The sequence below is a fragment of the Nicotiana tabacum genome, chromosome 7 (assembly GCF_000715075.1).
Source record: "Nicotiana tabacum cultivar K326 chromosome 7, ASM71507v2, whole genome shotgun sequence".
Lineage (NCBI taxonomy): Eukaryota > Viridiplantae > Streptophyta > Magnoliopsida > Solanales > Solanaceae > Nicotiana > Nicotiana tabacum.
The window spans coordinates 60,302,129-60,374,217 of NC_134086.1; the positions used below are offsets into that span (position 1 = coordinate 60,302,129).

Consider the following 72,089-nt stretch of genomic DNA (forward strand, 5'->3'; position numbering starts at 1 on the left):
CCAATCAGTTCATGAGGTTGGATGTTTCTGAGCCCAGCCGTGTATTAGCTTGCACAGTCACTCGTTCTTCTTTATTGGAGCGTATCCGATATCGGCAGTATGATGACCCTCATTTGTGTATCCTTAGGGACACAGTGCAGCACAAAGGTGCCAAACAAGTTACATTAGGAGATGATGGAGTTTTGAGGCTGCAGGGTCGAGTTTGTGTACCTAATGTGGATGGGCTTCGAGAGTTGATTCTAGAGGAGGCCTACAGTTCCCGGTACTCTATTCATCCGGGCGCCGCTAAGATGTATCAGGATTTGCGACAGCATTATTGGGGGAGGAGGATGAAGAAAGATATTTTTGCATATGTGGCTCGGTGTTTGAATTATCAACAGGTAAAGTACGAGCATCAAAGACCTGGAGGTGTGTTCCAGAAGATTGAGATTCCTGAGTGGAAGTGTGAGCGTATCACTATGGACTTCATTGTTGGACTCCCACGGACTCAGAGGAAGTTCGACGCAGTGTGGGCTATTATTGATAGTTGACCAAGTTAGCACATTTCATTCCTGTGACAGTCTCCTATTCTTCCGAGAGGTTAGCTGAGATCTATATCCGGGAGATGATTCGTCTTCATGGTGTGCCCGTGTCTATTATTTCGGACTGAGGTACATAGTTTACCTCACATTTCTGGAGAGCAGTTTAGCGGGAGTTGGGCACACGGGTTGAGTTGAGCACAGCATTTCATCCTCAGACGGACGGGTAGTCCGAGCATACTATTTAGATTTTGGAGAATATGCTTCGAGCTTGTGTAATTGACTTTGGAGGCTCGTGGGATTAGTTCTTTCCTTTAGCGGAGTTTGCCTACAACAACAGCTATCAGTCGAGTATCCAGATGTCTCCCTATGAGGCATTATATGGTAGGCAGTGTCGGTCGCTAGTTGGATGGTTTGAGCCGGGAGAGGCTCGGTTGTTGGGTATGGATCTAGTGCAGGATGTCATGGACAAGGTCAGGATCATTCAGGATAGGCTTCGTACAGCTCAGTCCAGGCAAAAGAGATACCGGCCGTAAGGTTCGATATGTGGCATTCATGGTCGACGAGCGGGTGTTGCTTCGGGTGTTGCCTATGAAGGGCGTGATAAGATTTGGAAAGAAGGGCAAGCTTAGCCTTAGGTTCATTGGCCCGTTTGAGATTCTTGATCGAATAGGAGAGGTGGCTTATAGACTTGCGTTGCCGCCAATATTATCAGTCGTGCATCCAGTGTTTCATGTGTCCATGCTTTGGAAGTATCACGGTGATCCATCCCACGTGTTAGATTTCAGCACTGTCCAATTGGACAAGGACTTGTCCTATGAGGAGGAGCCGGTATCTATTCTAGACTCGCAGGTTCGTCAGTTGAGATCGAAGAGTTTCCCTTCTTTTCATGTTCAGTCGAGAGGTCGGCCTGTTAAGGCATCGACCTGGGAATCCGAGTCCGATATACAGAGCCGTTATCCCCATCTTTTCTCCAACTCAAGTACTTCCTTCTTATGTCCATTTGAGGACGAACGGTTGTTTTAGAGGTGGAGAATGTGATAACCTTTTCTGTGTTCCGAGGACTTAAAAACCTCTTTCTATCTCACCTCTATTTGCGTGCGCATTCCGGGCACGTATCCGGAAAGCCATTATGTGAAAATCTGTGAAGAATGATAAATTTTGCTTTTAAAATGAATTTAAGTTGATTTCGATCAACATTTTAGGTAAACGGACCCAGACCCGTGATTTGACGGTCATGGAGGGTCCATAGGAAAATATGGGACTTGCGTGTATGCCCGGAATAGAATTCCGAGGTCCCAAGCCCGAGAAATAAATTTTTAAAGAAAATTATTTTCTCAAATATATATGAGTTTTTGGAAATGAAATATGTTTGAATTTGATGGTTTCGGGACCGTATTATTGTTTCGGAACCCTGTACAGGTCTTATATGTGATTTAAGTTAAGCTTGTAAAATTTAGTAAGAAACGGAGGTCATATGACGTGATTCGGAACCTTAGTTGTAAAATTTAAAACTTGGAAAGTTCTTGAGATTTTCTTTGATTTTGATGCTAAATTCATAGTTGTTGAAATTATTTTGATGATTTGATTGCACGATCAAGTTTGTATGATATTTTTAGATTAGTGTGCATGTTTGGTTTGGAGCCCCGAGGGCTCGGGTGAGTTTTGGATAGGCCATAGAGTGAAATTTGGACTTAGAAAATTGTTGGTATGTTGCAGGTCTGTAGGCTTTGCGAAGCCTGGCTCACAAATGCGAGAAAGTATCGCAAATGCAAAAGTCGATCTGGGCTGCCTTGGTCGCAAATGCGACTTCTGTATCGCAAATGCGATATCGCATTTGCTAAGGGTCCCTCACAAATGCGAAGGTGACCGGAATTTCACTGGGTCGAAAATGCGACAAAATTTTCGCATTTGCGAAGTTAGCAGGTTTTGAAGGGGTTCGCAATTGCGACATCTGCGACCTGCAGATTCATAACTTTGCCGAAAATCTCGTTTTTCAAACCTCTTCAAAACCTAAACACCTTTGGGAAATTTTTCAAAGACAAGTACTCTTTCAACTCGATTGTAAGTCATTTCTAACTCGTTTTCATTAATCTTTAACATCTTTTCACATGATTTCAACTCAAAATCAAGGATTTTCATGGGGAAAATTGGGTGTTTTGGGTTAGAGCTTAGGTTTTTAAAATTTTGGGGATTTGTAACTCGATTTGAGGTCCGATTTTAAAACAAATTATATATTTGGGTTTGTGGATGAATGGGTAATCGGGTTTTGGTTCGAACCTCGGGTTTTGACCATGTGGGACTGGGGTCGATTTTTGACTTTTGGGGTAAAAAACTTTAGAAAACTTATTTTTATGCATTAGAATTGATTCATTTAGCATTTATTGATATAGTTAAGTAACTTGTGGCCAAATACAAGCGAATTGATGGTGGAATCAAGAGGTAAAGCGGTAGTTGAGGCTTGAATTGTGTTTGTGACATCGAGGTAAGTGTTTGGTCTAATCTTAGCTTGAAAGATTAGGAGTTGTGTCCTATTTGCTATGTGTTAGTTGTTGAGTACGACGTATAGGCATGGTGATGAGTATCTATACGTTGGTGTCAAGCATGCTCGTGAGTCTTATATTATGATTAATGTGCTCTGTTTGTATTGTTCATGCCTTATGTGATGATTTCTATTGTTGAGCATGGTTTGTGGAAGTAATATTGGTATTTGAACATTGAAGAGCGTTGACTCAAGTTTTTACATGATTTATGGAAGTATAATTGGCAATTGAACCTTATAGAGCATTGGCTAAAATTGTGAATTGAGTTGTGAAGTAAATGTGAAAAAAAGAAAAGAGGATTATGATATTGTCTCTCTTGCCAGGACGTTGTTGTTTTAATGTTATCTCCTTTGCCGGGATGTTATTGTTTTGATCTTGTTTCCCTTGCCGGGATATGTTTGTTGTACTATTGTTCCCTTGTCAGGATTTTATTGTGAATTTGTTGATTCCCTTGCTCTTATTGCTTTATGATTGTTGTTTGGGTGAGGAAGAGTGTTAAAGCACGAAGGGTGATGTTGTGTATGATTTTTGTGAGGAAGAGTGTAAAGCACGAAGGGTGATACCGTGTATGATATTTGTAAGAGAGTGTTAAAGCACGAAGGATGATGTCGTGCCGCACGATGTACAATTCCGTGCCATGATATGAGTGTTAATGCATGAAGGATCATTTTGTGCCATGATTATGTGAAGTAAATTCGTGCCATGATTATGTGAAGTAAAAGCACGAAGGGTAATACCGTGGCGATTTTATTGATTTTATGGTGAGGACGAGAGTAAAAGCACGAAGGGTGATGTCGTGCACTTGTCTTTTTGTTGCTATTTGTTGTCTCCCGCAGCATGATTTCCCCCTTCCTATCTTTAATTGTAAAGTCTTGCTTTTATTTTTCCGTTGTATATGAATTCACTGCACATGTTTATTTGGTAGTCTGGTCCTAGCCTCGTCACTACTTTGCCGAGGTTAGACTAGGCACTTACCAGCACATGGGGTCGGTTGTGCTGATACTACACTCTGCACTGTGTGCAGATCCCGGTGCAACAGTTTTCGGACCGTAGTGAGGGCGCTGTCTTCAGTCCATTCAGGCGACCTGAGGTAGTCCTGCAGGCGTCTGCAGGCCTTAGCATCTCCTTCTATCCTTTCATCCTGTTTCATTTATGTATTTCCGAGACAGTATTATATTTATTTTTTGGACTCTTATTTGTAGTAATCTTATACCATCTGTGAAATTGTGACATCAGTTCTGGATAGTCTTTATTTAAGGAATTGTATTGGAAATATTTAAATGATTTAATTTTGTTCTTCCGCTTATTTAAATTCCACTGTTTATATAATGTTGGTTCATAATTGTTAAAGGATTAAAAAATGGGAAAAAGGTAAATAATTCAAATGGTTGGCTTGTCTAGCTTTCACTAGTAGGCGTCATCACGACTCCCGAGGGTGAAAAATCCGATTCATGACAGATTATCATAAATTTGAAGTTGGATCTAAGATATAATCATGAAATATAGTTGAAAATTGAATAGAGTTACTTACCCAATGTTTGTAGATAAAAATCCCCTTTGTAGATCACCTCTTACCGAGCCTAGGATTCTAAAATGAGAGAATATGATGAAATATCCTGACTCCCAGCCCTTTTGTTCAACTAAAGATATTGCATTTGCGACACTGGGTTCATATTTGCGAACCCTCGCAATTGCAGAACAGGGATCACAATTGTGAACCCTAACAGACTCCTCAGAAGTCGCAATTGCGACAAAGTTTTCGCAAATGCGAAGCTGACATCTTTCGCAAAAGCGACCAATTGGTCGCAATTTCGACCCTAACCCAGGCGTGTTGACTTCACAATTGCGAAGGGTAAAAGTCTCATTTGCGACAACTGACCACCCTTGCCCACTCCGCGATTGTGAGACTGGTGCTCGCAATTGTGACATTAGAGCACCAGCACACCGGCAATTTTAATTCAGTTCAAAACCATTCCGCGAAATGTCTGAAACTCATCCGAACCCCCGAGACTCCAAACCAAACATCCATACAAGTCCAAAAGTATCATATGAACTCGATCGCACGATCAAAATACAAAATTAACATCTAGAATTACGAATTGGACATCAAAACGCATGAATTTTAAAGAAAAGTTACAGAACCTTTAGAATTGCATCCAAGCGTCCGAATCCTACCAAATCAACTCCAAATGATACCAAATTTTGCAGACAAGTTCTAAATAGCATAATGGACCTATTCCAAGTCCCAAATCTAAATTTTAAACCCGATAACTAAATGTCAATCTGTGGTCAAACTTCTAAACTTAAAATTGCCAATTTTCGACAAAACAACACAAAGCAACCTACCGACCTCCGAATTTCATTCTAGGCATACGCAAAAGTCCAAAATCACGATACGAACCTATCGAAGCCAATAAAAACCGTTCCGTGGTCGTTTTTACAAAAGTCAAAGTTTGGTCAACATAACCAACTTATGCTTCTAAGCCAAGAATCAAAAGGTCCAAATCAAGCCAAAACCTTCCCGGAAAGAAACCAATCAACCCTGTAAGTCATAAAACCAAAATTACATATGTTTGAAGCATCAGCAAGGGAAATAGGGCGCAAATACACAAAATGACCGGTCGAATCGTTATACTCTACTTAGTTATAATCACACAATTCAACTTTGATTGACTCGAATGAATACTAATTTGAGTGAAATTAGTAGTTAGTTAACATAAAACTCTCCGGGTTCGACATTCTACTCATTATTATATTATTTGTTGACCAAGTATAGTTGCGGGGTAATTGGGAGCAACAACAATGGTGTGAATTTCACCCTGTGGTTTATGATCAATCAATTGACAATTATTGTCATCATGTTGTGTCTTGAATATTTGTCGAACACATCTAACGAAAAATAGAAGAAGTGTAGGATTTCAATTAGATATCTTGGATTTTCGAAAAAAATTGCAAGTATATAACAGACTACATTACTATATAAACTAATTTTGTTAGTATTGTGGAGAACCAAATTGCTAGAGGCCACTCTCATGGGGCTTTCTTTGTTTATTGGATTCTTAATTTATCGTATGCACCATTACCTTGGGAAGTTGATTGTATTGCGGAATACTGCAGGATCTTCAGTGAAAGAATTTAAAGGCGGTTGAGAAAGAAAAGATGCAGTTTAAGGAGAAGGCAGATAAATCTGCCAAGAAAATAAAATTATCGCAGAAAGATATCTCTAATTTGTGCCTGTACGCCTTGACCCTTCTATTAGCAGAATGAATTTTGAGAATTGTTGTTAATCATTAAGAATATTGTAGTATTATTTTTTAGATACAGATATTGCTAAAATTCAAATGCCTTGTATCAGATTATTAAGGTATGTTATTTCTATTCTTAACTCAATTGAGAGTTCAATCCTATTAGAAAAATTAATTATATTCATTAGCTCGAAATGTACTTTGTCTATAAATTAATTCCACACACACAAAAAACTGGGAAAATTTTCATATCAGAATATGAAAACTTGGCAAGAAAAATCATTCCAAGATATCTTCAATTACTTTGCATTCAACTATTACATCAAAGAAATAACACTAATTTTTTAGAATTCATCTTTTTCAAGAACTCGAATTTTTTTTCCTTTAATTTTCTTTAATAGTTCAGACACACTATTTAACTAATACTTATAACATGACTTTTATTAAGTTTGTATTTCATGGTTTAAGTAGTGTGCAACGTGTGTACTCTAAAACTAGTGGCTTTTAAAAGTGACAGAATACTTTATTTAAGTGAAAGAGGACATAAAAAATAAAATTAAAATGCATAAATTAAAGTAGTTAAAAGAACTTAAAGCAGACAGAAAATTAGCACTGCAAATGATTTGGTAAGTGTCTTCTTACGTTCCCTATTATGCTGAACACCTTAGGAATTTTATTTCTTTATTGTCGTGGTGTTCAGTCCAATATATGCATCGTCGGCCAATTTTTATGGGTATATATTATTTTCCATTAATGCTAAAACACCTTGAGATTATTGATCATAAGCCGTAGCATATATAGCTTGAGATATATAGTTACAACTTGATTGTTCAGATTGGAAAATAAAAGTACAAAACCATAGACTAATAGCTATATTACGGTGGCATTTGATTGAAATTAAATATGAAAAGCAAGAGCTACACCCATAATACATCTTTATTTAGTTTAATTTGTCATATAATTACATCTTTATTTAATTAGTCATAATATATTTCCTAATAAATAACTTAACACATGAGAAAGGGGAAAGACAACACCAATGATTATTAAAACTTATATAGCATGATTTTATTCACTTTAACTTTTATTTTAACTATTCACAAAAGTTCAAGGCAGTTTCTCATTGTAGTACTCCTTGTTTGTTGTTGTTGTTGTTAGTACTGCCACCATTATAGTACTCCTTGTTATTGTTGTTATTATTAGTACTGCCACCATTGTAGTACCCCTCGTTGTTGTTGTTGTAGTTAATACTACCACCATTGTAGTATTTCTCGTTGTTGTTGTTACTGTTGCCACCATTATAATACTCCTTGTCATTGTTATTAGTACTGCCACCATTGTAGTACTCCTTATTATTGTTGTTTTTATTGATGATGTTGTTAGTATTGCCACCACTATAGTACTCCTCCTCGTTCTTGTTGTTGTTGTTATTATTATTGTAGTACTCCTCATTGTTATTTTTGTTGTTGTAACCATTATAGTACTCCTTGTTGTTGTTGTTGTTATTGTAGTGGTTAGTACTGCCACCATTGTAGTACTCCTCATTGTTGTTGTTATTATAGTTATTATTATTGTTAGTAATACCATCATTGTAGTACTCCTTGTTGTTATTAGTATTGCTACCATTATAGTACTGTTTTTAGTTGTTGTTGTTGTTAGTATTGCCACCATTGTAGTACTTCATGTTGTTATTATTTTTATTGTTAGTGCTACCACCATAATAGTACTCCTTGTTGTTGTTGTTCTTGTTGTTAGTATTACCACATTATAGTACTCTCTATTGTTGTTGTTGTTATTGTTGTTATTGCTATTAATACTACCACCATTATAGTACTTCTCATTATTGTTGTTAGTAGTAGTAGTACCACCATTATAGTACTCTTCGTTCTTGTTAATATTGCCACCATTGCAGTACTCCCAATTGTTATTGTTTTTGTTGTTACTATTGCCAGTATTTTTGTACTCCTCATCGTTATTATTGTAGTTCTCGTCGTTCTTTAGGACAGTGACATAGGCCACAGGGCTGTAATTCTGGAAAAGGTATTTGCTATTGGGAATATTATTAGTTGGGGTGGTGGTGGGGTTGATTTTTTTGTAGGATTTTTCTATATTATTAGTAGTGGTTGTGAATGGAGGAAGTTGACCAAACTCATGACCATATACGCCATACCCATTATTTTCATTTTCAGACAAGAAGTTTGGTTCTTGTTCTTTGTTGGAAACCACTTGTGTCTTTTTTTCAGCATTGTAGTTGCTGGAGATTTTGTTAAAGAATTGACTTTCTCTAGCATGAATTTGCAATAAAGAAATGAGGGTAAGAAGGAGGAAGACTGTATTGGGAAAAATTGAGTTTATGTTAAAGTGGTATAAAGATAACGTGTCATGACACATAGACTGGTCAAAGAGATACAACTAGCAAAGAGGTACGAGTTGCAACAGATGCGAGCAGAGGCAAATGAAGAGGCACGAGCAGTTATGTAAAAGACACAGCGCTCGTGCTTATTTAAGTCCAAGAATTAAGGGGAATGAATCTAACATTACATGGGAGTATAGATACAGTATTTATTGAGCCTTAAATACTAAAAACGTTAGAGAATCTGTATTAAATGCAATGATTATGTAACGTAGCCTTTAATGTCTTTAATTGTCCATAATAGCCTTATTATGACAAAGACAAAACACATATCCCCAAAATAACTATAAAAGGGGGAGAGTGGGTCAATTGTAAGGAACACGAAAAAATAATCTGAATATATTGGTTTACTTGCTTTCTTCTGATTATATCATTGCTAGTAAAATTACGCTCTTTCATATATACTTTTGATTATCAGAAACCCGAGTTCTTCTAAAATTAAAGCTTTGACCGAAATCTCATTTTTTGGTTAAACAAAGACGAAGGAGAAATGATTGGTAAAGGCAGCCATAAGAGAAGGAAGAAATAAATAAATTTGTATAATGTCTTAATGCTGTGAACTTGTTGTAATTATTTCTTTATATAGAAACCACTTCTCATTTTTAAGTGTGGCAATCTTTAAGTGTTTAAATCTTACTTTTGAAATTATTTTGAAACTTACTTTACTTTTTTCTTCATTTGTCCAAGGGGAGGTGAGGGGAAAGGTTCGAATGATTATTGTTTCCTTCCAAAATTTCCTGCTGATTAGGTGCAAATAGGGACATGTAAACTGGAGGAAAATAGTGGTCCTTTTATATTAATAAGGAAAGTACTGTTTTGTGTTTACTTTGTATATTGATAATATAAAAATTATTTTTAAAATTATTTAAAAGGTAATTACATGTGATTATATGTAATAAGTGAATTTAGCAACCGAAAGAATAAAATAAATAATCTTTTATAACATATTAAATTACACATATAAAGGTTACATTATATGGCCAGGAGATATAAGTGCTTACTACTTAGTTCATATATTAGATATCGATAGTACTCTTTCTTTAGTTTTTACTATAGTTTTCTACTTTAGAAATAGGAAGAGAGAAATAAAAAAAGAAAAAAAGTTAGAAAATGAACAAAGACAGATAAGGTGATAAACGTGGATTTTGGAAGAGTGTGGGAGGGTTTAAAGAAACTTCCATATTAGGAACATGGAAAATTATGACATTAGGTGACCACTCATAAATCAAACATTACGTGCACATCTCTTAATATTGTCTACTAGAAAGTGCATCCCCAAAACCTAACCTTTTTTTCACTTCTCCTGCGTTTGGTTGATCCTCTTCATTCTTCTACTCTATCTCAATTTGCATGCACATTTAAGTATGTCCAATAATTGACTTATATTATATTCCACTTCAAATAGTGTATGTCTAGAAGAAATAATGTGTATTTAAAAAAATATTTAAAAAGTAGTCAGTGAATTATTGTGTGTTTACCCCAATTCATAAAATTTATCATGGTTAAGTGAAGAAAATATAATTTTTATTATTATTTTTGGTGATAATTAGTGTGTTTAGTCTAAATTCATGCGGTTAAGCTTTTTGCTCTGTGTGTGATTGAAAAATAGACAGTTGTGTTGGAAAAAGTAATATATCACAATATATTTGTCACGATCCCAGTTCGCCCTCCGTGAACTATCGTGACGGCACCTAGTCTCTACGACTAGGTAAGCCTAACAAATGTGGAAAAGAAAATAATTGCGGAAAGAAAATAATTAAAAACTGAGATAACAAAATTAAACAGTAATTAAGATGCTGTCTGGCATATAACAGTACAAAATCTCAACCTAGCACTCCCAAAATCCAGAACCGCATGAATCACAAGCTAAGAGTTTACATAAAAAGCTCTAATTCCAGAAATATCTATCAACAAGGAAAATACAGAAGGGCTATACTAGTACTGAGAATAGAAAGGGACTCTTCGGTCTGCAGACGCAGCAGATATACCTCGAAGTCTCTATGAAAGCACCTTGCCTCAAGTGTGATAAGACTGAGTGGAAGTACCTGGATCTGCACATGAAAAACATGCGCATAAAGGACATGAGTACACCACAGCGGTACTCAGTAAGTGTCAAGCCTAACCTCGGTCGGGTAGTGACGAGGAAAGTCAGGGCCTTACTGAGATTAATGAAATATAAGGTATAACAGTATAGAACAAGACAATATAATTAAGTGCAACAACAAGAAATAACATAAAATAGAAAGAACAACAGCAACTATAACAGAGGCAAAACAACCACGGAAAGGAGTACAGCTCAACACAGAGGTAACAACTGGGGATTTCCTAGGATACCGTCCTGGAGTCCCAAATATACATATCCAGTGGATCTCCCGGGATACCGTCCCATAGTCCAACTCATAGTGCGCGGGGATCTACCGGAATCTCGATCCGTAGTCCCAAATATAAATACTCAGTACAGGAGAATCTACCGGGTGCAGTCCCGTAATTCTAATATAAAAGTGCAGGGAGATCTCCCGGAATACCGATCCGTAGTCCCAAAGTAAACATGCAGGGGATCTCCCGGGATACCGTCCCAAAGTAAACACACAGCAACAACACAAAGAATGCACAATTTCATTTCAAATTCCATAACAAGGTAAAAACAGGTATTTCTAGCCTAGCATGCTGCACATAATCCAAATAAAGCAGTCTAAGCAAGTAACGCAATTAAGTCAATTAGACATGCTTCCCTAAACTAACAACATGTTTAAATTGCAAGTAGTATAAACAAGAAAAGAAACACAGTTAAAAATACTTAAAGAAAACATGATTTTCAACAATTAGCACAAGTATGCACTCATCACCTCACGTACAAGGCATTTCAAATATCAATAATACCAAATCTTAAGGGGAGTTCCCCCACACAAGGTTAGACAAGCCACTTACTTCGAACCGGCTCAATAACCAACTCGAAACCACGTTCTTGCCACGAGTACTCGACTCCAAATGACCCAAATCTATTCAATTCAATTGCATAATGTAAATAACACTTCAAGTAATTGATTCCGCTAATAAATTTTAAGCTATTACGCGAAATTGGGTAAAATGATAAAAATACTCTCCAGGCCCATGTCTCGAAATCGGGTAAAATTTACATTTTCAGAATCCTCATACTCTCACAAGTCTAACCATACCAAAATTATCCAAATCCAATGTAAAATCCCCAATCAAAACTCAAAATTTAGGTCCAAGAACTTTCCCCCAATTTTCCACCATAAATTCGAAATTAAATAATGGATTTAAGTGTAGATTCATGGAAATTAGTCTAAATCGAGTAGGAATCACTTGCCTAAATCGCCTAGGTGAAAATCTCTTCAAAAATCGAAAATTTCCCTAGCTCGCAAGTCCAAAATATGAATTATGGCTCAAACCCTCGATTTTGGGTTTTTAAAATCTGCCAAGCTATTTCCTTCTTCGCGAACATGGAAGGACCCTCGCATTCGCGAAGCACAATTCCGCTTGGTCCAGCTTTCCTCTTTCGCGAATGCACTAACCAGCCTTCATCCTCCTACGCAAACGCGAGACTACCCTCGCGAACGCGTAGGTATAAGATCCCATAGCCTCGTCAACGCGGAAATGCCTTCGCGAACATGAAGAACTAACCCTTCACCAGCCCCAACTCCTCTTCGCGAATGCAAACCCCACTCGCGAACGTGAAGAAGGAAACCAGAACCGACTACTGCAACTTTTTTTGCAATTTTTCTAAGTTCCAAAATGACCCGTTGAGCATCCGAAACACACCCGAGGCCCCCGGTACCTCAACCAAACATGCAAACCAATCCTAAAACATCATTCAAACTTGTTCCAATCTTCGAAACACTCAAAAAAATATCAAAACACCAATTTAACATCGGATTCAAGCCTAAGAACTCCAAAAACTCTCAAATTACGCTTTCGATCAAAAAGTCTATCAAACCTCGTCCAAATGACCTGAAATTTTGCAAGCACGTCACATTCAACACTACGGAGATACTCCAACTTCCAAAATTTCATTCCGACCCCGATATCAAAATGTCACTGTCGAACCGGAAACTTAAAAAATTCAACTTTCAGCATTTCAAGCCTAAATAAACTACGGACCTCCAAAACACAATCCAAACATGCTCCTAAACTTGAAATCACCCAACAGAGCTAACGGAACCGACGAAATTCCATTTCGAGGCTGTCGTCACACTGCTCTGACTGCGGTTCAAATTCTAAAGCTTAAGCTCTCATTTAGGGACTAAGTGTCCCAAAACACTCTGAAACTCAAAACCAAACATCCCGGCCAATCAAAATAGCAGAAACAAATACGTGAAAAGCAGTTAATAGGGGATCGAGGCGTAAATTCTTAAAACGACCGGCCGGGTCGTTACAGTATTTTTCTTTTTTGACACATTTTCAGCCTTTTTATTTTTCGTAAATATGAATATGATTATTAACACCCCTATGTATTGGTAAGGTCAAGGCGATCATTTCGGCAAAATTTAACTCGCAGATTAGAAGTTGTATTACAATTTGATTTATCAAACAAATTTATTGGTATAATGAAACTTAGTTTGAACATAGATAAAATATTAGAAAAAACACAATTAATGCACTAAGATTATATGGATGCAAAAAATAAAAAGTACTTAAATTCATATTAGTTTGAAGTTGGAAAGAAGGGAAAATTTTGGAAGGCTGTAGATCAACCACAAATTGGTGTATGATTCATGATTTTGATATTAAAATGTCGATGGAGACAAGATAGATATGAGCAGTGTTTAAAAAGTATAGGCGTAAGGCAAGATATTTATCTAACACGGGGCGAGGTGTAAGCCTTGAGATGCAGGGTGAAGCCCCATGGATATTAATTTTAGATATTTATAAATTAATAAAATAAATATATAAATAAAAAATACATTAAAATTAAAAAATTCAAGAAAAATAAAATAGACAGTTGTGTTGGAAAAAGTAATATATCACAATGTATTTTTCTTCTTTGACACATTGTTAGCCTTTTTCTTTTTCGTAAACATGGATATGATTATGAACTCCCCTATGTATTGGTAAGTGCCTTCTCCCCTAATTCTTTATGTGAATTTATGGTCAAGGCGATCATTCCGGCAAAATTTAACTCGCAAATTAGAAGTTGTATTATAATTTGATTTATCAAACAAATTTATTGGTAACTTAGTTTGAACATAGATAAAATATTAGAGCAAACACAATTAATGCACTAAGATTATATAGATGCAAAAAATAAAAAAGTACTTAAATTCATATTAGTTTGAAGTTGAAAAGAAGGAAAAATTTTGGAAGGCTGTAGATCAACCACAAATTAGTGTATGATTCATGATTTTGATATTAAAATGCCGATGGAGACAAGATAGATATGAGCAGTGTTTTAAAAAGTATGAGTGTACGACGAGACATTTATCTAATACGGGGCGAGGTGTAAGCCTTGAGATGCAGGGTGAAGCCCCATGGATATTAATTTTAGATATTTATAAATTAATAAAATAAATATATAAATAAAAAATACATTAAAATTAAAAAATTCAAGAAAAATAAAATTAGTAGGAAAATGTATATATCTATTATGACATGCTAACATGTGCACAAACCTTACAAAAGAATAGTTTTTTCACCTTGAAAATGTAAAATACGTAGAAATACATTACACCTATAACATGACTATGATGGAACATAAGTAGAATTGTAAAAATAATGTTTTAGTTCTAAATAATTCAAGGAATTAAAAACAAAAATAAAATAATATTATTATCTAAAAGCCTAAAACTACATAACAGATCACAAATACTTATTATACTACAAATAGCGAGAGTCTTCAAAATAATATATAAACTAGAGTGATACCAATGAAATTCTAAAACCAAACGCAAAATTAAAGGAAAAGAAACTTGAAGGAAATTAAGCACAAATAAGAAAAATGTTGTAATGATTCGGACGATCGTTTCGAGAGTTGTAGCTTCGTTCACCCATTTTTTTGCTTCTTTTGTATTCTACAGTTGTATTATGAATTATCGAGTAAGTTGATTTGGGTCTGGAGTGATTTCAGAATGAATTGAGACACTTAATCTCTTATTTGAAAGCTTAAGTTGGAAAAGTTGACGGGATGTTGACTTATGTGTAAACGACCTCGAATTTAAATTTTTGTGGTTTCATTAGCTCCGTTAGGTGATTTTAGATTTAGGAGCACGTCCAGATTTTATTTTGGAGGTCCGTATTAGAATTAGACTTGAAATGCCGAAAGTTGGAATTTTGGAAAGTTTGGCCGGGAGTGAACTTTTTGATATTGGGGTCGGATTGAATTTTAGGAAGTTGGAGTAGGTTCGTGGTGTCATTTATGACTTGTGTGCAAAATTTGAGGTCAATCGGACATGATTTGATATGTTTTGATGTTGTTTGTAGAATTTGGGAATTTCAAAATTCATTAGGCTTGAATTTGTGAGTAACTCGTGTTTTTGATATTGTTTGAGGTGATTTGAGGATTCGACTAAGTCCGTATGATATTTTTGGACTTATTGGTATGTTTGGTTGAGGTCTCGTTGGTCTTGAGTGAGTTTTGGGTGGTTAAGGGATCATTTTTGGACTTTGGTTGATGGCTGATATCTGATGGTGTGATTCTTCTGGTTTCCTTTATCTGTCAAAAATCAAGGTCAAGATTGAGGCCATGATTGAGGGCAGAATATAGAGGGCAGAATTGAGGGTAGAATCAAGGGCAGAATCGAGGGTAGCGACCAAGGGAAGGACCGAGGGCGCCCTGGACAGAAACTTTAAGTTATAAAATAAGGGGACTTCATCCCATTTTCCATTTTTGACAAATTAGGGCTTGGGGAGAGGCGATTCTTGAGAGATATTTCAAGAAAAAACATTGGGGTAAGTGATTATTACTTGGTTTTAGCTAAATCCCATGATTATGTCTTTAATTTCATCATCTAATTTGTGATTTGGGGTGAAAAATTGGGGGAAAAAAGGAAGTATGTGTTCTTGAGACGGATTTTTGAGGTTTTGAATGGGATTTTGTTATCGGATTTGAGTAAATTTGGTATGGTTAGACTCGTGAGTGAATGAGCTTTTGGGTTTAGTGACTTTTGTCAGATTTCGAGACCTGAGCCCGGGGGCTGGATTTGGGCCAATTTCAGATTTTTGACTCTAATTCAGTAGTTTTCTTGTGGAATTTATTACTTTAGCCTATATTAATTGTATTGTACTACTTGTGGCTAGATTCGGGACACATGCACCGTGGGAATTATGACTTGGTCCGTCCTGTGGAATCATAAATTGGAATAACTTACTATTAGCTATATGTTTCTCTCAGTGTTATAGAAATTGGACTGAAATTCATGTTAGAAATCATGCTTAGGCTATATGAAGTCACTGTTGGGACCCGCAGAGGTTGTGTACTTACTGAATTAACTGCTATTTGTTGTCTTGTACTCAGTCATGATTTTCTTGCGTATTATACCTCCATATGTTCTTGTTCCTTGTTGATACATGTTATTATCTCTATTTAGGCTGATTTATATAATTTCTGAGAACCTGAGAGATTAGGGAGGTTGATGATTGAGTGAGGCCGAGGGCCTGAAGGTGAGGTACTGATATTGTGGTACTTGAGTTATCCGCGCGGATCCTGATATGATACCGTAGCACGTGAGTTGTCTGTGTGGATCTTGATATGATATTATAGCACGTGAGTGGTTCGTGCAACACGTGAGTTGTCCGTTCGGATTATAGCGCTTGGGTTGTAGGAGCCCATCTGGAGTCTGTACACCCCCAGTAAGCGTAGGTACCTATTGATTGTGAGAACTGAGGGTCGAGAGCCGAGTGATTGAGCTGTGAAGATGAGTTGAGTGACAGTTGCCCTGGGAATCTGTACTTGCTTTCATTTGTTGTTGTTGCACTTAGTTGCTATCTGTCATTGTTGTGAAATTCTAAAAGACTTTATATTCGGTTTACTTGAACTTGAACTCATAAAACTGATTTAACTTAAACTACCAGATTTGAAAGCATGTCTATTCTTTGCTGAAATTACTGAAAATGAACTATAACTGTGTAGCTCGTCACCATCTTCAGTTCCTTATTTATTATTGTTACTTACTATGTTGGATGTACTCACGTTACTCCTTACACCTCGTGTGCAGATCCAGGTCTTTCCGGACACAGTGGACATTGATCTCGTGCGTGGTTGAGTATCGGAGACTTACGAGGTAGTTGCTAGCGTCCGCAGTCCTTGTCTTTCCTTTCTTGTTATGTTTTCTTTTTTGTATTGTCATTTTGACACAGGCTGTTGTAGGCTCTATTTTTAGACTGGTCGTTAGATGCTCATGACTTAGTGACACCCTGATGTCGGGCTATTTTTCGCACTTATGATTTGGGTTTATCCCGTTTTTATGAAAAACTTCGATTATTTTGAATGTCTTAATTTATTTCTGTTAAATGTTGAAAGTGTTTTGAAAATGTTGGCTTGCCTAATACCACGATAGGCGCCATCACGACGGGCTAGGTTTTGGATCGTGACAAATGCAAACGTGGAAGAGAGTAAAAACTAAAGATTTTTTTTTGTACTTTATATTTTGCAGACAAAGGTCTAACATATATTTGTTACTCAGTAAACGACAAAGAGAAAAAATTATGAAATTAGGATAAATTTTTTAAAAATGCTGACTTTTAAGATTTCTAGTTTGAAAATTTACAATGAGTTAATTTGTGGATATATAAGTTTAAAAAAGAATTTATTAAGCAATTTAGCCTCAAATTTGAAATTTTTTTGGGGTACGCCCTAAACATTAGGACTTACATCTAAGCGAACGCCCAGAAGGTTGGGGTGTATGCCCCATGGTACTTACACTTCACTAGTACGCCTCCGTGCGATTTTGGTACTCCTCGCCCCAAGTTTTGCCCTGGGGCTCGCCCAAAACATCCTTTTTAAAAGATTGGTTACATTTAGCATAATTTATACCTAGTTTGGTTGCAATGTGGCATCTTCTTATAAATAATACTATGCTTTCAATCAAGAAAGTTCTTTGAAACTAATTTATTATATTATGTGGGATAATATATATATATATATATATATATATATATATATAATTATTTAAAGACAAAAATGCACTAAGTAGTTCTTGTATAATAGTAATGCCTTCATTATTGATCAATGCATAATAATTCTTTCATTATTAATCTATACTATATTAAAAGCACGAAGACCCTTAGCGAAATATCGCTTGTCTTTTTTACCCTTCAAAAATAAATTTTATATTGGACAAAATTGTAATTTTAGTTATTTTCCTAATATTTATGATAAAATTAAAATTTGGACTTTATTAGTTACGAATTTGTTACTTTGACATTCCTTTAACTTTGGTAAGTTACACAAGTTGGATAGAATTATTCTAGCAAGTTTGCCGAATAAAATTAAAACTCTCTTCAATGTATTCTAGACATAAAAGAAATCAGAATTCAATGGAAGGTATTAGAGTTTAATGGAATTCATATTTAAAGGTAACCTAATTTATTTGTTGGTAGAATTATGACTGAAATTAGAATTTTAAAGCTAATGAATTCAAAATACAGTCCCCGTTTTTGGTTTGCATGCTTTTTTCTTTAATTAGAATATATATTTGAATTTAGAACTAGATACTTTTTAAATTATGAGAACAAATAAGTGCAAAAACCTAAGTACTATTAAATTACTTACCATGTGTACGTGAAAACGAAATGGTAAAAAGAAATATAAATACATCTAATGATGATGAAAATTTTTACAAGGCATTTATTTTTTCATTATTAAGTTAACTATATATGACAATAATCAGGTACATACTTTTTTATTTTATAACTCAACAACTTAATCTTAACATTATATTTATGAATTTTTTTATATAAAAAAAGGACGCGTGTACGTATAAACTAGTTATTGCAAAATAATGATTGCATAAATAACTTTTCCATGACTAATATTTACATTGCTAATTCCTACATAATTTGTCTTGGAATCAAAATAGTCCTAACTATTTTAAAAAGGAAAAACGATTGTGAAAGCAGACAGTCCAACAAAAAAAAAAAAAGTAGTGAGGAGGAGAAATTGTGAAAGCAGACAGTGCAGATAAATAGCAGGCGTTCACCTAAAACCCTAAACCCTCTCCTAAATCGCGAGAGCAGCAGAAATGGGGAAGAAGAAGAAGAGAGCCGAACGAGAAGCTGAATCGGAACCTCTGAATACAGAAAACCTCAAAAAGCAAAATGATGCCCAGCTCGCGAATGGGGGTTCGCTGGAGGAGCAGAGGAAGAAAAAGAAGAAGAAATCGAAAGAAAGCGTGTTAAAGAAAGAAATAACCACAGTTTCCATAGCATTACCTGGCTCTATCATTGACAACACTCAATCACTCGAACTCGCCACACGGGTAACTTCCTAAAATTCATTATCGTCTTCTCTTTCTCATTGATTTTTTTTACATTAGAAATTTTTTGATACACACAACAACAACGACGATGCCTCAATCTCAAACTAGTTATGCTCTGTTGTATAAGTCATAATTATCCATTCTACTACATTTGAACCGGTTTCATACCCAATGTAGTGTCAAGCGTGTGTTTATTAGAATATGTCTATGGGGATTTAACTTAATTAGCAGCTACTCCATTCCATATGGTCCCGTTTCGGTTGTTGTGTTAGCAGGGGCGTAACTAGCCCTTTGGTATGAACCTAGTATTTTGCACGCGGAGCAAAATATATACGTGAAAACCCACTTAAATTTTAATTATTGTTAGATTTGAACCCATAATTTTGAAGATAAATGAGTTCAGTACTAAGAATCTTAAAGGCCTAACCTATCAAGTTAAAATCATTGATTTGCCTCTTGTTGTGTGTGCCTAGAAAACGTCCCTACACATTGGTTATCAACTAATACTACTAGTTTTGGTACTGCATCCCACCTTTATCGGGGTTTAGCACCGGCAATGCGAAGCTCATAGGGATGAGTTAGATGAAATAATGTTTGAGAGGAAACAAAAAGTTGGAAGTGATAAATGCATACAATACTTGATTTTTTATGCAAGTTATGAAGTGTTTATGGTTTACCATCCAAGTGTTCTAGTAGTTTTTAATTATGTTACTTGTCTTCTAATTATTTGTTATTTTTCTATCTTATATGGGCAGTTGGCCGGCCAGATTGCTCGTGCTTCCACCATTTTTCGGATAGATGAGGTGCTAATATTTGGCAAGTTATTGATTTGATCATGTGTAGATTTTGTTGAGAGAATTGGTATCGCTTTCAGTATGTGGACGTCATGTCTATATGTTTGAACATATGCATACAATACAAAATCTCTAACAGGGTTACGTGTGGTTCAAAAGTGAAATATCTTGCAACTTTGAGTGCTGAAATGAGTTGTAAGTTTTTTTCTTGCACAGGTTGTTGTATTTGACAACAAAGGTAGTTCAGTGGACGGTTCAGATCCGACTATGGAGGACGAGTCACATGATGATGAAAGTGGTGCTGCATTTCTTCTAAGGATTTTGAAGTATATGGAGACACCTCAATATCTTCGGAAGAGTCTTTTCCCCATGCATAACAATCTAAGATTTGTGGTGAGGATCACCTCTTGAATTATAAGAAAAATGTTAAAAATAGTGTGGTTTGCTTGAATTATGAAAACTAGTTTTATTATTTGAATAAGTTACTATTGTGTAATTGAATAAGTTTAATTCAGTACTAGATGGTGCTTGGTTATTACTTATTAGCTTTGAGAATTGATTTTGATATATTTACTTTTTGTACGGTAACCGAAAAAAGGTTGCGATTAACAATACTATTTTAATGATTTAAAAATAATACAATTTTGATGAGGTTTACTAATTAAGTGCACTGAAATGTCCAAACCAAACAGGCTTAAATTGAATCAATTTCGTGATTCTGAATCTTAAATTCACTATTTGTATTCAGGGTTCATTGCCGCCACTTGATGCCCCACACCATTTGCGGAAGCATGAATGGGCTCCCTATCGAGAAGGTAGCATCCTAAAGAATACCCCTATCATTTGCATGTGTGTTATGACTTGCACACTAGCAGAAGATCAAAGAACTAAAAGGACCTTGCACTCAGTCACTTATTAATTGTTAATTTTCTTCTTTGCTAAACTCTCCTATAATGAATGTGTTTCAATATTATGCTTACAAACACATTTTCCATTCCATATCTTGCAACAACTTCGAAATGTTGATAGAAGAGAATAGCAAAATACATCTTATATGTAAATGTTGCTCTCCATATAAAAGCTCAGACTATCTTGATTTCCGTTTCCCAGCATCCTCCATTGGGGAGGTCTGGCACACGTAGTTTTGGCCCCTTGGATCAGCAAGGGTGTGATTGAGATGGTATTTGATATAAGTGTTTTTTTTTTAATTTTTAAGTTGCTCTCCCCGATAGTACAATCATACATGAAAGTGATGAACAGTGCGATCATATACGAAAATGATGGCCTTTTCTTTGGCATATACGTAAATAATTACGCGCGTATGGCTGCGTGCATGAACTTGTCTCTGTCTATTGCATTGGCATTTGACGGAGTTATTGGTGGATACGAATTCTGGCCACTTGAACAGTCTATACGGTGTAGGTGCATAATTAAAAAATATCTATATCTCTATTTAAATATGATATATGGTGTGATGGTGCAGAAGATGTTGCAACAACTTCGAAATGTTGATAGAAGAGAATAGCAAAATACATCTTATATGTAAATGTTGCTCTCCATATAAAAGCTCAGACTATCTTGATTTCCGTTTCCCAGCATCCTCCATTGGGGAGGTCTGGCACACGTAGTTTTGGCCCCTTGGATCAGCAAGGGTGTGATTGAGATGGTATTTGATATAAGTGTTTTTTTTAATTTTTAAGTTGCTCTCCCCGATAGTACAATCATACATGAAAGTGATGAACAGTGCGATCATATACGAAAATGATGGCCTTTTCTTTGGCATATACGTAAATAATTACGCGCGTATGGCTGCGTGCATGAACTTGTCTCTGTCTATTGCATTGGTATTTGACGGAGTTATTGGTGGATACGAATTCTGGCCACTTGAACAGTCTATACGGTGTAGGTGCATAATTAAAAAATATCTATATCTCTATTTGAATATGATATATGGTGTGATGGTGCAAAGTTTGTTGCATATGATGGCTTACACTTGATCTCTGAACTTCAGGTAGGTCCTGTTGAAAAATTCACTTTACTGATGCTACAACTTTGCACCTATTTATTGTCTTTAGCTAATGTATTTTGACCAAAAATAGTTATTTTGTTTGGCATTGAAGCACAATTTTTGTTGCGTATCGCTACCTAAGTACAAGAGTTGGAATATAAAAATTCTAGAAGACTATATAATGTAATAGTCTGTTTTGTTTTCATACCAATCATGTTCCTGGTCAGTTTTCAAAGATATAATAAATGGATTATGGTGCAAAGTTTGGTGCATATGATGGCTTACACTTGATCGCTGAACTTCAGGTAGGTCCTGTTGAAAAGTCCACTTCACTGATGCTGTAACTTTGCACCTATCTATTGTCTTTAGTTGATGTATTTTGACCAAAAAATAGTTATTTAGTTAAGGATCGAGGCATAGCTATTGTGTATAGCTACCTAAAAACAAGATTTGAAATACAAAATTCTAGAAGATTATCAAAATTTAAGGGCCTGTTTGGTTGTCAAAGCAAACATGTTTCTTCTTTGTTTTCAAATATATGGTAAATGAGTTATGGTGCAAAGTTTGATGCATATGATGGCTTACACTTGATCGCTGAACTTCAGGTAAGTTCTGTTGAAAAATTCTATTTACTGATGCTATAACTTTGCACCTATCTGTCTTGATTAAAGAAAAAAGACTTTGCACCTATCTTTTGTTAAATTGACATATGAAGTTCTAGATGGAAATATAGTAAATAGAAAAACTAAGGGCCTATTTGGACTTAATACGAATCTTACATTAGATGTTTAAATTACCTGATTTTCCTTATCTATCAAGTAAATTTCTTTCTTCTCCTTGTAACATCTTCTCAAAATAATTTCTCAAGTACTTTTGTGATCTGGTTATCCCTTTTGTTTATCGTGCTGTGTTGTGATCTAAATATCATCTTGACATACTTGCTGGGTAGGTAACACCTCGAGACATCTTTTTCTGTTTCTAGGTGTCACATTGAAGGATCGAAGTTTAAAATCTGGGAGCACACTTGTTGACATCGGGCTTAGCAAGGTACTTCATGCTCCAATTTCGATGTGTTGTCTTACTTTGTGTACAGCCATGTGGTTGCTACTTTTTTCCTTGTAGTGTAGCTGTTGTCATCATGACTCTACCATTTCTGTAGCTGATAGGCAGATTCACTTTGAATGTTAAGAAGCGTATGTATGCAAATGAAAGAAGAATCTACTCACTAGCAGAGTTTGTAACAGTAATACAATTGGAGCTACTCTCGTATCTCATTTCTATTTCATATTCTTCAGATTGGCTGTTACAGTTATCATTGTTTTAATGAAATATTGTTAAGATGGGCTTAGATATGAAGGAGAACAATACCTGGAATGAGGTTTCAAAATATTGGTAAAATGGTATATTAAATATGGGCTATGAGGCAGTGTTTAAAAAAGTGCCCGCTTCCTTGCTTTAAGCGAGAAGCTGCACACTTCACCCTGCTGGGGCGACTCAAGTGTAGAAAAGCGACCGCTTCCTGCTAAAAAGCGAGATGGGGGTTGTTGCTTTTTCTCGCTTCACGCTCTTCTCAACACTGCTATGAGAAAGAAACCCACATAGAAGCTGTATGTAAATTAGGTAATATTGTTATTCTTTTTTGATTTATTGATCTTTATTTGCTTTCAAAAGCTAGAACTTTGCCATTTCCTAGGGTCCTTTTTTTCTTCAAAATATGAAGTTGGTCAGAAAGAATAGGATACATGGAGATGGAGTACCTATGTGGATTTGGTCACCAGCTTAATGTGAAGCTAAGTGTAGATTCTTTATCAGACTTTGAGGACTGTGAAGCTTAGTGTAGATTTTTTTCATTCTATGAGGAATATTTGGCTTGATGTTCACTCATGAGGTTGGAACGCTGAATGATCGAATCAGGGCCTATGTATGCAGTGCTTTGGCATTGCTTCCTTTCCCCCTTGTTTTCCAATGGTGTGGTTGCTTGAAAAGCAAAAGTTCTATTTGTCATTAATAGGATGTTTGGGATTTTATGTCCCCCCTTGTCTTCAAATAAATTACTATTGCTGCATCCCGGAACAAGAAATTGAAACATTGTTGCCATCTTCTATTAAAATTTTTGGTTTTTCTGAGTTGGCCATCAGTTTATATTGCTAGTTTTACGCAGCCTGTCGCAATTGATCAAGTCATTGACCCAGGAAAAAGAGTGACAGTGTCCATGGGAACAGAGAGAAACTTGAATGCAGGTCTGTACCAGAACTATACAACTTACATGGCTGTATATCTTGCTTTCCTTTCAATATTTGTTGTGCTTTATTTGACTGTTACATTAATTTCCAATTTTAACACTGTTATGGCTACTCAGGAGGTGTTGATGAAGTAATCTGATTGAATAAAATTGTTGGAATCTTTTCATTGTTGGAATCTTTTCTGCAGACAAGTTTACTGCCCCCCCCCCCTCCCTCTCTCTTTAATTTGGATATATTTCTCTCTCTCTTTTTCCAACATGTATGTGGTGGTTTTGATAGGGCATCTTTGCAAACCTTGTTGATGTTTGTAGACTTCAATATAGTTTGTAGCTAACCCCGGCACAATGCACTGTAACGTTAAAACATTCTTAATTTCTCAAACTTATCGAACTTGCTTACATGATGTTTTAGTATAACAACCAAGGAAACAAATGCTTCCAGAAAACTGCCTGCAAACCTGAAGTACTGCCACTGGAACTGCTCTATTCAATTAATATTGTTGTTGGCTACTTGAGTTCACAGTTCCGAATTTCAATTCTCAGACATACCGCATCAGGTCGTCTCTTCTTCAACACCTAGGGAAGATGCAGGGATGTATTGGGGATATAAAGTACGATATGCTCCAAACATCAGTTCTGTATTTAAGAATTGCCCATACGAGGTATTTGTGGTTTAGTGTGCTCAACCCCTGCTTCAGAAGCAATGTATAGATGATAACTGTGTAACACCTCTTGTTTGATTAGGGAGGGTATGATCACTTGATTGGTACCTCAGAGCATGGTCTTGTTATGAAGTCCTCGGATCTTATTCTCCCATCATTCAGGTATACTCGTCTACAGTTGGTGGTGAAATTTTTGTATATAGGTAGCCACCTTTCTTGTCTTGTAATACTTGTAGCTCAATATGTTCCTAGGCTGAATGATTTTGGAAAGCATCTCCTTTTCATCTTTATCGAGTAATGCTATATAAAATGCGTGTTGACCATGTGGAAAGCCATTTCACAGCAAAGGCTTCAAGGGAAAGAAAAGTGAGGACAAATAACATCTCCACCTTTGGGACTTGTTAGCAGAGAAAGCTTCTTAATTCCTGTTGTCTTTTCATTTTTCATTGGCTGAATTCCTTGCTATTGTGTTGTATTTGACTGAAGGACATCTACTACTACAGTGTGTAGGTCTTGGGTACTTTTATCCCCTAGTTGCCTTTCTTACATCAAGTCATAACCCAAATGTTTTCTGCTCATAAATCCTAACCTTTATACTCTTCCATTTCTCTATTTATATGTTCCCCCTTTTTGGGCTACCAATTCACAACTTAAAAAGCTGGTGAGCTCTGTAACAGGGACCCGTTTCTTGAATCTTGGCTAATTGTTCATGTTTTCAATCGTTGTTTGAGGGTATGGTTTGTTCTCTTCTTATAGGGTCTTGTGCAATTCTCCCCTCATGAGTCAACTTTTAGGGTTGAGTAGGTTGAGTTAGATCTAATTTCCATATTCTTAATTTGGTAACAGAGAGAGACATACCATCCTTGACCTTGGTCTACTCAATGTTGTTCTCTCAAGTTATGTTGCCCATGCTCTAGATGTCTAGTCCTGAGCATACGGTATGGGGGGTTGTTTTCTTACAGGATTTTGTGCAATATCACCTCATGACCTAATTCTTAAGGTTCAGTTAGGTCTAATTTCCATATTCTTAATATGGTATCAGAGACCAGACCATCCTAGATCTTGGTTTACCCAATGTTCTGCTCTCATGTTATGTTATCTATGCTCCAGATGTCCATTTCTGAGCATAGAAGGAGGGTGTGTGTTAAGAGTGTACTTTTTCAGTGTACATGTTGTTGTCTCCTTGTATGGTCTTAGACAATCCTCATCTCATGAGCTAGTCGGCCTAATGTTCAAACTTTTAATAGGTCATATTTGCTCTATCTTCATATCAACATTAAATAGAAGTGCAGAAGTCTTTTCTTGCTTTCTTTTCTGAACGATTTTGCGTTACGTTGAAAATATTATTCTCGTATGACGGCTTTGGGCTACCTTTTCATGGAACTGGGTTATCCTTGGAAGTGAGCATTGGGCTCAAAATATTGTGTATTTATCTGTTAATGCAGTTGGATTTGTCTTGATTTGTCTTAATCTTTAGGCACCTCCTAATTGCTTTTGGTGGACTTGCGGGGTTGGAAGAGTGTATAGAAGAAGACAAGAGCCTAAAGGTACTATTTATGGAAAGCTATTTAATTGAATATGCTAGGTCTCCAAATGTTAGAATCTTTATTTTTGATGAAATGAAGTATGTAGGTATTCCTTTATTCAAATATAGGTATTTTTAATGTTTGAATCTTTATTTTTAATTTTTAAATGATCACCTTTCACGTCTTGCCCATGAAATTAGAAGCAATTTTTCTGTGGCAAGTTGTAGTTTCTGTGACCATCTCCTAAGTCACATTTTCTCTTATTTAGTCTCTGATCAACTTTGAGCATATAGGGACAATATTTAAATCATTCTGATGTTCCAGAACATTAAGGGGTCGTTTGGTAGGATGCATTAGATAAGCTAATGCATGCATTAGCTTTGTGTATTAATAATACATTGTTTGGTAGACATTTTGAACCTATGCATTAGTTATGCAAGCATTATTTATACATCCTATTTGGTATTATCCTATGCATAACTAATGCATAGAAAACAATGGTATTAGCAATGCAATGAGTTTTAATGCATGCATTAGCTTAGTTAAAGACAAAATTGTCCTTCAAAATTTATGCTTGGTTAAAATATGCTAGTTAGTATATTAATGCAAGTTCAAAATAATCCAAATAGTGAGAAATAAAATTATATCCCTAGTAAATAAATAAATACTTAGCATATTTTCTTTTTTATAAATAAATATTTAATTTTATTTTACAATATAGGTAGACAAATAAAATAATTTTTTAAAAACTTTTTCATATAAAAACATTTCTCAACATATGTTTCTTTTAAAAAGTTAGAGTGTGAACTAGTTTTGAGGGCATTTTTGGAAACAAACAATTCTTTTAGAAACTGTGCAATGCTTTAATACATCAAACCAAACAATGGATAAGAAATATGTTAGCATAACTAATACCAGCATAACTAATGCAAGCATAACTAATACCAGCATTACTAATACACCCTATTCAGCATTATTCTTATGCACCCTACCAAACGACCCCTAAGTAGTAATAACAATCTAAAGTGTTTAGTGAGGGAAGAAGCAGATGAGCTATCATTGAATTTTGATCTTTTACCATTCAGGGGAAAAGTGCGAAGGAGGTATTTGATTTATATTTGAATACATGTCCACATCAAGGAAGCAGGACAATTCGGACAGAGGTACTTTTCAGGCCTTTTTTATGTGTGTGTGTCTCATGTTTCTAAGTCAGAGCAACTTTTTTGCCACCAGTGAGGTGTCCACTAATAGTACTTCCGACCTTTCCTGCAAACAGGAGGCCATCTTCATTTCTCTCCAGTACTTACAAGAGCCAGTCGACCGTGTTTTGCAGAAGATTTAGTACCTTGGAAATTACCAACCACCTCAAGAACCTAGAATATATGTCAGAAGCTTCTGTATGACCTCTTCTAAGCTCAGATATTGAAAAATCTGTCAAGGGGAGGAAATCACGAGTTTATGGCAGTTAGTGGTGGCTCTTCCAGATTTGGGGATTCGAGATGTTTGGATTATGAGTGGGTTTTGATTGCTCAGAGAATTCACTTGGCTGTACTCTTCTGCTGCTCTGCTGCTATAATTTTCTACCAATGGCAGCTGAATGAAACATATATTCCTGCCCAAACTTCCAACTTCAAACCCCTGTTTGCGTGCATCAAGTTGGGGAGTGCTCAAATTTTGTGACCATTGTTCGCATTCATTTGATAGTCTTCTTCTGCTTTCTTTTGTTTGTACTCTCTTTTTAACATAAAACTAACCAGGTGAAAGTGAGTTTAAGTTTTGACTTTAGAGTTTTGTAGGCTGGGTGTCAATTGATTTCCAGGTTGAGTTGAGCTGATTGGTCAACTATTTTTATTGTGTACCTCTAGTTCTATTATAAACCTCATGGGAGCTTCCATTCTATAATTCTTGTAATTTATAAAATGTTGGAGGCTTGATTCAACGCAAATTTTCAAGTGTCAACATCGACAACACCAACAATTCTGTCTCAACCATATGAATTCTTATTGTTCGTGTTGCTTTATTTAAGCTTTTCTTGTTCTAATATTATTGAAAAAACTAGTTTTTAGCACACTAGAACTTCTCTCAATTTTCTATTGGCATGTCTTTGATCAGACCACGGACTCATTGACAAAACGGAAAAAGGCCAAATATACTCATGTACTATCAGAAAAGGTTTAAACGTATCCCTCGTTATGCTTTGAGTCCAAATAAACCTTTGTCGTTATTATTGGTTCAAATATAACCATTTTCCGTTAAGTTTGTCTAAAGTGGACATCAACCCTACGTGATACTGACATTTGATGAGGTGGATGCCGCATGGCTTGCCACCTCAGCGCCCCTAACCCATTTTATCCCTCCCTTCTATTTTTTCCACCACTAAAATTTCTTTCCCCGCCACCACTATTACCGCTACCATGAAACATATTTTATTTCAAAATTTAGTCTTTTATATATAAATTAGGGGCACTGAGGTGGCATGCCATGTGTCATCCACCTCATCAAATATAAGTGCCACGTAAGATCGGATGTCCAGTTTGGATAAACTTGACAGAAAATAGGGATATATATTGACCCAAAGTATAACGAAGGGTATATTTAAAACTTTCTCATAGTACAAGGGTATATTTGGCCTTTTACCGTTAGACAAAATATTTGAAACAACTAAGTAGTAGGTTTCCTTACTTTTGCATATAGATCTTGCATGCGGTCTTTACCTCATCATCTCAACGAAAATTACAAAATAATAGCTTAGAACTTCAAATTAACGTGCATTTATAGCTTATTTGGCCAAACTTTTATAATCGGCTTATTTTGTGTTTACCTCAAAAATACGAGTAACAATTAAATTTGATTTGTGGTTTTAAAGATATCTGATTTAGTTCAATACCAATTAATAATCAACAAATATGAAGTAGAAATGAAAGAAATAAGGGAATCAAACCAATATTACTCAGCAGTGGTGACCTCGAGCTTAGTGACCTCGAGATGAACTAAGAGCAAGTAAGAACAATAAATGTAAAGGACAATTCTAATGAACAATTAGAGAGAAAAGTAGGATAATATATTCTTTGCCAATGATTGGATGATGTTACAAATGATTGGGGTCCCCTTTATATAATAGGAGAATCCTAAATAAGGTACATTTCCATTTACAGTAAAAAATCTTATTGGTACAAATGTCTAACCGCCTAGTACGGAATCATACAATCCTATTCCGGGATTTACGCCATAATTTTGTGGACGTGGCAGGAATCTCGCTCATTCTGTTAGATATTCATAACGACATTATTCCGAAGCCGAGCATACTCGGCTTCGATGTCCATTGTACTTTGATCCTCGGGAATTGCATCCTACCCGAGCTCGGTTCTGATCCATCGGGCTCGAACTCGGCCTCCCATGAACTCGGGCTTAAGACGGACCTTCGAGCCTATAAATCGGAGCCATATGATTTTGACCGTATACAGATAGTCCCCGCATTTCTTAAAATAAGATGATAAGAAATGACTTGAATCTCGATGATTCGACGCCTCGATCCTGACGTCAATCTCGTGATGTCAGCGGTTGAAGTGACTAAAAGGTCACTTTTACGTAATTCCCATAGTCATTAATTAGAGACGGCTGACGACCGCCTATTTGGCTTCCCCAATACGCTTGAGTGACCCCTATAAATAGACCAACTTCACCACTTTACAAACTTTACTTCTATAATCGTTTTCAAAATCTCATTAGCTCTTTCAACCTCTTTGAGTTCATCCTTCTTTCTGGTTTGCCTTTACTTCATCATCAACCCCCTCTCTGTGAATTTCTACACCATAATGGCTAAAACATCTAAATCTGTTCCCCAAAAAGAGAAAGCCTCTTCATCATCGTGGTCGCCCAGAAGTAAAATGAAGGTGCCACCTCATATCGAGGAGTGTATTCCCCCGCCGTGTGAAACAACATCCAATTTCAAAATTGAAAAACCTGTATCGACCCTAGGCCGATGTGAACCCATGTCCCGATACATATTGTTTACCGTGAAAATGGTAACAATAATTAAATTTGTAAATGAGATTCTAAAAATACGTGATCTATTTTTATGCTAGTTGTTAGAGCAGTTGATGCTAAGAGTATGGAGTTTAACAAAGAGATGCAAGCTAAAACGGGAAGTAATCAAACCAAAGGGCTTGCCGCCCGAGCCTCGGACTAGTTGATGAAGAAGCCTCGGGGTTGATATCCGGCTCGAGCTCGAGCTATCGGGGGTAGTCGAGAATTGGATAACAGTTAAGGTATGGTCAAACAAGGCTCTTTATGGCCAATACCAAGCAATAAATGAAGAACACGTATGAAAATGATAAACGCTAAAGTGGCCACGAGCGAACAAGTTAGAGAGAAGAAAGAGAGAGAGAGAGAGATATTATTGATATTGCGTAGAGTAGTTGGAGATTTGCCTTATAGAGTGTTAACGACTCCCCTTTTATAAGAGGGGGGGAGCCCAAACTTAGTACAAGATACGTTGAGTGATAAAGGAAACGGGATGAGACAAATAACTAGCTTCATGACGTATGCGTGGGCCAATGTTAGGCTGCCCAAATAGACTTAATCGACTCCGGATGCATTCTTCGAAAGCTTCCCGTGTTCGTCAGGGTTTTGGCCGATGTTATCTTCGGCTGGGTATCGACAGATCTCGAGGGAAGTGATCGGCTCGAGGTCTTGAGCCTCCGAGGCGACCTACTGAAGCAATTTGTCAACGAGAAATCGTTCCTCCGATTTCACCGTGCACAGATAGTCTCCACGTTTCTTAGAGGGAAGCGATAAGAAATGATTTTGACACCCCACTTCACAGGCTCCCGTAATGACCCCGTGCTGATGGCGCAACCCCTTTTACAAGTGCCAAGACATTTCACCCTTTCGCTTTTTCAGGGTCGTCCGATGTGTTATGACTCCTCATTCTTCGGGGTCATAATATTGCAGTCGATTCAGCTTCCATGAACACATTGATTGCGCCTGCTGTTACGCTTTTCGAGGGAGATAATGGCGCCGTCGGTTACTTTGCCCCCGTATAAATGGGGCTTCTTGTCATCAGTTTTTCATCCAAGCATTCTTTGATATCCATCCTTTCCTCCTTTCTTGATATTTTTAGTCTTTGCCGTCTCGCCATGTTTGAGGCTCACGACCTCAAGGTCTTATGTCAGCGTCATGCGTGCTATGGCCCAATTCTCGATCCTTCTTTGGTTGGACGAAGTTGTGCTGTTGTGATGCTATTGTTGTTATTGTTGTTGTTGTTGCTGCTGCTACTGCTGTTGTTGCTGTCTCCGTTGGCTCGGGGCAATGAAGTAGAGGATTGATTTTCTCCGACCCGGGGAGATACTTGGATTATGCACCGCTGCTCAAAAGGGGGCTCGGATTATACACCGCTGCTCACCTTTCTTCCTCGGCTTGGCATGTTACACCCCCTTTTGGACTCTTGTGGGTATGGCGACAGTCTCTACTAGCTGTTACCTCCCGGGCCGAGGCAACATCTCAAGAAGTGTCTTTACAATGGTAGTACTGGCGGAGTTCGTACTAGCCAAATTTTTCACCCAGCCACTTCTTGTCTTCTTCCGGCGTCTCCTTCGTCATTTTTCTCTTCTCCCTCGCTTTCTTCTTCTATATCCTTCCTTTTGAAGATGCCATTCCGGGAGGATCAAGATCAGGTCCCCGAGGGGATTGGACTTGGAAGATATCTTTGAGGTCATACGCCTGAGGAGATGATGCCGGAGATGCCACACTTTGGGAATAAGTTAGATTCTTGGACTCTTGTTGTATGCATACCCTTGAACTTCTTTATTTTTGTGTAAGGATCCCCTTGCGGGCTTTTGTAATCATATGTAAGGACCCCCCGAGGGCCGTTGTAAGCGAACATTTTATGAATACAAAGATATTTCCTTGACTCCTGCCTTTGATACTTGCTGTATTTCTTTATGTTTGCGGCAGCTCTGAATGCACGATCCTGTTTTGTCGTTGCTAATATTGAACCCGGATGCGAGTATTCCTCCCGACCTTCGGTTGATGGAAACGACTTCGAGCAAGGCCTTTCGCGGTTCCTCGGACCAAACCTGAATAAGGCTAATAACCTCGGGCCGCCGGGACCCTGACTTCGCGTGGAAACGGGGATAATGTTTTTGGGCCTCATAATAACCTTTGAGAAGAAATTTGCTCGGGGACTCGTGTACGAGGGATGCTGGTGTTTTGCTAAAAACAGCCCCTGAGCGGAGGCTCGCTCGCACTCGGACCATCCTGGATAGCACCTGGAGCCTGGTTCGTACGGGTGTCGTTCAAAAACGTTTATTTCTTCATAGACTGGTTGCCCTTGATGGAGATCTTTGAAGTTGCGTGCCACCCTTATGTTGGTGAAGGCATTGTTAACTCTCTGGAGCGCCGCCTTACTATGACGGAGGTCTTCGAGATCGGGTATCGCCTCGAGGCTGGAGATGGTGCTATTGGTTAGCATCTTCGGTCGGCTTTGAATCATCGCCGCTCTTCCACTGTATGACATGAGGTTGTTTCCGCCCTCCCAGGGGTTACCCTATCTCACGCAGTTGCCATTTTCCGCGCCATGTTTCTAGTATCAACACGCTTGTACGTCTCTCCGCCTTTTAGTCTTTCAACTTTGCGACTACTATAGCAACAATGATGGGATTAATCTGACAGAGGGGGAGAAGCTTCCCCCTCGGTTTTCGGGGCCATCGAGGTCTGCTGGTTCCATAGTGCCGGTTGATCACACCCTTAATCGCTGTTGCTAGGAACAACAGAGGCATGGACAAGTTGCTCTGCTCGGGTGCTGACCGCTGGTATTATACCTTAGGAACCCGTATTATTTGCTTGGAAAATGGAGCAATACTCTTTAGGCGGCGGGCCCCGCGCTTTGACAGTTCTGCCTATGGCGAGAGCGAACTTAGTAGCTGTGTCTTCCTTCTTCTGTTATGTTTATACGGGCATTTGTAGGTATCGGATGGTCCCCCAGGGGCGAGGCTGTACTCCTCCGGTAAGGGGAGGAGTTGTAGGCTTCCGAGCCAGGGGATGATGGCGATAAATAGGATATGCACTCGTAGTGCGATGGAGCTTTTAGCGGGGCTAAATGGGTCCGTGTCTCCGACGAGAGAACATCATCCGAGCCTACTGTTCTTGAAGTTTTTGATTCCGGAGCGGTGGTTCCTCCGAGTGATCATGCTTCAACCGAAGTCGGTTCTTTCTAAGGCCGAGGGGGATAGGCCAACAAGGGTGTGCCTCGGCCTTCGTGGAAATCTGCCGGCTTTACTTCGCGGTGAGCTTCGACACAGATCTTCCGCATCTCGTGTCTTCCCTTCCTTATCAGGGTTTCCCTCTATAGGACTTTGATAGGCTCAGGTTTGAGATGCTCTACCCTGGGGCTAGATATCGGAGAGCTCTAGATGAGGGTAAGTCCCTTAGGATCCTTAGCAAGGAGAAGGAGGTTGAGTTGATGCACTGGTGATATGGGGCTTACCGGAGCTCGAATTATGAGAGCTATTTGATAGGGAAGGTGATCTCTCGTAGTAAGCGTTTCGCTTTTTTAACCTTTGAGGTTAGGCTTTTGCTTATTCTTTAGTTGCAGAAAAAAGACGAAGGCTCAGGTGCAGGCTCAAGCTTCGGTTCGAGTGGATATGATCGCGAAGCTAGAGTCTGATCCCTCGAAGGTCTGGATCGAAATAATCGATGCTCGGACTGAAGTAGCATTAAGTCAGACTAAGGCTGATGAGGAAATGGTGATCCATTTGAAGGACGTCACTGATGTCCAAGTTGAGTTGGAGCGGGCCCTCGATCGTGAGAAAAGGATCGAGGGATACGTTTGTTGTAGATCTCGAGGAGAGGTGCTTGAAGAGATCAGCGCCAGGGGTTTTGTCTTCCTGGAAGAGTTGGTTTGAGTGAAGGCAAATGAGTGTGATGCTCGGTTTAATTCTTGCCGACATCACGAGGAGCAAAACTGGGGCTGGTAGGTCGTAGCCTTCTGGAGCGGAGCATAGATTTTACCACTTTGTATTTTCTGTTCGCAGAGCATGTTTGTAGATGGAAACCGCACCTTTTGCTCTTGTAAAAAGAAAAGAAACTTGAAGCTTTATCTCCTTTGTATCTCCCTCCGTATTGCTTTTGACCAGACGGGTTGGTTTCAGAGTTCATCAGGCAGGCCCGGGGGCTCTTGTACGTTTGGTAGACGTGGCCTTTAGTGCAAGCTGGCGTTATAGCTTTTATGCTTTGCCCAACTATTTTGGGTTGAGTCTCTGATTCAGGTTTTTGACCCGAGCTTACTTGACCTTTGATCTCCTGCGCTTGCATGGGCGGATGATGATGGTTCTTATTCCTTGCCCTTGGGCATTTGTATTTCAACTATTTTGGGTTCAGTCTTTGAGTCGTGTTGCGACTCGAGCTTAATTGACCCTCAAGTTTTTTGTGCCTGCGTGGGCGGATGAAAGTGGCTTTTATATGCCTCGGATCGAGGCGACCTTTTAAGTGTGTGTCCATGAGGCTCATTTGGCTGGCAATAATGGCACTTACGTTGTGCCCTTAGGCATGTGTAGTTAACTATTTTGGATCCGGTCTCCGAATCGGGTTACGACTCGAGCTCATTTTAATCTTCAAGTTTTCAATTTTCAAGTTGGCGACAGTGGCTCTTACGCTGTTGGTCGTTACGACCTTTTAGTGTGTGGACCGGGGGCTCGTTTGGCTGGTGACAATGGCTCTTACACTTTTGCCTGTGGGCATATTGTAGGCTTTGTTTTCCTCTCGTTAAGGTCTTTTTGAAATAATTTTGCCTAACCCGTCGTCGGTTCGGGAAGAACCTCAATTTCAAGTCGTTAACGGCGATGTTCGAGCACCTCAGAAGGTTTTTAACTCATAGGTTGAGTAGCTCGAAGCCTCGTGATTTGGAGCTGATATGGTCGAAGCTCATTTGCCTGTTGAGGGAAGCCTGTTTTAACCGGTTCTTGTCGAAGTATATTCGAAGTAATGGCCTACGATTTTGTTAGCGACGGTCGGGCATCCCCGAGTCGTGTTAATTTGGCTGGTGCAGCCGTTTTGACCGTAGTCATATGTGTTAGGCCGGAGCCATTTTTGATCCCAAGTGATAGTTTAGGCGTCTACACCGAGGGTATGCACTTTTGGGATTCTTACGAATGTACGTATAGCCTAAACTTCGGGATTGAGTTTTATACTTGTAGTAAGGTCTTACAAAATTTTCATGCCTGTTGAGGTATTATAGTTTGTCATGCCTGTTGAGCTCTTATAGTTTGTCATGCCTGTTGAGGTCTTACAGTTTGTCATGCCTATTGAGGTCTTACAATTTTTTTGCTATGTAAAATAGACTTGGCTAGACCGAGTTTGCCCGCTCGGGGTCTTATGGCCTCAGGTTTTCCAGTGTATGGCGATCGAGTCACCGAGTTTGCTTAGGCTCGGAGACCGTTACTCGTGAGTTTGGAATTGCCTTGTTGGGGCCTTATGAGCCTGGAGTTCTGACCCTGGGGTCATGTGGGTGCCAAATTGTTGACGCTAAGTCTCCGAGTATTTCGGGACGCATTCGGTGGAGGGATCCCTGCTGTGAGCATGTTGAACTTTCTTTTTGGTGTACGAGGTACTTTTAATGACAGATACCCTTTGATCTATTGATGTAAATACGTGTTGTTGTGCTTGAATAGATCTTTGCAAGATCGAGTTTGCTCGATCGGGGTCTTACGACCTTGGGTTTTTAGGCGCGTGGCGATCGACGGTAGTCTTCATGTACTCAAGGTACCTTTGATGTTGGTGATGCTCAGAGATTCACGCGTTGCCTTACCTGAAGGTTTCGTGATTTCGGAGTTTTGACACGGAGGTCGTCTGAGCATTGAATTGCTGGTGTCAGTCCTCGAGTGTTCGGGATGTTTCCGGTGAAAGAATTGTTACCTTACTTTGCGAACGTGTATTTGACAAAAGGTATTCTTTGATTGCTTGGTACAATAGTACACACATTTGCCGACGGGGGCCTGACTATATGGACACGGTTCTTACGACTGTTTGGCCTGGTATATTGCTTTCCTACAGGAACCCCATTTGGCATTTCAAGATCTTTTCGAGCGGGTAGCTTTCCGGGGGAATGCCCCTCACTGTTCAAAGTTGTCTGCAACTTACGGAGTTTTCCTTGAGCAGCTCGCAGACGTTGCCTTGTTAAAAACCTTGCCAGTAAAACCTTTCTTTTGGGACTTAAACTCGGTCGAAGGAAAAGAGTGCAACGGGTGCATTTTTAGAGCCTTGAGGTCTTCAGGCAGTGTTAGCGTTATGACAGCTCCGGTCGGGTGCCTGTATAAGGGTTAGTTCTAAACAAAAAAGGAGATGGTCGTACCTTGAAGTGAGATATGCTGGCGATGCCTCGGGATTGTTTTATTATAATTGCCCGAGGCGAAAACATGGTATGGATTTCTACTTTGTTTTGTCAAGTTCGATCGAGGGTGAGGCCCGGTTCAGCCTTTGGTTTATTCGGGGGCGGAGGTACAAACGTTGGTACCACATCGTGTATTGCAAACATCTCCCTTGCTGCGTGCTGTTCCCTATAGACGGTTTTAATTCTGTCCTTTGTTGGGAATTTTATCATCTAGTGAAGGGTGGATGGCACTGCTCTCATGCAGTGTATCCACGGCTGCCGTTATACCTCATGTCTCCCTCGATGACATGGAATTTGGTGTCTTGGGTCGTGCCGGCTACGGTAACTGGGAGGATGATTTCTCCTTTCGTCGTTTCGCTTGCCATGTTGAATCTGTTGAGGACCCGAGTGGCGGGCACGATTTGGTTGAGCAGTCCGAGCTGTTCTATTACCCTCGACCTGACAATATTGGCCGAGCTACCTGGATCCACGAGTACACATTTTATCTAAAAGAATTTACAAGGAAGGAAATTACCAGGGCGTCGTTGTGGGGTTGAGACAGGGTCTCAGTATCCTCTTCATTGAATGTGAGGGCGTCTTCGGGGATATATCCCCGAGTACGCTTTTCTCTGGTGATGGATACTTTTGTTCTTCTCATTATAGGCTCCTGCGGGGCATCGGCGCCCCCTATGATCATGTGGATGACATGTTGCGACTCGTTCGTCTCTTTCTTCTTGGTTACCTCCCTTTCTCAGAACTGGTTTTTGGTTCGATCGCTAAGGAATTCCCGGAGATGTCCTTTGTTAAGCAGCCGAGCTACCTCTTCTCGTAGTTGATGACAATCCTCGGTCCTGTGGCCGTGCGTGTTGTGAAACTCGCATACTAAGTTGTAATTCCTTTGCGAAGGATCTGACTGTATAGGTTTGGGCCACTTAGCGTCTCTAATTTTACTGATAGCAAACATGATGTCTAACACATCGACGTTGAAGTTGTATTCTGATAGGTGGGGAGCACCCGTTGGTACCACGTTTTGATCTAACCTGGTCCTGTTGATGAGCCCTCGAGGGTCCTGCCCTCTATCCACTCTCCGATCATTGCGGGGTAGGTTGCGCCTCGGAGTGTTCCTCCTATCCTCGAGGTATGGCTGATACCTTTCCTTGTTTAGATTCGGTTCCTTTGCCAGGAGCCTGCTTGGGTATACTGAGCCCGAGGGGGCTCCCAACTGCTAATCCTCGGCCCTGATCTTCGACTGGTACCAGTTGTGGACGTTTGACCAGGTCACGGCTGGATACTCGATTAGGTTCTGTTTCAGCTATTTTGAAGCCACCGAGCTTCGTTCGTTCAGGCCTTGGGTGAAGGCCTACACTGCCCAGTCGTCAGAGACTGGCGGTAGCTCCATCCGTTCCATCTGAAAGCGGGCACGAATTCCCGCAGCATCTCATTCTCTCTCGTTTCTTGATTTTGAAAACGTCAGACTTCCTTGTTGCTACCTTGATGGCTCCGGCATGTGCCTTTACGAAGATGTCTGCTAGGATGGCGAATGAATCTATGGAATTAGGATCCAAGTTGTGGTACCACATCATGGCCCCCTTCGAGAGTGTTTCCCTGAATTTTTTCAGCAATACGGACTCGATCTCGTCATTCTTTATATCGTTGCCTTTTACTGCGCAGGTGTAGGCAGTAACATGTTCATTAAGGTCGGTGGTACCGTTGTACTTAGGGAGTTCCTACATTCTAAACTTCTTTGAAATGGGTTTCGGGGCCGCTTCCTTGGGGAATGGCCTTTGTATGAACTTCTTAGAATCCATGCCATTGAGGATCAGGGGCGCACCCCGAATCTGATCGACCCTAGAGTTGTAGGTCTCAACCTTTTTATCGTTGGCTGCTATCATTTTCTTACCCGATTCGATCCTTGTGTTAAGGTCCTCAAGCATCTTTACTATGGCAGGGTCGGCTACCGATCCGTTATTGCTTGATCTCTCTGGTACTTGTTCGGTGGGGGGAGTTGTTTCCGGCGCTGCTGTGCTGGGAGTCTTCGGATGGCTTTGTAATTGAGCAATGGCCAACTGTTGTGCCTGCAACATTTCAAAAATAACATGAAGACTAACTTCCTGTTCTTCCCGGGATGAGGTTCTTTGGGCTTCTTGTCGGTCGCTATGCCGTATGCTCCTGTCGGTGTGTGAGGTTTCGTCGACCTGTTGTGCGTCCTATGAATTCGTGTCTGCTAGAATTGGTCGGGGAGCGTTATCGAGATTCTGTGTTGGCGCGCCGACATCCGGAACAACCATTCCATTTTCCCCGTGGTTTTCGAGGTTGTCGTTCTCGAATCTGTTTACTGAGCCAGACATTTTGACCTGAAATAAAAAATCTCGAGCAAGAAAAAACGTGAAAGATAACTTGTGTTTGTGTAATGAAACTAGCAAGAAAATAATCACTATTATTTTTAGCCCCACGGTGGGCGCCAAACTGTTTACCGTGAAAATGGTAACAACAATTAAATTTGTAAATGGAATTCTAAAAATACGTGATCTATTTTTATGCTAGTTGTTAGAGCAGTTGATGCTAAGAGTATGGAGTTTAACGAAGAGATGCAAGCTAAAACGGGCAGTAATCAAACCGAGGGGCTTGCCGCCCGAGCCTCGAACTGTTCGATGAAGATGCCTCGAGGTCGATATTCTGCTCGAGCTCGAGCTATCGGGGGTAGTCGGGAATTGGATAACAGTTAAGGTATGGTCAAACAAAGCTCTCTATGGCTAATACCAAGCAATAAATGAAGAACAAGTATGAAAATGATAAACGCAAAAGTTGCCTCGAGCGAACAAGTTAGAGAGAAGAAAGAGAGAGAGAGAGATATTATTAATATTGCATAAAGTAGTTGGAGCTCTACCTTACAGAGTGTTAACGACTCCCCTATTATAAGAGGGGGGAGCCCAAACTTAGTACAAGATATGTTGAGTGATAAAGGAAACGGGATGAGATGGATAACTAGCTTCATGACGTATGCGTGGGCCAATGTTAGGCTGCCCAAATAGACTTAATTGACTCCGGATGCATTCTTCGGAAGCTTCCCGTGTTCATCGGGGTTTTGGTTGATGTTATCTTTGGATGGGTATCGATAGATCTCGAGGGAAGTGACCGGATCGAGGTCCCGAGCCTCCGAGGCAACCTACTGAAGCAATTTGTCAACGAGAAATTGGTCCTCTGATTTCACCATGCACACATATGTCTGATAACCGAAGACGAGCTCGCGCAGGTAAAAAAGGACTGCAACTAGTAGAAGAAAGATGTAGTGATCCCTTCACACGAGGAGGACATCACTACTCATAAAGTGGGGTACTTAAGCGTGTATACCTACCCATTCACGTTGGGTTCCGCATATCCAACTCTGGGTCCCATAGAACCAGTTATTCTTGATTTTTGCCAACAATACCAAGTGACGCTCGACCAGATCTACCCTTCATTCAGGCGAATCATCAATTTGATAAGATACTTCTCGAGCCAAGTCGAGGGGATGCCTTTTACCCTTGACCATCTGATCAGGCTGTATAGCCCTCGTCTTTAACGAGGTGGCATGATAAAGCTGCAATGCCGATCCTCGAAATCTCTCTTCTCCAGCATCGATGAGGACAAATACCGAGGGTGGATGAGCTGGTTTGTCCGAGTCAGGACTTCTGACCTGATTCGTGCTGAGAGGATGCCATTCCCTAAGGAATGGAACATGAAACGTAAGTACATGCTTATCGGTAGTAATTTATACCCTGCTCCCCCTTCTTTTTCTTGACTCCATCTTTCTCTCGATGTAACCTCTTTCTGATGGTGCAGCTGTTGCTTGGTTTCTCGGTGCGGTCCCAGATCTCAAAGATTGGGTTCGAAAACTGGCCTCTACTTCCTCGTACACGGAGCGCTGTTAGCGTGACCTGGCCAAGGGTCGATGAGAGGCTAAAAACCATGGTGGGTTTTCTTGTTTGTTTACCTGTGTTTCTCGATGAAATACTTACTTTGTTCTTACGCAGGCCTTGGAGACACCGTTTCTATGTGGCCGCCCCCGGCCAGTGAAGAAGAGATCTCAGAGCCTTCCAAAGAAAACAAGAGAGAGAGGGGGTCGCATGCAAATCCCCCGAAGCCCAAGAAAAGCGCGACTCGAAAGCTTAAGGTCGATACTGTGGCCTTATCTCGAGAAACGTCCCAACACCTTTGGGACCAGGAAGAAGAAGAAGACGATGATTGCCTATTGGTAATTCGTAAAAGAGGAAGCACCGGTGCTTCAAAGTCTGCCGAACCGGTGGTGGCAGATACGGTTCATTCTAGAACCGAAGAAATTTCTGAGGGGAGTTCGAGCAAAGTCCCCACGCCATTGGACAGCAAAAGAGCAGCTCGTCTTGGAGGTCATTTGGGGGTGAGACCGAGGGGCCCGGTACCGAGGTCCTACGAAGAGAAGAGAATGCCCCGAGTGGATCACTTGGGGTAATCAACTTGGATGAGTCGCCGCCTGGTCCTGAGTTCTCCGAGGGGAATTTCCGAGATGCTCAGAATATGAGAACTCTTGACGTGGGGACGAGCCACGAAGGGCATGATATCTTTCGAGAGTGCCTCACAAGGATGGAAGATGGTCCCGACCCAGATGCTTCTTTTATCTTTGACGAGGCCCATCAACTTTTCAAACAAGTAAGTTTCTATCCTTTAAAATTATGCTTGTGCATTATCCTTGTTGTTCTGAGTCTAACTTTTCCCTTTTTGTGAAGGCTGTGGCGCTCCATAAAGAAGCATTCTCCAAGTCTCAAGCTGAGCTTGCTCGATGTGAGACATGTTTGACTCAAAAGATATTAGAACCTTTTTGAACAAATCAATCAAAGAGAATGAAGGGGTAAATCCTAGTTAAGGATAATTAACTCTAGATCCGAGATAAATAATATGAATAAAAAAATATAGTCGAGTATAAATATTGGCAGTGATTATGGCCAGATTTAATAGTATAAAGAAATATGCATTAGGTAATATTAAGTAGCAATAAAATATAAATAAAGGAAAAGATTCACCCAATCTTGAGTAAGACAAATCTTCTTTCATTAGATAAAGATGAATGATAGACAAATACAAGAACCTTAGGACTCTTTTTGGATATGATGAAGGTATGGGATCACAGATCCTCCCATCACTTTAGAGAGGTGTGTTTACATATTTTCTAGAGAGAGGGAGAGGGAGAGAGAGAGAGAGAGAGAGAGAGAGAGCGAGAGCCCCCTTTTTGGGAAGTCCTCTCCCCTATTTATAAGGGTATTCCTAGAAAAACCCTAAAAGAAAAGGTACAATTAGAGGGAATATTCATTAGAATATTCCTTTTGAGGATTCCAAAGCAAACTAGTTGTTTCATCAATGCCCGACCTCGGCCTTATTGATGAATTTCTGACCTCGGCCTGTCCGACCTCGGCCTTATGTCGCTGCGTGTTGATTTTCTCTGATCTAATTTTGACCCATACAGTTAGTCCCTCCGCTTATCGAGGTCGTCTCTTGGTTGAGCTCGGTGAGCGGACTTCATTAATCGTAGTTCGAGAAATTCGGATGGGGAGGTTGACTAGTGTGGATCGCGGCTGAGGGTGCCAAAAAGTGGTATCCCCGTGGGCCGAACTTTAGCAGAGTTCGATCAGGGCCAATGACTTGAGTGATGAGTCGATCGAGAAGACGGTAGAGTTAGAGAAGGCCGTCGAGGCCAGGGTAGCGGTTTTGGAAAGGATAGAGGCATCAGAGGAGGTCATTCACATCCTTAGATCTGGACGGGCGAGGAGGTCGAATATGAATTCGGACTAGGTCACCGAATGGGAATTCGGGCGAGGTCGCCGAATCTGAATTCGAACGAGGTCGTCGAATGTTGATGCGGGTGAGGTCGTCAAATGTTGATTCGGGCGAGGTTGACGAATGTGCGTTCGGACGAGATCACCTACAGTGAATTCGGACGAGGTCGCCAACTGTGAATTTGGACGAGGTCCCCATTGTAAATTCGGACGAGGTCGCCCACTGTGAATTACAGCGAGGCTAAAGTTTGATTCAGACGAGGACGAATATTGATTTGGATGATGCCGAAGATTGATTTGGACGAGGCCGAATGTTGATTCGAACGAGGCCGAAGTTGATTCAGACGAGGCCGAAGTTGATTCGGAAGAGGCCAAGGATTGATTCGGACAAGGCCAAGGATTGATTTGGACTTGGTCGAACTCTTCTTTTTTGGCAATGGCCCTTGGGCGTCAGGGTGTTATTTCGAGCTGGTTGAAATGTTAACTCATCGCGGTTCGAACGAAGTCGAACTCTTCTTTTTGGTGATGGCCCTTGGCCATAGGGGTGTTATTTTGCGCTGGTCAAAATGTTAACCCGTCATGGTTCGAACGAGATCGAACACTTCTTTTTTGGCGAAGGCCCTTGGCCTTAAAGGGTGTTATTTCGAACTTGTCGAAATAGTAACCCGTTGTTGTTCGTTCGAGGTCGAACTCTTCTTTTTTGGCGAAGGCCCTTGGCCTTAAAGGGTGTTATTTCGAACTTGTCGAAACAGTAACCCATCGTCATTCGGCCGAGGTCGAATTCTTCTTTTTTTTTTGGTAAAGGCCCTTGGCCTTAAAGGGTGTTATTTCGAACTTGTCGAAATAGTAATCCATCGTTGTTCGACCGAGGTCGAACTCTTCTTTTTTGGCGAAGGCCCTTGGCCTTAAAGGGTGTTATTTCGAACTTGTCGAAATAGTAACCCGTCGTCGTTCGGTCGAGGTCGAATTCTTATCTTTTTTTTGGAAATGGCCCTTGGCCGTCGGGGTATTATTTTGAGCTGGTCGAAATGTTAACTCGTCGTGGTTCAAACGAAGTCGAACTCTTCTTTTTTGGAGATGACCCTTGGCCGTAGGGGTGTTATTTCGAGATGGTTGAAATGTTAATCTGTCATAGTTCGAACGAGGTCGAACTCTTCTTTTTTTGGCAGTCACCCTTGACCGTAGGGGTGTTATTTCGAGCTGGTTGAAATATTAACCCGTCATGGTTCGAACGAGGTCGAACTCTTCTTTTTTGGCGAAGGCCTTTGGCCTTAAAGGGTGTTATTTCGAACTTGTTGAAATAGTAACCTGTCGTCATTCGGTCGAGGTCGAATTCTTATTCTTCTTTTTTGGCGAAGGACCTTAGCCTTAAAGGTTGTTATTTCGAACTTGTCAAAATAGTAACCCGTCATTGTTTGATCGAGGTCGAAATCTTCTTTTTGGTGAATGCCCTTGGCCTTAAAGGGTGTTATTTCGGACTTGTCGAAATAGTAACCCGTCGTTGTTCGATCGAGGTCGAACTCTTCTTTTTGGTGAAGACCCTTAGCCTTAAAGGGTGTTATTTCGAACTTGTCGAAATAGTAACCCATCGTTATTCGATTGAGGTCGAACTCTTCTTTTTGGCGAAGGCTCTTAGCCTTAAAGGGTGTTATTTCGAACTTGTCGAAATAGTAACCCGTTGTTGTTTGATAGAGGTCAAACTCTTCTTTTTTGGCGAATGATCTTGGCCTTAAAGGGTGTTATTTCAAACTTGTCGAAATGTTAACCCGTCATTTCATTGTCAGATTTTGGAGGATCGCAGGTCGCTGTACTATTTGTGCATACGTCGAGGTGAATCCTAGCATACTCGATTTTGTGTTTACTGGAGAATATTGGGTGTTCCCTGGGGGAGTTTCAATTTTTCTTAGCTTTTGCTTTTCTTGTGTGAGTCCCAGTTTGCTTAGTTTTGCTTGCGCTGGGGAATACGATGCATTCCTAAGTGAGTCCCAGTTTACTTAATTTTACTTGCATTGGAGAATACGACGCGTTTCCCTGGTGATTGCTCCTGCTTCTATTCCACTTAGAGAAAATCAATTAAAACAAAATGAAAGCGTTCGTTATCTCAATTTGATCGGTCGACGAGTGGAGAGGAGTGTCCACGTTCTCTTCTCCGGTTATGCTTTTAGTGGCCGCTACCAATTTGGCAAGAAAGGGTTGTTCCGCCGAATAAAGAGGAATATATGTGGAAGACACCCTAAATCTTAGAGAGAGAAGGCAAGCCCTCGTCAAGTACAATCCCAACATTCATCTTCACGAAGACGTCTGAATCGACAAACTTTCCGGCACCATCGTCTCCGCCAATTTCCTCGTCGGGAACGTAGAGGCTCAATTTAATAGACAATAACAAGAAAACTTTTGTCCTTCGCTTTTGATTTACTTTAACATATATGTGTATTAATGAGGCAGTTTGACCTTGATGCTTCTTCCCACAAAAAATAGCATCAGTAAACAGAAAAACAGTAAATTTTGAGCAGTAGTGATCCTCATCCTGTAATCTTTCATGAGATACTTAGTCATATTGGGTAAAAGCCCATAGCTTGCGGTGCTCTCCAATGCCTCATTTGCGATAATAAAAGGCATAGTTACAATGCCGCCCTTTTTCTTCTCTTAATCGGAACATTTAAGGAAATATCATGTGGAGATTTTTGCTACTGCTATTGTTGATCTTCCATTTTAATAATTGTTTGATGTAAAGGAATCATCTCTTTCATCTCCTGTTGCTCCATATCTTTTACAATTACTTAAGATTAAGCTGTTGAGGAAAGTAATTAAACTCAAAGCTAAAGGAAATTGTGAATTCAGATAATTGGAATATCTAAAATCAGACAACTGAAGGTTGCATGCAGTTACTTTTTTGCAAATACAACAAAGCCATGTCTATCTTCCTTTTTATATTTAAGATAGAATGACGTATACTTCATTATGTATTTGGAAATTCTTTAATTTTCAAATTTTCATTGTTTCCCCGTAATGATATGCCCTCCTAGGATGACGCTACAACGAGTAGAAAGTGGAACTAGGATTGAATTAAAATCTAGAGGAAACTAAAATTTTAACTAGAAAATTTTCACAGACGGCGCCAAATTGTTTGACTCAAAAGATATTAGAACCTTTTTGAACAAATCAATCAAAGAGAATGAAGGGGTAAATCCTAGTTAAGGATAATTAACTCTAGATCTGAGATGAATAATATGAATAAAAAAAATATAGCCGAGTATAAATATTGGCAGTGATTATGACCATATTTAATAGCATAAAGAAATATGCATTAAGTAACATTAAGTGACAATAAAATATAAATAAAAGAAAAAATTCACTCAATCTTGAGTGAGACGGATCTTCTTTCATTTGATAAAGATGAATGATAGACAAATACAAGAACCTTAAGACCCTTTTTTGATCTGATGAAGGTATGGGATCACAGATCCTCCCATCTCTTTAGAGAGGTGTGTTTACATATTTTCTAGAGAGTGGGAGAGGGAGAGCGAGAGCGAGAGTGAGAGAGAGAGAGAGAGCGAGAGCCCCCTTTTTGGGAAGTCCTCTCCCCCTATTTATAAGGGGTATTCCTAGAAAAACCCTAAAAGAAAAGGTACAATTAGAGGGAATATTCAGTAGAATATTCCTTTTAAGGATTCCGAAGCAAACTAGTTGTTTCATCACTGCCCGACCTCGATCTTATTGATGGTTGTCCGACCTCAGCCTGCCCGACCTCGGCCTTATTGATGACTGTTCGACCTTAGCCTGTCCGGCCTCAGCCTTATGTCTTAGCATGCCAAATTTCTTTGATCTAATTTTGACCCATATAAGGCCAAGCTTAAGAAAATCTCAAAAGAGAGGGACGATCTTAAAACCCTCTATGTCAAGAAAGAGGAGGAGATCAGTGATCTTCGAGCCGTACTGGCAAAGGCTCATCAAGAACAGACCGAGCTTATCAAAATAAGATACCCTTTGAAGTTTCGTTATGCATTTGCCCGATCAGTTGACTAACACTTCAACTTTGCAGGCTCAACAAAAGGGCAAGCTGGTGGAACAACTCCGAGATGAGCTCAAGATGAAGGAGGCCGAGACCCTAGGGTGGAGGCAAGGCATAGATAGTCTTTCCTCGGAGAAAGATACTCTTCGGGAGTAGTTGGCTTCATCCGAACGCCACCTTCAAAGTGTGAAGGAGGATAACCTAGCTCGAGGCCGTGAAATCGAGGAGCTTAAAGCTAACTCCGTTACTGAGCTTTCCAAGGCCAAATCTGACGCTGAGGCATTTATATCTTCGTACCGAGCTGACGCTGAAGCAACTAACACCCGAGCAAAGGAGATCTCTACTGTGGCCGAAGTTAAGTTATCATGTGCACTTGACCACGCCAGGCGACAGTCCTGGAGAGAAACCCTCGAGGAGGTGCATGCTCGTGGCTTCGATCTCTCAGTCGATATTGAAAAGGCAAAGATTTTGGAAGAAGAGGCTGCCGCTTTGCTTTCTAATGACGAGGATTCAGCCAGCGGCTCCGAGAGTGGAGAAGATGAATATGAAGTCCCCGATGATGAGGCTCTCGAAGATGCAGCTCCCGAAGATGCAACTGCCGAAGATGTGGCTCCAGAGTAGTTTTAGGTTTCTTTATTTTGTTTTTGTGTTTTTGTGTAAGGACCCCTCGTGGGTATTGTAAATATTTTTTGCAAGCATCTCATAGAAATACAAAAGGACCTCTTTGTTTCAACTTTGGCTTGTGTTGAATCTCATTTTGTCCTCGTTTGTGGAAAATTCAATTGTATGACTCAAATGATCATTCCGAGTATTGGTTTAGTCTTAGAACATAATAAACCCTTAGGTTTTTATTGATTAATATAATACCCCTTAAGGTTTTTGTTAATCCTCGAGCTAAGTTTAAATTGAGTTGATGCGAGCTCGGGATGTCGGGACTCTTGAGTTTGAGTTGGGTGAGAGCAAGGTCTCAAACCCTATGTATTTTGGCCCTTAGGCTCTTTTAGGTCGGCCCTTAGGCTCTTTTAGGTTGGGCCAGTTCGGCCTCTAAAGTGGCTATATAATTTTTCCCTCTTTTCGGCTAAAAGACTTAGTGAAAATTCTTGTATGCCTTAGCATGTGTTTTTTGTACCCGTTTGGGTTTTCGAAGGTTCAATCAAATTGAAACTCGTTTGTAAGTTGTTTGTGTAAACATAATCGAATACCTCTTGAGGTTTTTCCGAAAACTGATGTTATCGAAGCCTCTAAATTATTCGAGGGCTAATTTTATCGAAGCCTTTTATTTTTGCTTTTGTCGAGGGTAGCCTGATTTAACCGTTTTTTTTCAAAGTGTTTGAAGGCCTTTAATTTTATGGCGGAAGTCGGACGTCTCTGAGGCGCATTATTTCGGCCGTAGCCTTTTTATATGACCATTGTATTTAATATGGTCGTATCCTTCGGGGATGTCTTTTGGACTTGGTTCCCGATAACCTTTCAAACTTGTTCGGAAGGCTAGTCCCCGAGTATGTTGGTCTTGGCCTTTATATCGAGGGATGCCTCTTTGAGGTCTTATGAGTCCGAGCTTTTTGGTGACTCGGAAGCGTTGATTGTCGATGACTCCCCTAGTATTCGGGGGTGCATTTATGTTTTGGCTCTTGAGCCGTTTCCCATAGGATTATAAGTGTATAGAAATAATAACAACCCAATAAAATCCCACTAGTGGGGTCTGGGGAGGGTAGAGTGTTTGCAAACCTTACCCCTACCCTAGAGGGGGTAGAGACGCTGTTCCTGGAGACCCTCAACTTAGATACAATATATCTATGACAACAAAACCCAAAAAATAATCAGCAACGTAAGAGACAACAAATAAATCGAAAAACAGTAACACAAGTATTATGCAAAGGTGTGAAATACAACATAAATCACTAGCAGTGCTAGACAAAACACTATCATACTCGTCGGTACAAAGAGGAAAACCACTCGACTACCCTTTAACATACAACCCTAATGCTCGACCTCCACACCTTCCTATCAAGAGTCATGTCCTCAAAAATCTGGAACTGCGCCATGTTCTGTCTGATCACCTTGCCCCAATACTTCTTGGGCCGCCCTCTACCTCTTCTCGTACCTGTCAAAGCCAACCGCTGACACATCCTAACCGGGGCATCTAGGTTTCTCCTATGCATGTGTCCAAACCATCTAAGACGCGCTTCCCGCATCTTGTTGTCCACTGGAGCCACGCCCACCCTCTCCTGAATATCTTCATTCCTAATATTATCCAGCCTAGTGTGCCCACACATCCATCTTAACATCCTCATTTCTGCTACTTTCATCTTCTGGATATGTGAATTCTTGACTGGCCAATATTCAACCCCATATAACATGGCTGGTCTAACCACCGCTCTATAGAACTTCTTTTGAGTTTTGGTGGCACATTCTTGTCATACAGAACTCCAGATGCTGACCTCCATTTCATCCACCCCACCCCAATATAGTGCGTAACATCCCCATCGATCTCCCTGGATAATTGACCCTAAGTACTTAAAATTTTCTCTCTTGAGGATTACCTGTGAGTCAAGCCTGACTTCCACATCTGCTTCCCCCGTCACCTCGCTAAACTTACATTCCACATATTCCATCTTAGTCAAGGATTATAAGTGTAAAACTCGTATAATAATAGACTTCTTTGAGACACAAAGTGTTTTAGATATAAATAGAATGCTTCTTTAAATAATGCGTACATGTTTTTCCTTCGGGGCTCGACTATTCTATATGGACACGGTTCATCTGACCGTTTGGCCCATTACAAAGTTCTCCTATCGAGGCCCTCTTAGGCATGAAGTGTTTTCCTTGAAAACATAACCTCCGAGGGGTGATGCCCCCTAGTATTCGAGGTTGATTGAAAAGAAGCCTTGGATACTGTTGAGTTCTCCTTAGGTAGCATATAGTTGTTGCATCGTTAAAAACCTTGCCGGTAAAACCCATTTGGGACAAAATCCGATCTAAGGGAAAAAGAGTGCAACACATGCTTTAAAACCTAAGGTCTTCATGTAAAAAGGGGTGCCTTCTATAGCTTCGATCAAAAATTTGCAATGAGTTAGTTTTAAAATCAAATGGACAGAGGATAAAGTCATACCTTAGCAGTAGTATCGTTTGAGTAATGATATGTTCCCACTGTTCAGCCCTTGTTCACCTTCCATTGTACTAAGTTTGTAAGATCCTTTACCGACAACTCTGAGGACTCGGTACGGTCCTTCCCAATTCGAGTCTAGTTTCCCTTCATTCAAGTCTCGAGTATTGAGGGTGACTTTTCATAGAACTAAGTGAGTCGGGCCATTATTCTGGTGCTCGTACCCCAGCTGCAGGTCGTCATGGTAGGGGTTACATGAGTTGCCCTATTCATCCAGCTCTTCTAGCAGCCAGTAGTGCTCCAGCTCTTCCTAGACATTAGGAGCCTTATTACGCACCATCGGTATCTAGCGCGCCGTCTGCGAGGTGCTTTTAGAGGTCAGTCCAGCAGACCTGGCCCTAGCCAGTCACAACCACCTCATCCTCCCAAATCTTGTTTTGAGTATGGTGACACACGCCATATGGTAAGGGATTTCCCCAGACTTGGGAGGGGTGCACCTTCACAGACTTATCAGCCACAGCGTGCCCTGCAGTTCTCAGGCTATGGTTAGAGCTCTAGTTGCTACCCCATCTGCTCAGCCAGCTAGAGGTGAATGTCGGGGAGGTAGAGGTCGCCCTAGAGGGGGAGGCTAGGTCAGATACTATATCTTTCCTACCAATACCGAGGATGTTGCCTCCGATTCTGTCATCACAGGTATTATATTGGTTTGCCACAAAGATGCATCGATTCTATTTGATCCAGGTGGTACGGTGTCGATAAAATACTTTTTATTTTGTGTGCTTCAAGGAACTCCATCACTTTGCTGTCGATGAATTGTTTTCCATTGTCACATACAATCTTGACAGGTATCCCGAACCGGCATATGATGTGGTCCCAGATGAGGTCAATAACTTCTTTTTCTCTGACCTTCTCGAAGGCCTATGCTTCCACCAACTTAAAAAATAATCAGTTATAAACAAAATAAATTTAGCTTTACCTGGGGCCATTAGTAGAGGGCCGACTATATCCATTCCCCATTTCATGAAAGGCCACGGGGATAGGACTGAATGGAGTTGTTCTCTGGGCTGATGGATCATCGGTGCAAATCGTTGACACTTATCACATTTTTTGACAAATTCCTTAGTATCTTTTTCCATGCTATCATAGTAATACCATGCTCTGATAATTTTGCGAACCAAAGACTCGGCGTCGGAGTGATTTCCACAAGTACCTTCATGGACCTCTAGTAAAACATAATCGGTGTCCCCCGGCCCTAAACATATTTCCAATGGCCCATCGAACATTCTCCTGTACAATGTTTTGCCTTCGTCTAATGCAAACCTAGCAACCTTGGTTCGTAAGGCCCTCGATTATTTATGGTCCGATGGGAGTTTGCCATCTTTCAAATAATCAATGTACTTATTCCTCCAGTCCCAAGTCAAACTTGTTGAATTTATCTCGGCATGACCCTCTTCAACCACAAACCTCGATAACTGAACGACTGTCCACGGGACATTGTCATTTTCTTCGACCGACAATCCCAGATTTGCAAGCGCATCGGCCTTACTATTTTTCTCTCGAGGCACATGATCCAGAGTCCATTACTTGAAACGATGCAATGTTATCTATAGTTTATCTAAGTACCATTGCATCCTGTCCTATGGAACATCAAAACTTTTGTTTACTTGGTTTACCACCAACAGTGAATTGCACTTGGCTTCAATGACTTCTGCTCCTAAGCTTTTAGCTAGCTCGAGACCTGCAATCATGGCCTCATACTCGGCCTCATTATTAGTCAAACTAGAAGTTTTGATAGATTGTCTAATGGTACCATCCGTAGGTGGCTTCAAGACAATGCCAAGCCCGAACCCATATTCGAAGCACTGTCCGTGAAAGCGGTCCATACCCCCAATGATGTACACGAACTTAGCAGGAGTTCTTTCTTCACTTCGGGTACGAGGGTCGGCGTAAAATCAACCACAAAGTCAGCTAGAATTTGAGACTTGATGGTCGTACGGGGTTGATATTCGATATCTTACCCGCAAAGTCCGACGACCCATTTGGCTAGTCGGCCCACATGCTCGGGCTTATGCAAACATTTCAAAGGGGGTAAGTGGTTAATACACATATGGGGATGACATTGAAAGTATGGATTTAGCTTTCTAGATGCGCTTATCAATTCAAGTGCTAATTTTTCTACGTAAGGGTACCTAGTTTCGGCATCTCCTAGAGTTCGGCTTACATAATAAACAGGAAATTACGTACCTTGCTCTTCTCGAACTAGTACCTCGCTTACTGCTATCTTGGATACTGCCAAATATAGGCAAAGTTTTTCATCTACCTTCGGGGTGTGAAGCAAAGCGGGCTCGATAAGTATCTCTTCAGTTCTTCCAAGGTTTGTTAGCATTCCGAGGTCCATACGAAATCCTTTTTCTTTTTGGACAAGGAAAAAACTGGTGACTTCGATCTGATGACCTCTAAATGAATCAACCCAAAGCAGCTATTCGACCTGTTAGCCTTTGCACGGCCTTCACACTATCCATGTTCCACAATCGTGATATCCTCGATGGCCTTGATCTTATCGAGGTTAATTTCGATGCCTCGATTCGATACCATGAAGCCGAGAAACTTACCCGAGCCGACCTCGAAGGAAAATTTCTCCGGGTTATGCTTCATGTTGTATTTCCTCAAAATTTTGAAGGTTTCCTGCAAATGAGCTAAATGGTCCACTGCACGTAGGGACTTAACCAGCATATCATCAATATAAACTTCCATTATTTTACCTATCTGTTCTTCAAACATTTTGTTAATTAGGCGTTGTTATGTAGCTCCTACATTTTTTAGCCTGAAGGGCATTACATTGTAACAATAAGCTCCAAATTTGGTAATAAACGAAGTATTTTCCTGGTCCTCTGGGTTCATCTGAATTTGATGTACCTGGAGTAGGCATCGAGAAAAGTTAGGATCTCGTGGCCGGCCGTGGCATCGATCATACAATCGATGTTGGGCAGTGAGAAAGAGTCTTTTGGGCATGCTTTGTTCAAATTCTTGTAATCTACGCACATTCTAAGTTTATTTCCCTTCTTAAGAACTACAACTACATTAGCTAACCATTCAGGGTACTTTACCTCCCGAATAGACCCTATTTTAAGAAGTTTGGTTACCTCGTCCTTTATGAATGCCTGCTTTACCTTGGACTAGGGCCTCCTTTTTTGTTTTATCGGTTTGGACCTCGGGTCGAGGCTTAGCCGGTGTGTTGTTATTTCCGGTGGAATCCCTGTCATATCTAAATGGGACCAAGCAATGCAATATTATCAATAAGAAATTGAATGAGTTTTTTCCTGAGTTCGGGGGTTAATCCCGTTCCCAGGTATACCTTTCTCTCAGGCATGTTTTCGATCAGTATGACCTGCTCCAGTTCCTCGATCGTTGACTTAGTTGCATCGTACTCTTCGGGAATGACGAAAGTTTGAGGAGTAAGAAAATCATCATCTTCGTCTTCGATTACCAGTTGCTCCAATTCTGTCGAGGTTGGAGGCGGTAATTGCTATTTGGCCGCTTGCTTACCTGTGGTGTTCAATTTTTTCGAGGTCGAAGGCTCTGGTATCGGCGTCACTTCTTCAACTACAAACATCTCCTTTGCAGCGTATTGCTCTCCGTAGACCGTTTTCACGCCATCCTCTATTGGGAATTTCATCATCTAATGAAGAGTTGAAGGTACCGCCATCATGTTGTATGTCCATGGTCTTTCAAGGAGTGCATTGTACCTCATGTCGCCTTCGATGACATGGAATTTGGTGTTATGTATGGTTTCGGCTACGTTTACTAGTAGGATTATCTCCCCCTTTCTTGTTTCACTTGCCATGTTGAAGCCATTTAGGACTCGGGATGCAGGTACAATCTGATCTTACAGGCCGAGCTGTTCTACAACCCTTGATCTGATTATGTTTGTTGAGCTACCTGGATCCACTAAAACACGTTTAACTTGTATTTTATTTAAAAGGATAGGAATTACCAGGGCGTCGTTGTGCAGTTGGGATATGCCCTCTGCTTCTTCATCACATAATGATAGGACGTCCTCGGGCACATAGCTCCGAGTTCATTTTTCTCTTGTGATTGACACCTTGGTGCGTTTGAACACAGGCCTTTGTGGGATATCGACACCGCCAACAATCATATGGATCACATGTTGTGGTTCTTCTTGCTCATTTTTCTTGTATCTCTCTCCCTGAAGTGGTTTTTGGCTCGATCACTGAGGAATTCTCGAAGATGACCTTCGTTGAACAACCGAGCCACTTCTTTCCTTAGCTGCCTGCAATCTTTTGTTCTATGGCCATGTGTGCCATGATACTTGCACATCAATTTTGGGTTCCTTTGAGAAGGATCAATTTGTATAGGCCTGAGCCACTTGGTATCTTTGATTCTTCCAATAGCTGATACAATCCCTGATGCATCTATGCTGAAGTTATACTCCGACAATCGAGGTGCCTCTGCGAGGTCGGTATGCTTATCGAACCCGCTCTTACTCATGAGCCCCGTGAACTTTGACCTCGATCGCTTATCCGATCATTTCGAGGGGCGTTACGACCCAAGCCGTTGTTTCTCCGATCGACGTATGGCTCATACCGTTCCTTGTTCGATCTTGATTCTTTGTCCGTATCCCTGGAGGGCTTGGCTGCGAATCTGTTAGGATGAACTGAACCCGAGGGGCTCCCAACTGGTCGTCCTCGACCCTGATTTTTGATTGATAACGATTGTGTACGTCTGACCACGTCACAACTGGATACTCGATAAGATTATGCTTTAACTGTCAAGACGCAATCGAGCTCCTTTCATTCAAACCTTGCATAAAAGCTTGTACTTCCCAGTCATCTGAGACCGATGGTAGTTCCATTCGCTCCATCTAAAATCTAGACACGAACTCTCTGAATATCTCGTCGATCCTTTGTTTTATCTTGAAGATGTCTGACTTCCTCGTTGCCACCTTTATGGCCCCGATGTGTGCTTTTATGAAGGAGTTTGCTAACATAGCAAACGAATCAATAGAGTTAGGAGGCAAGTTATGGTACCAAATCATGGCTCCTTTCGACAATGTTTCCCCAAACTTTTTCAATAATACTGATTCGATCTCGTCGTCATTCAATTCATTTCCTTTGATCCCACAAGTGTATGAAGTAATATATTCGTCAAGGTTGGTTGTCCCGTTATATTTAGGTATATCGGGCATGCAAAAATTTTTGGGAATGGGCATCAGAGCCGTGCTCTGAGGGAATGGTTTTTGTATGAACCTTGTGGCATCTAAACCTTTCAAAACCGGAGGTGCCCCCGGTATTTGGTCAACACGGGAGTTGTAAGTCTCCACCTTTTTATTATTGTCCTCAATTTTATTTTCTCCAAACTCGATCCTCTTAGTGAGCTCTTCTAGCATCCTCATAATGGTTGGGTCAGTTCCCGAGTCATTTTCGTTCGACCTCTCTGGTGCTGGTTCAGTACGTCAAGTGTTTTCAGGTTCAGCTACACTCGGAGTCTTATTCTGACTTTGAAGTTGAGCGATGACGATCTGTTGTGCTTGCTGCATCTCGAATATTACTTGGAGGCTGATTCCCCCATCTCTCATTCCTTGTGTTCCTTGGCCATCGGATCGGGCTTCCATGCGTTAACTCCCTCCAGGGTTTGTGCCTAAATCCGAGTTTAGAGCAATGTGCGAACTAACATCAACTGGTTCCATATTTGGAACTTTCCTAGGGTTCACTTGTGGTACATCGGCCCCTATATTATTGTTTTCTCCAAGACCTTTGTTGTCATGAATATGTGCGTTTTGTGAGTTAGACATGTTTTAGCCTGAAAATCAAAAATTTTTGACAAGAAAAATTGTAAAAATAACGTGTGTACTCAGAATCAGTAATGAAATAATTACTATTATCTTTAGCCCCACGGTGGGTGCCAAACTGTTTACCCTGAAAATACGAGTAACAATTAAATTTGATTTGTGATTTTAAAAATATGTGATTTAGTTCAATATCAATTAATAATCAAAAAATATGAAGTAGAAATGAAAGAAATAAGCGAATCAAACCAATATTACTCAGCAGTGGTGACCTCGAGCTTAGTGACCTCGAGATGAACAAAGAGCAAGTAAGAACAATAATGTAAAGGACAATTCTGATGAACAGTAAGAGAGAAAAGTAGGATAGTATATTCTTTGCCATTGATTGGATGATGTTACAAATGATTGGGGTCCCCTTTATATAATAGGGAAACCCTAAATAAGGTACATTTCCATTTACAATAAAGAATCTTATTGGTACAACTGTCTAACTACCTAGTACGGAATCGTACAATTCTATTCTGGGATTTGCGCCATGATTTTGTGGACGTGGCAGGAATCTCGCTCATTCTGTTAGAAATCATAACAACATTATTCTGAAGCCGCGCATACTCGGCTATGATGTCCATTGTACTTTTATCCTCGGGCATTGTGTCCTACCTGAGCTCGGGTCTGATCCATCGGGCTCGAACTCGACCTCCCATGAACTCGGGCTTAAGACGGACCCTCGAGCCTATAAATTGGAGGCATATGATTTTGACTGTATACATTTTGAAAAGCTTTTTTCTCAAAAGTGCTTTTCAAAAAGTATTTTGGAAAAGAAACTATTTTTTTTGTTTCTCGAAACTTGCTTCTACTCGAAAGTACTTTTTAACAGTTTGGCCAAATACTTTAGCTTTGGAAAAAAAAATAATTTTTGGCAACAAAAAGAAAATACACTTTTGGCCACGAAAAAAAACTTGGCCAAATAGACTAATTAATTTTGTTTACTTATCTACTTCTCTGTTTAGGTTCCAAAAGGTTAATTTCATCTTCAAGCAAAAATAGATTAATAGATCTCAGTAACATTATACTGCAGTTTCAAACCAATTGAAGTCCCTATATAAATTGCTTGTATCTATTTCGCTGCATTGGTTGAAAATAAAAGGTGGAATACCGGAAAAAAACCCTAAATTTGGCGTGAATTATTAGTTGCACCCTAAATTATTTCTGGTCTTAATTATTCCCTTGAACATAGTTATTTGATAGTTGTTATTCTTTTGGACGCTAGTGTGGTAAAAAGCATAAATACACTCTCTTCTAGGCGTGTGGAAAAATAAAAAATCAACTTCCAGATAAGCTATTTTCTAACTAATAATTGGCACATAATCATATATAATAATCTATTTGTGACAATTGTGTATTTCTTCTTGTTTCATTTTAATTTACAATGCACACTTTACCTCAAAAATTTTATTTTCTTAATTTCTTTTATAAATACAATATCTATTTATTCCAATTGTGTGTTTTTTCTTTTCGGGCCAAATAAGTGAAAAATTTGGCCAGAACTTCATCAATTTAGCCAAATAAAAATATTATATCTAAAATAATGGAGTACCATATATGTATTTCTTGTCATTTTTTACTTTAAATATAATGGTTATATATTTTAACTATGCATTTTTATTTTTGAGTCAAATCAATAAATGTTTTTGGCTACAACTCCATAATTTTTTACCAAATAAAAAAGTATAATCAAAATAATGAACTTGTAATAGTGTACTTCTTTATTATTTCTTCTTTAGATGCAACAACTATTTTTCTTAACTGTATTTTTTTTGGGCAAAATATGTAAATAAAAGTACTTGCTTAGAGCTTCATAATTTTTAGCTAAATAATTTTTTCTGCCTAAATAATGAAGTTCAAACTATGTATTTTTTTTAATCTTTTTCTATAATAATTTTTATGGTGTATTTTTTCTTTTAGGCTAAAATTTTAAAAATTTAACTGAAACTTTATCATTTTTAGTCAAATAAAAACGGGGGATTTGCATCTATACCAGTTTTTTTGTGTTACGTTTTAACTTGTGCCCGCTTTGCAAAAAAAATTGCAAGCGTACCGCTTTTTCACATAACTTCAGCATACGGGACAGAAGTAGCAAAGACAATCACGCAAAACTTCAGCATTCTAGTAGCCGGGCCTGAAGTTCAGCTCTAGAGCTGAAGTTTTTGTTTTTGTAACTGGCGAACTTCAGCTCTAGAGCTGAAGTTTTTATTTTGTAACTGGCGAACTTCAACTCTAGAGCCGAAGCACCACAATTAGCAGTGATTTTTTAAGAAAAATAGTGTACATCTTCTCAGCTCAAACACGAATAAACATACAAAAACTCCAAAATTTTACAGCTCATCCTACTGGTAACTTAAACTTTTTCCTAAGACTAATTTGCTGTAAATTTGGAGCAGAAGTACAACTGCCGAACTGTTCAATTAAAAACAATTGACCTTATAACTAAAGCAGCATTGCTTCTGGAGATAAATACCAGTTTGTTTTGTAACTTGAAGAAGAAAACGAAGGAGGAGGAGAAGGAGGAGAAATGGGGCTGAAATAATTTAAAAAGTGAGTACAAGTTAAAAGTTTTTTAAAAAATGGGTATAGGTTAAATGGGGGCGACCAAATAGGGCGCCCCGTGCAATTTTTACAATAAAAGCATTAGCCTAAATGATGGAGTTATACCCATGTTGTATTACAAATTTTATCCGGAAAAATGATCTAAAAAACTAATACATTTGAAAAGGTAAAATATATATATTTTATTATTAAAAATATCACGTGGACAAAAAAATCTATATCACAGGCGCGTACATGCCGCTTTCTTGAGATGAGATTCTCCAAGGAGATAACAACTATCGAATAACCAAGTTCAAATTAAAATTATAAATAGTTTAAGGGCATAACCAATAATTCGTGCCAAAAGTGGGTGTGTGTGTGGAGGGGGGGGGGGGGGCAGGGGGGTTGTTTGTATTTTACCAAAATAGAAAAGCGATCGGAGAGCGGGGAGAGAAAGACATCATCCAAAATTGATTAAAATTGAGAGGCTTATCGTCTATATCAATTTTTAAGTTTTAATCAGCTTCTTCTTCGATAGTATATGATCTTTTGTTTTTTTCCCGGTGGTGCCATTGCATAGTAACGAGAATTGATTCTAAGGAAAAAGTTGATTTATATAAGATTTTCTTTTAAAAATTACTTGATGAAGTCATATTATGAAAGAGCTTATTCATTAGCATTATTTTTTGAGCACCTGTAATTGTTAAATGTTTTATGTTATAATATTTGAATTCTGAAAGTATAGAAAGGAAAACAAGGGAGTAGATTATAACAGTTTTTATAAATAAATAAGGTTACGAAAACAGGCAAATAAGATATATGCTATTTTACGGAGTGCAATTAAATTAAATCCATAAAAAAGTTAACTCATATTTTATAGAGTGCATTTAAATCAAGTTTTTGGAATGTTCCCGTAAGGTCTTATTAGTTAGTACCCGCGCGGATGCGCAGACACTAATCATGTCAAATATATAAGTTATTTGGATTGCATGTAAATAATCTTAAAATTTATACTTTCTCAGTAAATATAGATAATCATTGGATATTAACTACATGAAAAAAAATTAACCATTTCTTCTATTTTTTTTTATTTTTTGATAACATTCTTGCAGGTGTCATTGGATCCTAAAAATAGTCAGGAAGCAAAATAATAGCTCATATTTATGGCAAAACAATCAAATGATGAGATAATGAATGACTCTTTGGATAAGACTTAACTCTTTTACTACTATTTGAACTCTTATTTGGTGTGTTGATATCTCTTAAAAAATATTTCTTTCTTAAAATTTCAGTTTCTAAAATATTATTTTTCAATAATAATTATTTTTATAATAATGTAATTGAAAATATTATTCTTAATTCAAAACTCATTTTAGTTGGCTATCTAAAAATATAAAAATTTCTTTAGCTAGTGAATTTTTTAACTCCACTTTGATATTTGACATTAACCATGTAAATATCTGAGTTATTTGAATTATATATAAATAACCTTAACATTTAAACCTTCTAAATAATTATAGATAATCGCCAGATATTAATTAAGAAACACTACATGAAAAAAGACTAACATTTTTTCAATTCTCGTAGTGATAATTTTTATTTTTGTACTATTCTCATAGGTGTCATTGGAACCTAAAAATAGTCACAAAGTAAAATAATAACTCATATTTATGGCAAAACACAAAGGTTGACACGATATAAACAATTATTTGATTACGACATGACTCTTATACTACGACTTGAACTCTTATTTGATATGATTTTATCTTTCAAAAAATATTTCTATTTTGAAATTTTAATTTCTAAAACTTTTTATATATTATAATAATGATTATCTTTATAGTGATGCAAGTGAAGATAATATCCTTAATTTAAAATTCACTTTAATTGACTATCTAAAAATTTAAATAATTCTTTGGCCAGATTTGTTTCAATATGACTCCACTTTAAGTTTATCGATATCTCTAGTCCCAGAATTTGAACTTTTAATATCCTATATATACAAAAATTTGTTTTTTGAATCATTAAATATTTTAGTTGATTATTAGTATAAAATATTGCATATATTGTCTTAAAATTGTCAAGTAGTTTATTTTTCGACACCATACTTGGCTTAACCTCAATGCAAACTACTCAAATTGCATTCCAATTCAATTTCAAATATCATATTAGTTTGTTAGTAATAATAAATTAAAAAAATATTCGAAGATATCTTTATCTTATAATCTATGTATTTGAGTTGGAAAAAAAATGTGAAATCGATGAGATTAACTTTCAATTTTTTTATACTCAACAAAGATGAAACATAAGAAGAAATTTATTGTCATCTTTTATTTCTCGTTTTTCTAGATCTTTCTAACATTTGTTTCAATATTTATTTTCTTTTATCTTATTTTTATGTCATTATTTCCTTTGTTACAAAAAAATAATTTATTTCACTGCAAAAGGATGTGTTTTAATAAAAATTATCTACATATAAACTTTAATTATATTTTTAGTCTTTGGTTGAAATTATTTCATATTTTTCTTTTGGCTTTATCTAATCAGCCTAAATAGGTGCTCACCCGACCACTTAAATTAAAAAATTGAATGACGTGTAATTTATATATTGTCACGACCCGAAATTTCCACCCTCGGGAGTCGTGATAGAGCCTACTAGTGAAAGCTAGGCCAGCCAACCGTTTGAACAATTTACTTTTTCCCATTTTTAATCCTTAATCAATTAGGAACCAACAGTTTATAAACATCGGAATTTAAACAAGCGGAAGAAATAAATAAAACCATTTAAATATTTTCAATACAATTTCTTAAACAAATACTACCCAGAACTGGTGTCACAACTTCACAGACGGTCTAGGAATACTACAATCAAGGTCTGAAAAATAAATGCAACACTGTTTCTTAAATGCGTAAATGAAACAGGATGAAAGGATAGAGGGAGACGCCAGGGCCTGCGGACGCCTGCAGGACTACCTTGGATCTCCATATGGACTAAAGGCAGCCACCCAAGCTAAGGTCCAAAAGCTGCTGCACCGGGATCTGCACACAGTGCAGAGTGTAGCATCAACACAACCGACCCCATGTGCTGGTAAGTGCCTAGCCTAACCTCGGCAAAGTAGTGACGAGGATAGGACCAAACTACCAAATAAACGTGTGCAGTTAAATCATATACGGCGGAAAATAAAAGCAGGAATGCACAGTAATGAATGGGAGGGGGAACATGCTGCGGGGATGCATCAAATGATAACAGAAGGACAGTAGGTAAATATAAGAAACACCATAACTCAACTATCAACAAGAATCAGAAATCAAACAAGTGCGCGGCATCACCCTTCGTGCTTTTACTCTCGTCCTCACCATAAGAATCAATATAATCTGTACGGCATCACCCTTCGTGTTTTTACTCTCGTCCTCACCATAAAATCAATATTATCAGCACAGAATTGTACATCGTGCGACACGACATCACCCTTCATGCTTTTACACTCTTCCTCACAAAATCATACACGACATCACCCTTCGTGCTTCAACACTCTCTCACCAAAATAATGCACGACATCACCCTTCGTGCTTTAACACTCTTCCTCACCCAAACAACAATCACAAACAATAAGGGCAAGGAAATAAATAAAATCACAATAAAATTCCGGCAAGGGAATAATAGTTCAACAACCAAATCTCGGCAAGTGAACATTATCAAAGGCATAAACATCCCGGAAAGGGAGATAGCATTAAAAGCAACAACATCCCGGCAAGGAAGATAATATAATAATCCTCTTCTCTTTTTCACATTTACTTCACAACCCGAGCCAATGCTCTATAAGGTTTAATTGCCAATTATACTTCCACAATTCATTATACAACTTGCGTCAACGATCTTCAATATGCAAATACCACTATTACTTCCATAAGCTTTGTTCAACAATAGAAACTATCACATAAGGCCTGAACAATACAAACAGAGTCATAATATAAGACTCACGGACATGCTTGACACCAACGTATAGATACTCGTCACCATGCCTATACGTCGTACTCAACAAATAACACATAGCAAATAAGACAAAACTCTTAATCCCTCAAGCTAAGGTTAGACCAAACACTTACCTCGATGCCACGAACACAATTCAAGTTTCAACTATCGTTTTACCACTTGATTCCACCACCAATTCACTCGTATCTAGCCAAAAGTTACTAAACTATATCAATAAATGCTAAATGAATCAATTCTAATGCATAAAAATAGGTTTTCTCAAGTTTTTCCCAAAAAGTCAAAAAACGCCCCGGGCCCACATGGTCAAAACCCGAGGTTCGAACCAAAACCCGATTACCTATTCCCCTACGAACCCAAATATATAATTTATTTTGATATTGAACCTCAAATCGAAGTCCAAATCCCCAAAATTTAAAAAACCTAGGTTCTACCCAAAACACCCAATTTCCCCCATGAAAATGTTTGATTTTGAGTTGAAATCATGAGAAAAGATGTTAAAGATTAATAAAAAATAAGTTAGAAATGACTTACAATCGTTTTGGAAGAGTACTTGTCTTTGAAAATTCGCCCAAGAGTGTTTTGGTTTTGAAAGGGTTTGAAAAATGAAAGATTTTCGGCTGAGTTATGAATCTGCAGGCCGCAGATGTCGCAATTGCGAACCCTTTAAAAGTATGCTATTCTTGCATTTGTGACAGTAGTTCGCAATTGCGAACTCGCATTTACAATGGGGGAGTCGCATTTGCGACAAAGGGAAATTTCTGGGCCACTTCGCATTTGCGAAGAAGGGATCACATTTGCGATCAACCCTGCCCAGGTCTTCTCTCACATTTGCGAGCTCACATTTGCGAGCCAGGCTTCGCACCTGTAGGCCTGCAACATACTAGCTAAAAACCTGCAACTTCCTAAGTCTAAATTTCACTCCGTGGCCTATCCAAAACTCACCCGAGCCCTCGGGGCTCCAAACCAAACATGCACACCAAACTTAAAACATCATACGGAATTGCTCGTGAAATCAAATCATGAAAATAACATGTAAAACTATGAATTAAACCTCAAAACTCATCATTTTCATCAAGAAAACTTGAAAGTTCATAACTCTTTGACCGAATGTCCAAATCACGTCAAATAAACTCTATTTTTCACCATATTTCACAGTTATCATTTAAATACTTTAACAAGTTTGTACCGGGCTCCGGAACCAAAATACGGGCCCAATACCAATGGTTTCAAGCATTAATTCTTTTCTTTATTTCATGAATAATTCAGCAAAATAATTTCTTTCAAAAATTGATTTCTAAGGCTTGGGACCTCGGAATTCATTTCCGGGCATATGCCCAAGTCCCACATTTTATTGCGGACCTCCCGGGATAGTCAGAACACAAATCCGGGTCTGTTTGCTCAAAATGTTGACCAAAGTCAACCATAATTAGATTTTAACTCTAGAAATTTCTATTTCTCATATTTTCACATAAAAGGCTTCCCGAATATAGGTCTGTACCACACACGCAAATTAAGGTAAGGTAAAAAGGAGGTTTGAAGGCTTCGGAACATAGAATTTATTTCTAAAATAAGTGATGACCTTTCGGGTCATCACATCCTCCACCTCTAAAACAACCGTTCGTCCTCGAACGGACATAAGAAGGAAGTACCTGAGTCGGGGAAAAGATGGGGATAACGGCTCCGCATATCAGACTCGGACTCCCAGGTCGATGCCTTAGCAGGCTGACCTCTCCACTGAACACGAACAGAAAGGAAACTCTTCGATCTCAACTGATGAACCTGCCGGTCTATAATAGCTACCGGCTCCTCCTTATAGGACAAGTCCTTGTCCAACTGGACAGTGCTAAAATCTAACACGTGAGATGGATCGTCGTGATACTTCCGAAGCATGGACATATGAAACACTGGATGCACGGGTGACAAGCTCGGCGGCAACGCAAGTCTTTAAGACACCTCTCCCACTCGATCAAGAATCTCAAACGGACCAATGAACCTAGGGCTAAGCTTGTAATTCTTCCCAAATCTCATCACGCCCTTCATAGGCGACACCCGAAGCAATACCCGCTCACCGACCATGAATGCCAAATCTCGAACCTTACGGTCGACATAACTCTTTTGCCTGGATTGGGCCGTACGAAACCTATCCTGAATGATCCTAACCTTGTCCAAGGCATCCTATACTAGATCCGTACCAAACAACCGAGCCCCCCCAGCTCAAACCATCCAACCGGCGACCGACACCGCCTACCATATAAAGCCTCATAAGGAGCCATCTGGATACTCGACTAGTAGCTGTTGTTGTAGGCAAACTCTGCTAGAGACAAAAACTGATCTCACGAGCCTCCAAAGTCAATGACACAAGCTCTGAGCATATCCTCCAAAATCTGAATAGTCCGCTCGGACTGCCCGTCCGTCTGAGGATGAAACAATGTTCTCAACTCAACCCGTGTGCCCAACTCCCGCTGAACTTCCCTCCAAAAATGTGAGGTAAACTGCATACCTCGGTCCGAAATGATAGACACGGGCACACCATGAAGGCGAACAATCTCACGGATGTAGATCTTAGCTAACATCTTGGAAGAATAGGAGACTGCCACAGGAATGAAATGTGCTGACTTGGTTAGCCTATCAACAATAACCCACACTGCATCGAACTTCCTCTGAGTCTGTGGGAGTCCAACAATGAAGTCTATAGTGATACTCTCCCACTTCCCCTCAGAAATCTCAATCTTCTGAAACAAATAGCCAAGCCTCTGATCCTCGTACTTAACCTGCTGACAATTCAAACACCGAGCCACATATGCAACAATGTCCTTCTTCATTCTCCTCCACCAATAATGCTGTTGCAAATTTTGATACATCTTAGCACCACCCGGGTGAATAGAGTACCGGGAACTATGGGACTTCTCTAAAATCAACTCCCGGAGCCCATCCACATTAGGCATACAAACTCGACCCTGCAGCCTCAAAACTCCATCCTCTCCTAAGGTAACCTGCTTGGCACCTCCGTATTGCACCATGTCTCTAAGGACACATAAATGAGGATCATCATATTGCCGATCTCGGATATGCTCCAATAAAGAAAAACGAGCGACTGTGCAAGCTAACACACAGTTGGGCTCAGAAACATCCAACCTCACGAACTGATTGGCCAAAGCCTGAACATCCAAAGCAAGCGGTCTCTCACCAACCGGAATATAAGTAAGACTGCCCATACTGGTTGACTTCCTATTCAAAGCATCAGCCACCACATTGGCCTTTCCCGGATGATATAAGATGGTGATATCATAGTCCTTTAATAGCTTCAACCACCTTCTCTACCTCAAATATAGCTCCTTCTGCTTGAACAAGTATTGCAAACTCTTGTGATCCGTGAACACCTCACATGACACACCATATAGATAATGCCTCCAAATCTTCAACGCGTGGATAATGGCTGCTAACTCCAAATCATGAACCGGATAGTTCTTCTCATGAATCTTCAACTGCCGTGAAGCATAAGCAATGAACTTGCCATATTGCATCAACACCGTACCAAGTCCAATACAATATGCATCACAATAAACTGTATAAGGCCCTAAACCTGTAGGCAAAACCAACGCCAATGCCGTAGTCAAAGCTGTCTTGAGCTTCTGAAAGCTCACCTCACACTCGTCCGACCACCTGAACTGGACACCCTTCTAGGTCAACCTGGTCATCGGGCCTACAATAGATGAAAACCCCTCCATAAACCGACGATAATAGCCTGCAATCCCAAGAAACTCCGGATCTCTGTAGCTGATGCTGGTCTAGGCCAGTTCTTGACTACCTTAATCTTCTTCGGATCTACTTGAATACCCTCTACTAATACAACATGACCCAAGAATGCAACTGAACTCAACCAGAACTCACACTTCAAAAACTTCGCATACAACTGACTATCTCTCAAAGTCTGGAGGACCACTCTCAGATGCTGCTCATGCTCCTCCCGGCTGCGGGAATAGATCAAAATATCATCAATGAAGACTATCACGAATGAATCCAAGTAAGGCCTGAACACTCAGTTCATCAAATCCATAAAAGCTGCTAGGGCATTTGTCAACCCAAATGACATCACCAAGAACTCATAATGCCCGTACCGAGTGTGCAAAGCTGTCTTAGGGACATCAGATTCCCTAATCCTTAACTGATGGTAGCCAAATCTCAAGTCAATCTTCGAAAATACCTTGGTACCCTGAAGCTGATCAAACAAATCATCAATCCTCGGCAATGGATACTTATTCTTGATTGTAACCTTGTTCAACTGCCGATAATCTATACACATTCTCATCGACCCGTCCTTCTTCTTAACAAACAACACCGGCGCACCCCAAGGCGAGACACTAGGTCTAATGAAACTTTTTTCAAGAAAGTCTTGCAACTGTTCCTTCAACTCTTTGTCGTGCCCCCCTTTTTCTAAAGCAAAAATTGGGTTTGTGACATATGGGAGACAACTTGGTCCCTCTCGGGAATTGAATTTGAATTAAAGAGTCACCACCTAATGATTTAATTGCATTAGTACACTAAGGAAGGTTTGATTTGAACAACCAGAGATTGGGTAAGGGCTCAAAATTATCTCAAGGGGAAAGTGTTAGGCACCCCTCAAGATCCACTAGTGTGGTTCCCGGCCAAGCTATTGTTGTGACTTAAGTGCAAATAACACATGCAAATAAAAGCTTCAAATAAGAGGGAATTTTTCACGTAATAAACAAAAGTAAGAAAAAGGAACTAAAGAGTTGATTTTCTTAAAAGAAATGGTTTAAAAAGATTTAAAAGAAACAAAGAAAATAAAAGGGAAGGGGGGGGAGGGGGTTCTAGATTTATTAATAATATGGATCACCCCACACAACACCCGGTAATCACTCCTTAATGAGGGTCTACACGAGATGTTATCGCTTGGTCATCATATCCATATCTACCCTCCCACCTCGTTGAGGTATTAAAGCGCAAAATGGTCTCGTTTACTTATTACATGCCATTACCCGCCTCAATCCTATCAATCCCGGAGGCATTTGGGACTACTAATCCTAAATTGGAGGGATGTTGGGCTTATTTGTAGTTTCAAAAGGTAAAAATACTAAGGCGACAAACGAAACATATATGACAAGTATGGGGAAGCATATAAACAAATGAAAAGTCTCAAACAGACCTCCTTTAAGCAGAGAAAAGCAAGTAGTTAGCATGACTTGCACATACTGTTTAGGGTGTGATTAAACTTAAAGGATCGAGGCAATCTATTTTATTGCATAGTTCAGATAAGAAGCCTGAGTTAGGCCTGCCTGTTGGTTGTAGCATATAAAATCTGATAAACTTTCACCCTATGGCTTGCCTAAGTGTTAGATGAAGACCCCTATAGGCATGATATCTACTGATTCCAGAAACAATGAAACAAACATGAATACATACTGATTTGAGAAAATCGTCTGTTATTAAAGAAAGGTGAGTTCTAGCAAAAGAGCATGCGTCATTGTTACTGGTTTTAGACCTATAAGCAAGTGAAACGATTCAGATTCGATTAAGGCTCCTATAGGTATGCTTTCTATGTGTTGTCGATTTTGAACACTTTTATAAACGTAGTAAAAATGCAGAACCCTATAGGCATGACATCTAGATGATGAATTTCGTTTAAAGCCTATAAACATGATATCTAATTGCAGTTGATTATTTAAGACCTACGAACATGTTTGCCTGATGAGGAATGCATATGCAAGATTCAGAAAGAACCTATAGGCAGGATATCTACATGAGGTGCAGAAATTCAGAAATTCCTATAGGCAGGATATCTATATGCTATGCAGAAGTTCATAAATAAATTAAAGGCATGGTACCTACATGAGAATGCAAGATTCCTATAGACATGGTATCTATGCATGAGAATGCAGAAATTCTTATAGACATGGTACCTATATGAGAATGCAAGATTCCTATAGACATGGTATCTATATGAGAATGCAGAAATTCATAAACTCCTATAGGCAGGTTCTCTACCCCTTTTGCATACATAGTTACCCTCCCTCTTCACTGACCATCCCCGAGAGTTTTATTACAAAATTATTACAACCTAGAAAAAGTAAAGTAAAGGAAAAATACATCAGAAATTAAAAAGTACAACCAAGGAGAGCCTGATTCAGACTTTCTGTCTGAAGTATGAAGTAAATCAACTCCAAGAGATCATATTTCAAAGACTTTCTCCTATTTGGGGTGTGTCAGAGTTTCCTAAGAGTCTCATATGAACTCCGGGCAGTGCTTACACCCAAATGTATCACTGATTAAGCCATAGTGCAGAAGGGCCAACCCTCAAGTGTCCAAGTTCAGAGGGAACTCAAGGTCGCAAGGCAAGGCTCACAAGAGGGGGGCAGAACTTAGAGACTAGTAGAGAGTGCAAGTGCAGAATTCTGAAAGGGGAAAAGGGAAAGGGAAACAGTACACATAGGGATATAGGGAATAGGGGATTGCAAGAGAACAAGAAGAGCAGGCTGATGGGCATACCCAGTAATGGAATATGCTGACACACCCTCCAGCCTATTTAGAGGTTAAAACCCTATTGGTTCAAAACTCAGTTCAGGGGAAACAACTCATATTGCCATGCCCTAAGCTACCATTTACAAACACATAGGGGTAATGGGATAGAGAGCAAAGATTCACAACAGAAACAGGAAGTAGAACATAGGCATACTAAGCTAAATGTCGAACTCTACAGAAAATAATAAAGTAGACATGGATATAAAGACTATAAGTAAACACATTGGGGTGATGCTGAAACTTAAATCAGGATATACACGTTTCAAAGAAATAAGTAGAAAAAGCAGTAGTCTTGTAAAAGCCAAAGTGCAAACAGGAAGACAGAATACTATAAGTGTGAGTTCAGAAGAGATTGTGAAATTGTGAAGTCTGAAGTGTGTGTTTGTGAAAAGGGTCGTGCCTTTTATAGTGTAGAAAGCAGGCAGAAATAAGGTAAGAAAATAGTTGAAGAGCTGATTGTCAATCAATTACACAAGACTTCCTTTAATTAAGGAATTCAGATTCAAACGGGTGAAACCAATTAAGGAAATAAATTAACCAAGCACTTTGTGCAAAGTAGGCAATTAAGGGTGAATACATAAAAGTTTTATTTAAAAACAGAATTTTAAAATATATGGTTTGTATAAATAAGGTAAGGAAATCAATTGACAGCCAATAAATCAATAGTCAGGGATTTTGTATGAATGAACCAAGTCAAAAAGATAGGAAAGTTTTTTAACTTAAGGGAAATCAGCAAACAATGGAAAGGGAATCAATGAGACCATATTCATAGGAAAGTATGAACTAGTCACAAATTTAAAAGCCACTTTAAAGGGAAGTCTATCATATATAAGGAGCATACGAACATGTTAAGCATGAAAGAAAAGATTGTCATGTCACTGTAATATTAGTAGAAAAATCCAGAGTAGAAGGGTTTAGTAAAAAGGTCAGAATCATATGAAAACAAGGAATTGGTCTGAAAGAGTTGGGGGTTTTGAAATAAGACCCCTAGTTCAGGCAAATCGTAAAATCAAACTTGGCGGAACCCCCAAATTCTAGGGTTTCCACCTTTAATCAAGTACAGAGATGAGAAGGCAAGTAGTCGAAACAGGCTCAGAGGTTTCAGAACTGAAACCTCTTGCATGCTTCTTTCATCAACAGAAACTCATGAGAAAACATGATAGCAAAGTAACATGCAAACACAGTAGAAGGATTCAAAGAACATAATGGAAAATACTGATAAGAACAGTAGAAGAAACATGCTTAAGAGGTTTTCTAGAAGAAACTTAAACAGGGCTCAATAGAAGAAAAAAATAGTAAAAACACTTAAGAATACAGTAGAAAAATATAGTAGGCAGAACATAATAGAACATGGTAGAAGAAAATACTAGAACATAGTAGAAGAGCATACGAGAACATAGTATAGAAAACACAGTAGAAGAACATACAAGAACGGGGTATAAAAAACACAGTAGAAGAACATACGTGGTAGAAAAAACACATAAGAACACAGTAGAGGCAAATACATACAAAATAAAAAGGAGAGAAAGTCAGAGAAACACTTAAACATTTTCAGAAAACCCTAGACCGGAAACGAAGCGGTTTTGAAAGTAATTTTGAAAGAAAAATTAGGGAAATCATTTGAAAACTCAAGGAGAGCACAGATACACAACGGGTCTAAAGAAATCGGAGAAAACCTCGAAGGGTTAGGGTTTCAGAAGAACCCTAGGAGTGAGATAGGCTTTGAAAGGTCACCGATCTGAGTCGGAGAGGTCGGAATCAGGCTCAAACCACCATGGTAGGCCAGAGCAAGGTCGGAGATGACCGTGGAACCTCAAGTCGGCAGAGGTCTAGGTGCAAACCTTTGAGGTCAGGCCTCGAATCTTCAGGTATCAGGTGCGTGGGAGCAAGAAGAGGTGGGTATGAGACTCCCACAACCTGAGAAGCCATGGATTCCGGTGGGTTTCAAGGTAGAAGTGGTGGTAAGAGGCAGTTAGGGTTTGGGAATGTTCGAGAGAGTTTGAGAGTTCAGAGGCGGCTGGTTAGGTAAAATGATTTAGGGTTAAGGGGTGTTGGTGGATTAAAAAAGGAAATGAGGGATTGTGGCCGTTGATCATTTTGATCAACGGTTTGGATTTAATGGGGGCTGGGTGGGTTGAACATAATTGGATCAGGGGCGGGTAGTTTAGGAATTGGGCTGGTCCATTTGAAATTGAAATTGGGGTTAATTTGGGGGTTGATTTAGGCTAAAATAAAAATAGTTAGGGCTAGTATTTAAATAGCCACTTTTTCCCTTTTTATTTTATAAAAATAGTAAAATAATTTCTGAAAAAAGGTACTAAATTAATTAATAATACACAAATATTAAATTAAAAATACTAGGATCAATTTTGTAATTATAAACGCAATTAAATCTTAAAATAGGCTAAAATTGCAATTATATGCAATTTAATTTTAAAAATACTCAATAAATTTGTAAAAAATGTGCAAAAATTACCTTAGATATATTTTGGTATAAGTATCAGAATACAATAAAGGAGTTACCAAAAAATGATAATTTGGGAAATAATTATTGGTTTTTTCCCCCTGATAAAATAAGGCGATAAATTGATTTAAAAATATTTTAAAAATTGGAAAAATAATGAAACACTTGGACATTCTTATATATGCATACATATGCTATTTTGAAAGTATTTTGCATATGAAAAATATATAGGAAAAAATTGGGTATCAACAGCTGCCCCTCTTTACCCGGGAAGAATGAAAGAGTTGTCGGGTAAAGATATGATGACCAATTTTCACCGAATGAAATGGTTTGAAAAGGTTGACCGTGACCTGGTTACTAAGATGCCTACATATCCCTGGTCTTATAGGAATCGATCCATATGTAGTTCAGGATCCGTCAGCGGAGTATACCGATGGAGGTTTTCCAAGAATGGATGCAATGTTTAGGTTGGGCTGGATGGTTAAGGCCTAATGGGGCTACGGGAACTGGAGCGGGATCGCTCCTACTGAGACTGCCGTTGCTCGCCAGTTTACCTGCAAATAAACAATGTATTGTGCGGAAATTTAAACATGATTCAAGTTCCCATCGAACCATGAATGTTGTCTTCGGACGGTTAGGATGACGCCCTTAGACCATGACGTCATGGGCCATCAAGCACATAATAAGGATTTGCAGGCCATGAAATGGTGCTCTCGGGCCATGAGAATGATGCCTTCGAACTATGATGCCTTTGAATAATAATATGCAAAAGATAAAAGGGGTCCTCAGGCCATGGCATGGCGTTCTCGGGCTATGAAAATGGTGCCTCCGAACAATGACGCCTTCGGATGATTTGGTGATCTTTTAGCCTATGAGATTCAGTAGGTGGCGATCTTTCAACCAGTGCAAATGTAAATAAGGTGGCAATCTTTCAGCCAATGCAAATGTGAATAAGGTGGCGATCTTTCAGCCATGCAAGATGTAAATAAAGTGGCGATCTTTCAATCATACAAGATGTAAATGAAGTGGCGATCTTTCAGCCATG

General features: G+C 39.3%; 1 protein-coding gene and 3 non-coding genes across 4 annotated transcripts; all 4 read left to right on the plus strand.

Moving 5' to 3' along the window:
• Positions 1-18,799: 18,799 nt before the first annotated feature.
• On the plus strand, positions 18,800-28,323 carry LOC107765992 (uncharacterized). Its single transcript, XM_075257245.1, has 11 exons — positions 18,800-19,152; positions 19,908-19,955; positions 20,163-20,339; positions 20,695-20,761; positions 22,937-23,001; positions 24,116-24,194; positions 24,740-24,858; positions 24,941-25,020; positions 26,336-26,405; positions 27,470-27,547; positions 27,661-28,323. Exons 1-11 carry the CDS (start codon positions 18,916-18,918, stop codon positions 27,724-27,726), a joined length of 1,086 nt encoding a protein of 361 aa, XP_075113346.1. The 5' UTR covers positions 18,800-18,915; the 3' UTR covers positions 27,727-28,323.
• LOC142162495 (small nucleolar RNA snoR101) lies at positions 21,931-21,992 on the plus strand. The gene has a single exon (XR_012693755.1). It is a non-coding gene; the product is annotated as a small nucleolar RNA snoR101 (small nucleolar RNA).
• Positions 22,233-22,294, plus strand: LOC142162496 (small nucleolar RNA snoR101). Its single transcript, XR_012693756.1, has one exon. It is a non-coding gene; the product is annotated as a small nucleolar RNA snoR101 (small nucleolar RNA).
• On the plus strand, positions 22,533-22,594 carry LOC142162493 (small nucleolar RNA snoR101). Its single transcript, XR_012693753.1, has one exon. It is a non-coding gene; the product is annotated as a small nucleolar RNA snoR101 (small nucleolar RNA).
• Positions 28,324-72,089: the final 43,766 nt, after the last annotated feature.

Excerpts from the sequence above, each read along its gene's own strand:
- LOC107765992 (XM_075257245.1), top strand. The coding sequence starts at position 18,916 with ATGGGGAAGAAGAAGAAGAGAGCCGAACGAGAAGCTGAATCGGAACCT. Across the intron at positions 19,956-20,162 it reads CCATTTTTCGGATAGATGAG|GTTGTTGTATTTGACAACAA; the intron begins GTGCTAATATTT and ends TTTCTTGCACAG. Across the intron at positions 25,021-26,335 it reads CTTATTCTCCCATCATTCAG|GCACCTCCTAATTGCTTTTG; the intron begins GTATACTCGTCT and ends CTTAATCTTTAG.